This window comes from Manacus vitellinus, unplaced genomic scaffold (assembly GCF_001715985.3).
Source record: "Manacus vitellinus isolate BGI_N305 unplaced genomic scaffold, ASM171598v3 scaffold_23_pilon, whole genome shotgun sequence".
NCBI classification, from domain to species: domain Eukaryota; kingdom Metazoa; phylum Chordata; class Aves; order Passeriformes; family Pipridae; genus Manacus; species Manacus vitellinus.
The window spans coordinates 2312778-2384866 of NW_021939718.1; the positions used below are offsets into that span (position 1 = coordinate 2312778).

A 72089-nucleotide genomic window follows, 5' to 3' on the forward strand; every position below is an offset into this window, starting at 1 on the left:
AAAAATAAAGTTTGGACCATTGTTCTCAGTTCTACCATTTTATGACTCTGGGGTGCTTGCTTTAACAACCTCACTGATGGTCAACTTCTAGTCCAACAGGACCTCTGGGTCCTTCACTGCAGAACTGCTTTCCAGCTAAGTGTCTCCCAGTACATACTGGTGCCTGGGGTTGTTGTTCCCAGGTGCAGGATTTTGCATTTGTTGAACTACACAGTCTTTCTGTCAGCCCATTTCTCCATCCCTCTGGATGACAAAACAACCCTTTGGCATATAAGGCACTCCTCCAAATATCAGCCAGCCCTCCCAGTGTAGTAGCAGCAGCAAGCTGAAGGTGCACTCTCTCCCACCACACAGATCATTTACAGAGATCTTAACTCCTTTTGTGTGACTTGAGAGTGGGCAAGCACTGAATTACTGAGTTATTACCTCTTCTTGTAAGAATTCAGGTATAAAAATGCAGTCTCACAAGACCAATAATAACTGGCTGGTTTGTCATTTGATTTTGAGGTTAAATAAGATGTTTGTATCATACAAAATTCTATAATAATGTTAGCTTACTAGGGTCTTCCTCCAGAGTCCAATGCCTTTCTAAATGATAGAGAATGAATGTCTGACTTTTCTTCTCCAAGTCTATGTGCAAGACAGAATTCAGCAAGTCCTCCATCCATATGAAAGCTGTGAGCTCTAACATTTGAAACCCACCAGGCTGGAGGTTCAACAAAACAACATAAGGCATGTCCCATTGCTGTTTTCATTGATCCTGTGTTTATTCAAGCAAATGGTTAGGGGGAGGAATCAAGTCTCATCAGAAGAGTCTGCAACTTCTCCTTTAAAGCCAGAACTTTCTCACTGTGAAGGCTAGTTCAAGGCAAAGAAGGGAAAAGATAATTTTTTGTTGCAGGAGAACTAAGATAAGGTACAAATTTCTTTTCTCCTGCTCCTGCAATGGCAATTTTGAGAAATGTGCTAAGTACTTCGTGCAGTTTTTTTGCAACCATAAGTGATTTCATTAGAGCCCTGAGTATAAATATGGTGAAGTGTCATGTGACAGTTGATACCCTTTCCTCCCCTACAGAAATAACCACTTCCTTTTGAAAGGTAATTCAGAATATCTGAGTCATTAAAGGTCTGTCTCAGAATGTAATTTCTGCCGTGATGCTGTTTCTGTGATTTGCTTAACATGTGAGTTATCTACACCAGACTTTTCAGTTTCCGAATCATGCCATTGTCACCTCTAGAGAAAAACAAAACAAAAAAAAGAGATAACATTTTGAAGCAAAATATCACAAAATCACAGAATAGTTAGGGTTGGAAGGAAGCTCTGGAGATCATCTAGTCCAACTCCCTTGCCAAGCTATGTTCACAAATGGGTTTTGAATGTCTTCAGAGAGGGAGATTCCACAACTTCCTTAGGCAGCCTGTTCCAGTGCTCTGCCACCCTCAGTGTAAAGAAGTTCTGCCTCATGCTGAGGTGTCACTTGTGTTTTGGTTCATGGCCATTGCTCATCCCACCACTGGGCATCACTGAAAAGTTATAAATTCTTTCTATTTCCTCTAAGAACTGACAAAGCTATCATCTATGAAAGATTATTACACCATTTTATATCCATGTTTGTTATCCTGTTAAGAGCATGGCTGTTTGCTTTGCTAGTAAATTGCTAATAAAATGGAATTTTGAAGTTAAATCCATTCATGTATATTTAAATATTCACAATCTCAGTTCTTGCTGCTACAACAAATTGCAATAATTGAGAAATAATCTGTTGTTTGTTTTGTTTAATATGTGGGCAGAAAGATCTTTCCCAATTTACAAAGCTGTTTTTAAGAGAGATGAAGAATTGACGTCTGAATTCAGTATAGAAAACTCTGACTCTTTTTGGAAACATACAAATTACCTCACAAGATGCAAAAGTAAAAAAAAAATTTAAAAAATAAATGGAGTTCTTTCCATAAGAAGAGGAAATAATGTGGTTTCTGATGCTTTATTGAGTATCACAGTGCAACTGTGCAGTAGGACTTGGTCTCAGAGTTATGTGAACACAGCAATGCTAGTGTAAGTATTGAATCCACTCACATGATAAGAGCTGGATTAACAAAGTAATCTGCAAGGAATGCACAAATATCTGCTTAGTTTCATTAAAAAATGGGATGTGATTTTTTTATCTTCTGCACACATCTTTGAAATGCATTCCTTCATTTTTCCTTGTGCATTTCTGAAGCCTCAACCAGCTGACAGGTAGGATGTGCCTACATTGTTAAAAGTTACTGCTCAAAAAATTTGCACTGAATATTTGCAGCCTCTGTACACTGAACAGAATCGCTAGAGCCATGTGGTAACAACTCTAGAAACGTATTTTGAGGGTGAAAAGTGAAAACTTTAAAGCTGTATATACAGCATGTCTCAGTAATTTATAGGCATCAAAACATGTAAGATTACTTACATTTACTTTTCAAAGATTTGTATCTAAACACCCAGGTTTGCATCCAGGGATGACATTTGTTTTTCCAGAAAGACTGTCCTGCCTTCAGCCACCATGGTAACACATGCTAAGCTTGTCTTTACTGCTCTGCTTGATGCATACGACCTAAGCTATGATGTATCAAAGGGCTGGAGAATGAGAAAAGACTGAAGATTCCCCATCACAACAGATTTTCCAGATGTGAATGAAAGGGTGCTAGATAATCACATCTAGGCTCCCTTTTCCATGAAAGGTTGGACCAGGTGATCTCTTGAGGACCCCTCCAGCAGGAGCCGTTCTGTGATCCTTAGTAAAATGTTGAGTGGAGCAGTGTTTTCAAGATGCCTGTAGCCATCTTCCTTCTTCACAGTGACCTTTATAAAGGTGGAAATGATTACAGAGAAGCCTCTTGTATGATCTTGATGGTAAATGTCGGTGTTGTTCTCTGTTTAATTCTATTAAATAACACCAAATCTCTTGTGGGGCATTGCAATATTTTTGGCTCAGTTGGTTTTGTTTCAGAACAGTTTGTTGGAGGTTGCTTTCAGAACTTCTGTGTTCACAGAGTTCAGATTTAAAAGAATATAAACTTGATGTGCTTGGCATGGTGCATTCCAGCAGCAACTTTAAAGCGCCTGCTGTACATGTGGTATTCAAGGAGGACATCTAGATAGATACCAGGTGGCAATAACAATTCACAGTGTTTCCTTCAAGAGGGCAGGTGGTCTGGGACTTAAGGAGTTAGCACAGCTGCCCTGGCATTAAGACTCAAAACCTGTTAAAATTAGTGTGGTTTTGGTTCATAGGATTTGCTAAGAAACTGAAAATATTCTGCTATTAGAGCTGAACTCTAAATGGCTGTGAGTGGCTCCAGTCCTCATCCAGTTAACACTTGCTGACGTCCAGTGGAAGGGCTGCTCAATTCTGGTTGTGGAGGATCAGGCTATTTGGTGCCATTTTGAAGTGCTAGTGTTAATGTTAGTGTGCTTGTGGTGGAGGTTTGATATGCCCTTAAATGTTTATCTACCAACTGTGATTGTGGGAAATGTGCCCAAAATAACAATTTCTTTATTTTTTTTCTCCCCAAAGGTCATCTATCTGAACTGGATTTGAGTATCCGTGAAGACAATGGAAGGTCATGGGATGATAAATTATAACATTTAAATTTAAAATAGCTTGTATTTTGAATGGCGGCAATTTTACATCAGTGCTGTATGAGGTTGAAGGGTTACATATGTTACCAACCAAAACTTTATATCCCTCCTTCAGGTAACATGTATTTCAGAAAAAAATTCTCTTAAAATTCCTGAATGGGAAATTGTTTTCAAGCCTTTGAAGGTGTCTTCTCAAAGTGTATTCTGAAAATTACATTGAGTGATGTTCTCATTTAGGCTCTGTCTAAACTTCCCATAAGTAAATGTTCTCTGAGCATCACACCAAGTGGTATTCAAACTCCCTTAGTTTAAATATTCTCTATAGAATTAATGGTAACAAGCAGCCCTTTCTTTACTGGGATTTAACTCCTAGTTGTAGTTCTGATTTGTCACTTCAAAGGTATTCAGACCTTACATTATCACAGTGATTTCTACCTATTTCATGGGCCAGGTTTCATTTTAGTTCCTCAAACAGTAATTATTTCACCTGTTTTTATGGCCTTTGATAGGATTTGAGTGAATTCTTTTTAAGAGAACCAGACAATTTTCATTCTGGTTGAGTGTCTGTACTGAAAACTCTACAACCACCTTAGGCTGCCTTCAAAATAAACATTATGTCACAGTTTTTGCCTGAAAAGGAATGCCATTTCAATGGCTCTTTGTCTGTGGTCCTCAATTATGCTTCTAGCATGAAGAGGAAATTCATTAATATGAAAATAACAGAAAAGTTATTTATGTGAAGACATTTATGATTAGCATTCTAAGTTCTGCTGTTTTGTTTGGGTGTGATGCAAATACAAAGGGCTTTTTGGAGAAATAATCACTGTAAATATGTCTCTTGCAGATAAGCCAAAGATTTATGAGTTTTATTTCTATTTGGGTGATCTTCTATTTAAATATTCTCTTTATGCTGCAGTTTATATACGTCCTAAGTGGAAACTGTCATTGCACATCATAAAACCAAAATTATACTACAGAGAAATAAATAATCCACAATAAATTATAGCAAATGTGGAGTATCCTATATATGCATCACAAACAACTGACAATGTCATTCTCCAGTACACAGTGTCAAGAAATCCCCTTCCAGAGTAGTTATTAACATTAAACTATTCTGCATGTAGCTGTTGTTTTTATCTTCTCTGCTTAAATGAGTTCCTGCAGGACAGCCAAAGGAAGTGGTGAACCACCCCCAAGGAAGACTTTATATTTGGTTTTCAGAATACTTTTACACAAGCTTACTGCGGTTGTTTCAGCAGCTACTGCTAATATTTTACCCTGCTAATATTTTACCTTCTTTTCAAGTGCAAAAAAAAATCCTGGAAGTGACAAAATATTAGCAGTCTTGCAAGTACCAAAAGTTATGCATTAGGTTTGGTAGAATTTCTGTTCAAGGGGAAGTAATATAGGCAATTATTTGATATTTTCCAAGCTACTGATGTGATATTGCTACACAAAACCTGGTAAAAAAATCCTCTGTGTTTCCTGTTGAAGTGTTGTCTCAGCTTGAAGAGACTTGAATATTTGCTAAAGAGGATGAGTTATGAGACAGACCAAACTCCTCTCTCTCAGCAATTGTAAATTCAAAAATTAAGGGGCTTTAATCGAGGAAGTGTGGAAAAACAGAAGAAATAACAACCCTTTATTAGAAGATATATGTATATTGGCAAGAACAGTAACAGAACATAAAAACAACTGAACAATAGTCCTGTACCCAAAAGTCCCCTTCAAACAAAAGAAAAAGTCTGAATGAACACTTCCCTGTCCTTAGCGCAGTTCCAGTCCCGGCCGGCAGGGGGCGCTGTTGGGTCACTGGAGGAGCAGAGCCTGCAGTGCTCGGTGTTGGCCTGCAGGGGGCGCTGTCGGGCTCTGCGGTCACCATGAGGGGAGGGGTCTGGGGGGGGTCTGGGGTTGTGGGAGGAGCCGAAAAGAGAATGGGGACCCTTCCCTCAGTGGAAGAAAGGGGAAAGGAAAACAGTCCATCCCCAGTGGAACTCACTGTCGTTCCCAGATGACGGTGTCTCAAGGCTCCTCTTCCCTCTCCCTCAGTGGGCACAGAGCTCTCCGATGAAAACACGGTAGGCTCCAGCTGGAGTCACACGGCAGTGTGCAAAGCCAGCCGAGACCAGTGATTCCGGCTTCACCAGGGCGAGAAGCCAGAAAGACAGACCTCACTGACATCTGCTGAGGATCCTAAAACCAACCACGACCTTAAAATTCACCTGGTTACTTTTACCAGCCCTAAGTGGTCTGCTGAGTTAACAAGCTTGCTGCCTTGACCCTGAAGCTTAATTGTGTCTTTTAAGCTAGTGTTGGCTTTCACTTTTATCACAATCCTTGCCTGTTCTTAGCCTAATCTTAGCCTATTTATGTAGACACAATAGTAACCCAAATCAATGGAGAAGTCAACTGATTCCTTGGCACTTCAAATTTAATTCTGATTATTAAACACTACTATAGCTTTTCCGGTTGGAATGTGGGCCTATAGAGTAGACTGACCTATCTCTGCCTAATGAAGACATCAGAGAAGGGTACTTATTAATTTTTTATTTACTTATGGCTACAATTACTCTTAAATGCCAGATCTAGGCCCAACCTCAACCTTTGCTCAAGATCTGCCTCATTTAGCAGAGGCAGTTTCAAATATTACCACATCCGTCTCTCTACTTCACTCCTTTGCTGGGTGTTACCACTTCCATAACTGAAGGGACAAAATGAAATGTATCCTCACTTCTGTCTAGCCCAGTCTATTAACACTTTTTGGTATTTAAAAAAAAAATCAGGCTGTAAAGTATGATAGCTGTAGTTCAGAAATGCTTTTTGCTCTGTTATAAGGCCTGCTATACAAATCTGCTCCTGTCAAATACCAGCTGTGGAGCATGTAAGGGAGGATATGTTCAGAATAACACCCAAGCCCTGAGTTAGAAATCAGTATAATATATCCTTATTTTGCATCAAGAGCATCTATCTAGGGAAGGATATAAAACAATTATCAAGAAGTTAATTAACACCTATGTTTACAACACACTGATTTCTGCAGATAGGCAAGCTGTGGGAGACTAGTAATTGGCAATAGGTATGATCTTATTCAGCGATTTCATAAGTTTTCCAGAAAGGGGAACAAGCACCACATTGAGGAAATATGCTGATTTTTTTCTAAGCCAGGAGGAGTTGTGAGCTTTTTAAAAAGAGGAGTACCACAAAGGAACCTAGAAGGAATAAAAACCTCAAAATATATACTGGTGTTTCAACTAATAAAAATAAACCCCACTACATTTTAAGATGAGTTTGAAGCATGAGTCTGTGAAGCTGCAAAACATGACTTCAGCTACTAAGCATCATACAAGAAATGAGTTCTCAAAGACAAAATGAATTATGTTCAGTCATATTTCCTAGTACTTACAACCAAAATCACTTTTCATGTCATAGACATCGAAGAGAAGGCTTCAAAATACGTGGTTCAGCTGCAATGTAGGCAGAATTTACTGCAGAAGAAAGAGGCAGATGCAAGCTGTAGGCTTGCCTTAATGCTGACACAAAACAGTTGTGTCAGTAAGAACATTCAATACAATTTTATGGTCATTTAATCCACAAAATAAAGCAAGGAGATAATGTGTTATATAAGATCACTTTTTGAACCACCTTCTTGATAATGTCTGGAACATTCTGTTCAATGTTTATTACTAGAATATTAGAAATAAACTTACTTCCAGAAAAAATCTGAAGTGCTAAGGCCATTATAAGGAAAGGTTTATGAAGTAAGAGAAAGGGTTAAGTTAGCAAAGTTGGCAAACTGCTGAGAAATGAAATGGGAGTTACCAGAACCATGAAAGAAATAGCTAATACATAATATGGAAATAAATAGGGATGGAATCAGCCGAAATTGAGTGCTTAGTCTTTTGCAAAGATGAATACCTAAGGTCAATGGATGAAATGTAGAAATAAAGCCTAACTGGTAATATTTCTTCTAGCTGTAGAAAAGGGAAGTGATGCAAATCCTCGTAAATTTACTATTTATAGACTTACTGTATCAGTCTTACAGTTCCTAATTATATGATGAGTCCACATATATGATCTATTATCCCCATTTGTGTTTTCATCTCATGTGACTCTTTTCAGCTCAGTTAAAATATCTTCTATTCAGCCTTAAAGATCTGAGTCTGTTCTGAAGACTTCTGCTTTGTGTAAAAAATCTAAGACTATGCTTAACCCTTCCTTTTTGGATCACTTTTCTCAAATAGCTTTACCTGTGTGCAAGAGAACTCTGCATGCAAGATGTGTACGCATTTTGAAAGTATGAGGCACATGCAAAAGAGAGCTAGGATTTCTTAGGTGACCAGGCAAAGCATTATTTGCTCACTATCCTGATAAAGAACTTCTATGGTGACAGGGTTGGTATGTGTCTTCCTTATATGTGCCTTCTAGCAGTGACTAAAAGATAGGAAAAAAAGAGAGGAAAATGTCATGTAGGAAGAAAATGGAAATGAAGAGCTGATAGTTTCAACAGACTTCTACTTAGAAATTATTTTTTAAAAATCCCTTTATTCCACTGTCTGACACCAACATCAACAAAGTGGATGATGCAGACTTTATAGTTACTGTGAAATTACCTAGTAAGTATAGGAGATTCCAGGAAATTCCAGGAAATTTATTTATGTTTGCAGTTTTCCATTATTTTCAAAAAGTAGAGCAGCAGGAACAAGCTGAGGTTTACCATATCTCACCTATCTGAATGTCAGTTCTTGTTCTAGCTGGGGCTGGCCTTCCAGCCATTTTTGATTTTTTATAGTTTCTGATGTTTCTGACCTAGGCTATGCTGCAACGGTTAGTTAGTGCTACAAATACCTTATTCTTCTATTCAGAAATGTAAATTTGTAATTCTTACAAGATTTCATGTCAGAAAACATATTAAAAACTAATTGATGCATCTGAGTTAAAAAAGTCTGTTGAGGAAAAGAGAAGCAGCGCCAAATGTTACAAATAAAAGAGGCTTTAAGGTTATGACATTTACCTCAGCATTAGGGCAGCATCATATGCACTGTTGAGGAATTGCTTTCCTCTGTTTCCAAACACCAGGCTGCTTCTGGCTCAGTTGTTTAATAAATTCTCTCACTCTCAAAGTTCTTTCTCAGTTTCACTTTTGTTCTACAACCCATTTCTTTCTGAGACCGAAATGCAATATCCCACTAAATTACCCTTCATCTTGGATGCCTAATTCTCAATCCTGGTCTGCATTGCAACCCTTTATAATATTTCTTTGTTGTTAACTATATTGGTGGGTAGCTAGAATATAGCTGAACTGGAAAAGAGTAAGAAGCCAGCACCACCAGCTGCAACAGCAGAAAGAACAAACCCTCTCCAAAATAGGTCTCTGACACTGCTTGATCTTTGTAGTTTCCCCTAATAGCACAATGTTTCATAAGCAGCAATTTAAGCATCTCATAAATAAATACTGATTCTACACCCACTGCTTAGGTAACGTTTGTGTTAGGTTATAAGGAACATTGGTTCTTAATTCATGTCTTTTTTTGTCAGTCTTTAAATTGTACTAGGACGGGATCAGTTACATGCTGAAATCCCAGCAGTTTATGTTTCTCACATTTTAGTTCTATACATAAAAATAGGATTCCTGAAATATGTTACAGACTGAGCTACAGGAATATCTCTAAAATATTTCATAAATGTCAAAGATGAGAAGGAGCAGAAGACACAGGGGCTTTCCAACAGAATCTCATCTTGCTTTCACAATTATGAAGCAGAATTTTTCCAAAATGCAAATCTCTTTATTTGAATTGTCTAAAAATTTAAGCACCAAGTATATAATACTGTATCCTCACTTCTGTTTGAAATGTCTAATAGGAATATCTGAAACAAAAGCAATAAAAGCAATGTTTGTTGGCAAGCCTAATATCTAATTATATTTTCAGAAGAAAATAAGTACTTCTGCCATTTTACACTGAACCTCAAATCCTCTCTTCACAAGAGACCACAGTTTTTAAAATAAAATATCAAAGGTAGTTTTTGTCTCTAACTGCCATTTGTATTATTCTGCAAAGTGTCATAGGCCATTCTAAAATTTCTTTTCTTGAACTTCAATATGACGATTTGATTTTAGTAGCATTTTTTTCACTGGTGGTTAATAAATCACATAATTCTATGGATAGAATGACTTCAGGATATTTAATTAATTATGAGGTAAAGGATTCACCCTATTGTCCAAATTTTGCACATGCAGAAAACTGTGAAAACTAATCCCTCTGAAGTGAGAAGCAACACATGACAACAACACACAGAATAAACTGGTTTTAAATCATGGTCTTTAGCTGGATAGAAACTGATGTCCTACAGTTTGAATGTCAGCATAAAAGTTCCCTATTTATTTGCTAAAAGTAGGTAAGTTCCATAATGTATTTTGTGCCATAGAGAACAAATTTGTGGAAGAATGATGACAATAGATAAGTTTCCTCCAGGTCTGAAAAAATATTGGTCAGCTGGATGGATGGTGGTTCAGTACAGGGTAAGATCTTAAAAAATATCTTTTGCCAAAGTGAGATACAGTTGTGAAAGAAATAAAGTCTAATGTTGCTTTCTAATCAGCAGTGATCTTAACTTGAAATCAGGGTCCCAGTCTCTCCTAGAGAATTTGCTTATAACTAAACTTTAAGGAGTACAGCTCTATATTCATCTGTATTTATTTCAATGGAAATAGGAAGGTTCTGTGCAGGGTTTCCATGCAAAAAGGATCCATACTTATGACTTAATAAGTCAGTGAAACAATACAGTTTTTTAATCTTGTGTACTCAAATAATTTGGATTTTTTACCCCTCTGGTAAAAGGAAAAATGTCTACACTCCACTGATCTAAGAAAGTCAAAAGAAAGAACATATATGGAATGATTTTATAAAACTCAAAAATAAAAATAAATACACAAGATGATGTAAGTGTCTAGGAGCTTCTTATCAGGCAATTTCCTGGACTTCAAAGAAATATGACTTAACATCTACTTTAATCCCATTTATAATAATTATTATAATAAACTATTTAAATTAATAGACTTTCCTCCTATTTTATCTTTTTCCTATGATTTTTTTTCTAGGTAATGGAAAAGAAAGAATATAAAAAAAACCAAACAGACTCAAAATTTAAACAGGAGGATTAAAATATTCTATTATGAAGAAAAAAAGAAAGACTTTCAAAACTGAAAGGCTGTAACAAACTTCCATATAGATATGTTTACATGTCTATATGGAAGTTCAAGGATCAAGTGGGATTGTTTTATGTCTGTAGAACCAAAAAAGAACCTCATTGTCAGGATGTAATCCCTTAGACAACAGGTTCTTTCTTCTGCTGACCAGGCTTCAGATGCCAAGTGTCATCTGTTTGTCACTGTCCTGAGCTGTATGTCATATTTTTACATACAAAATTTCTATTTATACATCACTCACTGCCATAGTCCCACAAAATGACATGAGGGGAGAGGAAGGGAGGGGAAGGGAGGGAAGGGAGGAGAGGGAAGAACAGAACATGAGCCAGCAGTATGCCCACGTGGCCAAGAAGGCCAAGGGCATCTTGTCTTTTATCAGCAGTAGTGTGGCCAGGAGGACCAGGGGAGTGACCGTCCCATGTACTAAGCAATGATGAGACTGTATCTCAAATCCTGGATTCGATTTTTGGCTCCTCACAACAAGAAAGACATTGTCTTTGTAAGGATGATGCTGTCTACTATCTGCTGGTGCCCCTGAAGCCCTCCTGTGGACACTTCTTCTGCCTGTAGCTGAGCACTTAAGGGAAGTGACCAGCAAAGGACTTGTTCCTCCTCCACATAGAGCTGCTTTGTACCTGGATGAGGGAGCAGCTGCTGGAGGACATGCTTCCTTCACCAGGTCGAGGAGCAGCTGAATCTGGGTCCCAGTCTCCTAAGCACCCTCTGCTCCAGCCCCCACCCAGCCATGGAGGAAACACCCTCTGGTTCCAGATATTAAATTCAGCTTGGCGTGCTTTGAATCTGTCGGGACCCTGCCGTCTGACGGTGCTGCCTCCCAGGTGACCCTGCAAGCTCGGGCTGACAACCGCTTCGCATAGAACCCTCCCGAGGGAGCTGATGCTTAGGTTGCAGCAGGGGGATTCGGGCACCTTCCTAAGCCTCGAGTATGAAGAAGCCAATGCTTCCAGCAGCACCTATCCCGGGACCTGATGCAGCTGAAAAAACCATTTGCAAGAAGCCTTGCAAGAGAGAATCCCCCGCCCCGCTGGGATGGGGAGGAGAATTGGTTTTAATAGGTTGTTGAAGCTAGACACCAAGTTAACTTGCTTGGTAAACAAAAGAGCGATCGCACTTGTGGTTTTCCGGACTAGGCGGGATGGAGAAGCCGTGGCAACAGCTGCGTCTGAGCCGCCCTGCACCCCGGGCTCGGTGCTGGTGCTCGCAGCCACCCGGTGCCGCTGTGAGACAAGGAACTGGCGGCTCCGGCCCTGCTCAGCCCCTGCCCGGGCTCACCAGCGCCCACCGCCTCAGTGTCCACCAGCATAAGGAAGTGGCCGGAATTTTAAAGATGGAATTGGTGGTTTCCCCAGTTTACATTCCCCCCCCCCACTCTTTTTTAGCCATTCTTTTCTTTTCCATTTCTGGCAGCTTTTAGATTAGTCCTTTCTTCTCTTTGAAAAATCTACCTTCTGTTGATAGCCCCTCTCAGCTTCTGTCCTTTCTCCACCATGATGCTGTACTGCTGCTTCTGGGAATTAACTCTCTCCTATGCTAATCTAGAATCATAGAATCACCGAATGGTTTGGGTTGGAAGGGACCTTTAGAGATCGTCTAATCCAACCCCCTGCCATGGACAGGGGCACCTTCCACTAGATCAGGTTGCTCCAAGCCCCATCCAACCTGCCTTGAACACTTCAAGGGACAGAGCATCCATGGATTGTCTGGGCAATCTGTGCCAGTGCCTCACCACTCTCACAGGGAAGAATTTCTTCCTAAATTGTTCAAAGAAATGTTCGCCACAAGTTTCTCCCATGAGCTTAAAAATACATTTTTCTTATTCATGGCAGTCTTGTTTTGACTTTTGTCTTCAAAAACCTGAGCCAGAGGCAGTGATTGTGCATACAGAGGTTACACTTATGACAGGACTGTCATGTTAACTTTAATGAAAAACAATTTAAATGCAGGGGTTAATAGCGAGTCTGTTAGTTCCCAGGATGAAGATATTGACTGAGAAAAGTTTTGGGTGTATCCTTGATGATGAGGAAGTCAGTACACAGCCCTAATGGAGAAAACAAAGGCAGGCTGTAAAGTTGGTAGGCCTAGGATGTGGGAACCACAATAAGGCCTTGAGCTTTGCCAAATGTATCACCAATAGATCCTAGCCAATGAAAACACTGTTGCTTGCTTACCTAAAATAAGGTTACTGCTTGCTGCTAGCAAGGGGTATAAAAAGGCAGATGAGAAAATAAAGTTAGACATCTTTTCTGCACACAACTAAACTCTTTGTATCTTTATCGACTGCCATGACTCTACACCAACATTTAAAGTTTGTCAGCTTTAATGAGAAACATGCATGCCTCTTATAACTTTTTACATTTGTTTTAGAATTTAATTGTTTTCCGGAAAAAACAACTTCCTTATCTGCTCCATTTTCATCCATACAACATCTTTCTTATTTTCTAATCCTCTTTGTCTTCTCCCATTCCTAGTGGTTTGGTAAGGACTTAGCTAGATGCTTTGAATTTTTGCCTTTTAATTTTGAAAGACACTGTGCCCATAAATATGATTGAAAAATTTCTAAAGTCTCGAAGCCTTTGTGGAGATTTCCTCTTCACTTTTAATACTGTTCATTCACATATTATAATTTTTTTTACAATAAATGAGGCTGATGTTCTTTGATCCTGGAGTGGCAAAGTTTTTCAACTTAACTCCTGACAGAAGTACTGGAAATTGTATGATGCAGAAGGTATCTGAGTATTTAATCATTTTTGGTAAGTGTAGTTTGATTACATTTTTAACCCATGTTGCAACTTGGTGTGTCTTCACTGAAACTACATCAATTTGTATCACAAAAAGAATCAAACTTGGCATAAAAGGTACCAGCTATTTTGAAATATTAATAGACATTGGCATACACAGGGACCTGAGTATGGTACATTTGTACTTGTAACACATACTTTTATTTTTATGTATGTCATGGTTTAACCCCAACCAATGCCCCATGCAGTGCCTTGCTCACTTCCCCCTCCCTCTCCCAATAGGATGGAGAAAAGAATCAGGGGAAAAAAACCCAAAAAGGTAAAACTTCTAGTTTGAGGTAAGAAAAGTTTAATAATAGAAACAAAGTAAAATATAACATTTGTAATAATAATAATAATAATAATAATAATAATAATAATAATAAATTAGTAGTAGTGATGCCTCAGAGATTTTTGGTTTTTTAACTTTTGTAGATTTTAGTAGTTGTGTAGTGAATGTAGATTTTAATGTAGCTGTATTTTATCCCTTACCCTTAACATAGTAGTTACACATACCCAACTCTGTTACCCCATTCCATATCAATCCCTCTAAATTCCGTCACCGTGTTTAGTCTTCTTTTCAAGGCAGAATTGTAGAAAAACACCCTAAGGCATGGATCAGAAGATATCACACAGACACAGCGACCTTCAAGCCCAGAACTCTGGAAGAACTCCAAGGACTGTGCGTGCTGTGAAGAAGATGAAGATGAGGAAGAAGGGGTCCCAAAGACCCCAGACCCAATTCCCGAAGGGCTGTGGTGGGGGGCAGAACCGAGGTGGACCGATCTGGGATTGGATGGACCTTATTACAAAATCATAGAACCACTGTCTGAGGGTGCATGCATCATGTGTATTCCCTGGGCCTCAGGCCTGAGATTAAAAGGCCTACTCTCTTTATCTTATATACTAAATTGGCCAGGAGTCTTTTTTTCTCCGCAGTCGCTTAAGGTAACAGTAGACACAGAGTCTAGCTGTCTGCTACATGAGGCAATAGCTCATCTAAACTGATGATGGTAAATCTTCCTGTATTTGATTTCCTCTGTGCTTCCAAGTGTAGCTGGAGCAAGAGAAGGAAGTTCCATCAGCTGAAGCGGACAAGACGGAGAGAACAAAGATCCCTATGGCAAAGAAGATGAACTTGTGTGAAAGACAAAACAAAGGGATCTGTGTGAAGAAGACCTACTTGGAGCAGCAACTGGAGGAGGCAGAGGAGAAACAGGAGGAGCTGCGGGTGGATCTGCTGATCATGGCTGATGAGAAGGCAGAAATCCAAGAGCAACTCCGGGAAACAGAGAAGAAGCAGGAGGAGCTGCAGGTGGATCTGATGATGATGGCAGAGGAGAAGGCAGAAATGCAAGAGCAAGTCCATCAGGTGAGACCAAAAAGCTGGTGCATCCGGGTGGGCATCTGGCTTCTTGGCTCAGTGAAGCTGTATCTGTTGGACTGGGCAGTGCCCTTGTCAAAGGGCCATGTGGTAGTGCTGGAGATCAGAAGGCTTTTTTTACTCCTTTCTGCAGACCTGTGGATGGCTTGCAGAGCTGTTCTGTAGTTCTCTGAGTTGTCCTCTGCTTCTACAGAGCCTTTCAGTGCACCTGTCAGCGTTGGCCTCCTTTTTGGCTTTTGATATGCTGTAAAGAGAAGATTGTGTTGTGCATGAATCTGCGGGGGCTACTCTTCGCATGTGTGGCAAAAGAAACTCTGTAGTTCTGATGTCTGTTTCCGAGGCAGAAAACAGGGCTGCCTATCTCTGCTGATCCTTTTTGTTGTGAAGTCTGCAACTTTGCATACTCCCTTTGCTTGAGCCTAGAGAGAGGGACAAAGCTGCAAGTCCATGGCTGCTGTCTTGTACTGCTCAGAACAGGAAGGACATCTTGAAGTTTTTGAAATTGTATTTTAAGGCATACGTGCAACTTTGTGGCTGGAAAGCTGCCTGGGGAAAAAGGACCTGGGGGTACTGGTCAGCAGCTGTCTGACACACGAGGCAGCGTAACGTGACCAAGCAGGTAGTATGCCATGGAGAAAGGTATCCAGTACCTGAGAGAATTGGCTTTGCTGGAGGTAAGCTATAAGGACTGAAAAAATGAGCAGGTGGGAGTAGGGGCAGGTGATGTCCCAGCCCCAGAGGTGCCCCATCCACAGCTCTACATACCTCTACTCTTCCTTGCAGATGGCTGCAGGTGTCAGGGACCCCTGGGAAGGGAGGATGTCAAAGTGGGCAGTACCCTGGAATCAGTCCAGGTGGAGGCCAGGGGGATAAGGGCACAGGAGGGTCTATGGGCAGGCAGTTGTTTGGGAGCACCTTGGCTGTTCCAGAAAGTTGTAAGTTCCAAGGCCCTTGCCAGCTCAGCTGGGGGCACCTGTGGGGGACACGGGTGATGCAGAGGTCACCTCCCGCCACTCACTGTCCTCTCCCCACAGCCTCACATGCCAGTGAGGGTGATGGGGGCTGAGGATGCTCTGGGTCCAGGTGCTGGGTGGAATCAAGGTGTTGTAGTGCCTCAGGGTTCTCAAAGGGGTGAGGATTCTGCGGGATTTGGAGTGGCCAAGACCCCAGGGCTGGGTGCTGGGGGGAGCAGTCCTGCACTGTGTGCTCAGGGCTGAGGGAGTTCCGGGCTAGCTATTGGGAGCTGAGTGGTTTCAGGACTGTTGCTGAATTCTGGAGGTGTTCAGGGGTGGTGTTGGAGCACCAGCAAATGCAAAAGCTGGAGGCGGAGCCAGTGGCACCGGCACAAGATGCATTGCATCACTCGGCATTCTGAACATGACATTGTGTGGTGATTTGCAGGTGCCACATCACATGATATGTGGATTTTGTAGGCAGAATTGCAGCTTGTTTTCCTTCCCTTTGAGCCCTGGATGGGCTTTCCCTGCCCTTATCCCCATTATGTTTCCTGCCCTTTCCCCCTCACTTTTCCTGCCATTTTTTCACTCTCATTTCCTGTCCTCTTCCCTGCAATTTTCTTGCCGTTTTCCCCCTCACAATTCTTACACTTTCCCCCTCACATTTGCTGCCCTTCTTCACTCAGGTTTCCTGCCCATTTTGCCCTTCACACTTCTCACACTTTTCTCCTCATTTTTCCAATTTCCCCTCATGTTTCCTGTTCTTCTCTCCTCACATTTCTCTCACTTTTCTCCTCTTGTTTTCCACCCTTTTCCGTCATGTTTCCTGGCCTTTTTCTCCTGTCATGTTGCCTGCTCATTTTTCACTGTTTCTTGCCCTTTTTCCCTCATGTTCCTCACCCCTTTCCCCTCACATTTCCTACTCTTTCCCCCTCATTTCCCCTCCCCCATATCTTTGCCTTTTCCTCCCCTTATGTTTCCCAAACTTTTCCTCTCATGTTTCTCACACTTTTCCTCTCAATTTTCCCATCCTTTTATCCCATCGTGTTTCTCTTTTTTCACTCACATTTCTCACCGTTTTCCTCTCATGTTTCTCACACTTTCCCCTTTTATCCTGCCCTTTTATCCCCTCATGTTTCCCACCTTTTTTTCACTCAAATTTCCTGCCCTTTTCCCCCTCACATTTCTCACACTTTCCCCCTCACTTTTTCTGTCCTTTTATCCCCTCAGGTTTCAATCTCCTTTTTCACTCAAGTTTCCTGCCCCTTTCCCACTCACATTTCTCATTTTCCCCCTCACATTTCTCACATTTCTCTCCTCATATTTCTGTCCCTTTTTTCATTCATGTTTCCTGCCCTTTTTCCCTTCACATTTTTCTCCCTTTTCCCCTCATGTTTCTGCACTGTCCCCTCATGTTTTCTGTCCTTTTCCCTCTCACATTTCTTGCCCTTTTTCACCAACTGGTTCCTCTCAGTGACTGTTTATCCTCAATGGTTTGTGAGCTTGCCTTCCTCTTGCCTAAGAGTCTGCATGTTGCTGAAAAGAAAGACTGTGCTCAACCTGAAGAATGTCTTTTAAGAACAACTTAATTGGAGTGGACTTTCTGCTGGAATTTTCTTGGGTTTTTTTCCCCCCAGTTCTACATAGTCTTCATAATGACCTAAAACAAAGAGGTAGACTTCAGAATACACAGCTTAGATGAGCAAGCATTGTATGATCTGCTCCAAGTACATCTCTTTCTGAATCACCTTGTAGTCACTATGACTTCCTGCCTGAAAGAGATCTGCTGTGATGCCTCTTTGAGTTAAAGAAAGTCCATCTGTACAGGAAATGCTTTTGGCCCTTTGTTGGTTTGATCTAATTTTCAAAGGGAGTTTCTTCTTGTTTCCACCTATTTCAATTGACTTAACATCAGACTAAAGAACTGACAGCCAAGGTTACCATCTGGCTTGTGTATCTTGATATGCACAGAACAAAGATGCAATACTGGATTATTTCACCAGTTGTCTATTAATGGTGACTGAAAGTGGGGCCTCTGCCCACCCTGTGCTCCTCCAAGGCCCATCCTGCCCCAGCCACCATGTTGTGCATGGTGGTAGCCCTGGCCCCCATCTTGTGCATGGTGGCTGATGGTGGGAATGCACATCCCCGGATAGGGGTGTGGGAACTGTTTCCAACCGTTTACTTTCCCAGACTGGGATTTGGAAATGTTTCTTCTTTCTTGGGTTACACTGCTTCTTCCTTGTCCATACGTAAGCTGCCATCTTACTCATTTTACATTAAGAAATGGGAATAAAAGGGTTCAGATGAGCATCTAAATGATCTCTGACCTCTGCAGATTCAGCCCCCTGACTCTCTGCTTTGCTCCTCCAAGTCTTCTCTCTGCCACAGCAACAGATATCATGCGGCCTTCAAAGTTTTCCATAGGGTCTGCTCCTCACCCATCTCATGTTCATTAGCTGATTTCTGCCTCCAAGCTCCCCATAAGGCTGGCTTCTCCATGGAAGCATCTAGACATGCACTTCTGCTCTTGCTCTTCATTTGGAGAGAACCAGCCTAACATTACAAGATAAGACCAAGATAATTTTCCAGGGACTGTATTAAAAATATAGGTGATTAGTACAGGTTTATGTATTTTCTGTAGCCTTTCAGAACCACAGTTTTGAAATACATTTTACAAAACTGTTTATGCTATATAGCATTTCAGAAACAGCTCTTTATTTAAGAAAGAAAAGAAAGATTTTAAAGACAGATATTTGGGTTCCAAAATCACATTTCCTAAGCTGAGTACAAACTACAGACCTTCTTGAGGTGCCTGTCCATACTCAAATTGAAGCCAGGCTTTCTTTGTGTCTATCTGCTCTATCTGTCTTCTCTTCAGCTGTGCAGGGGAGAGAAAACACAGTGAAAGACTCATGGAGTCAAGACAAGGACAGGGAGAGACCAGACATGAATTACTGTAATGGGCAAAACAGGCTCTGCTTCAGGAAATTAGTTGGTTTTATTACCACTTAAATCAGAGTAGGATAATGAGAACTAGAACCAAATCTTACAACACCTTCCCCCTACCTCTGCCTTCTTCACATGGTTAAACTTCACTCCCAGTTTTCCCTACCTCCTGCTCCCAAAGCCACAGGAGGATGGGGATTGGCAGCTGCAGTCAGTTCATCACATGCTGTCTCTGCTGCTCCTTCCTCCTCATGGGTAGGAGGCCTCACACTCCTCCCCTGCCACAGTGTGGGATCGCTCCCATGGGAGACAGTCTTCCACGAGCTTTTCCAATCAGAGTCCTTCCCATGGGCTGCAGTTCTTCATGTACTGCTCCAGTGTGGGTCCCTTCCAAGGGCTGCAGCCCCTCAGGAACAGGTTGCTCCAGCTTGGGTCCCCCACAGGATCACAAGTCCTGCCAGCAAATGGGTTCCATTGTGGGCTCCCTCCACTGGGACACAGGTCCTGCCAGGACCCTGCTCCAGCACAGGCTTCCCACAAGTTCACAGATTCCTTCAAGCATCCTCCAGCTACAGCATGGGATCCTGCATAGGCTGCAGGTGGATCTCTGCTCCACCATGGACCTCCATGAGTTGCATGGGCACAGCTACCTCACCATGGTCTTCTCCATGGGTTGCTCCGGCATCTGGAGCACCTCCTCCCCCTCCTTCTTCACTGACCTTGGTGTCTGCAGAACTGCTTCTCTCACATACTCTCACTCCTCTCCTTGGACTGCTGTCACTGTTCCACAGGGTTATTTTCCCATTCTTGAATACGTTGTCCCAGAAGCACTGCCACCATCACTGAAGGGCTCAGCCTTGGCCAGCAGCAGGTCTGCCCTGAAGCCAGATGGCATTGGCTCTGTCAGACACAGGGAAGCTTCTGGTAGCTTCTCACAGAAGCCACCCCATAGCCCCCAAAACCTTGTCAGGTGTCATGGTTTGAGAGCTCCAAAATCCAATTCCCTAGTCCAAGCCCCCTCCCACATCTCAACCCAATGTGAGATGGGTTTTCCAGACATCACACGAGACTCAGAATGGGGAAAGGGAATATATTACAATGACTGCACAAATAAATATTACAATACATTATATACAATTTTAGCTATCTCTATCATGACATAAAAGTATTTACAATGGATCAAATCTCTTCTCCCCTCCAAATAAAAGTCCAGGAGGGAAGAAGGAAATGATCTTTTCCACTTTCAGAGCAGCAGTCTCTAAGGCAGCAGGCTCTCTTCCTCTCACGCAGCATCTGTATCTGGATCTCTGCCAGTACATACAAGGGGTATCCAAGCCCCTCGGCCCATCGTCTTCAAGCGAGGGTCTTCTCTTCTGTGGACTGCATAGCAGGGACAAAACTCACTTCACCACGGTCATATCATGGGGTGTAAGACCCCCATGAAGGTCCCTTCCTCAGGGGATTCACCCCTGAGTCAGAACATCTCGGGCGGCTTTCAGTTGAAGGTCTTTGCCTCGAGTTCTACCAGAGCCCTGAAGCCAGATGGCATTGGCTCTGTCAGACACAGGGGAAGCTTCTGGCAGCTTCTCACAGAAGCCACGCCATAGCCCCCAAAACCTTGCCAGGCAAACCCAAAACACTATACTTGACTAAGTCACAAAGAAATCAGTTGATCCTTTCCAAATGCATTGATTTTTCAGAATGCCAAAATACTGAAATTTTACTCTTCTAGTACCTGTGGCAGAGTTAGCTCTACCAGTAAAACCAGCAATTGTCATGACTTTCCCCAGTGCTGCCATCCCAAGGCAACTGAAAAGTTCTTTTGTATTGTACTCTACAGCTCCTCTCTGGAAGACATGGGATCACTGGTTAGCATTCCACATTTCTTCCATTTCTTTCCAAGTTTGGAATTAATCATGCCTTTCAAAAATCCTACGACATATTAAATTCAAGGAACATGCACAAGGTAGAAATGCTCTACTTTACCCACCTCCACCCTTCTCCTTCTCCAACAGTCACCTAGAAATGGTTGTTATGCTCTAACAGTTAATAAAACTTTAAAAATTAGACTTCTGTGTTACTTCAAGCACCTGTAAACATCTCCACTCTTGATCTTTCTTGCCCAGAACTGGAAATATTTTCATCTCTCCCTTTTAGTCTTTCTCTGGAGTAAATTTGTTGATTCTTCTTAAGCTGGATTTTCTGTGCTGCTTCCAGTATTTCTTCCATTCTCATCTGACTTACACTTTGCTCTTCTTTTGCCAGCATAATACTTCCACACATTAATCATCCACCTTATTTGTGATACATCTTTGCCAACTTGTTTAATCCTTAATGGCCTTCCTTGGGAGTTTTCATATGCATATTCAAATTCTTACCTTTGTTGTTCAAGTGCATTCTGTGCTATCATTGCCTTCTTCTTCTCACTCGTGTCCTAAGTGCTGCCCCTTCCTGGAAATCCCACTAGTTACACAGTTCAAAGAATGTCCAAACTCCACACAATCTTCAGACTTTCATCCATTCCTGCTCTACTTTAGGAACAAATTCATCAAATGATACAGAAATCTCTACTTTTAGATCTCTTCATGCTTTAAACACAAAAGATGAAACAGAGTAAATTTAACCTAAAATTGGATTGATAAATAAAGCTTCATCATGCACTTGCCAATTTTGTTTTCCCTTTTATGTCCCCTATCAACTCTCACTATATACCATTTCTTACAGCATGCCAGTCTTGCTGCCACCTGCAAAGCTTGCAAACTTTTGGATCCACACATTAAAAGTAGGGAGGAAAACAAAAAAAAAAAAAAAGAGAGGAAAGTGTAGGTTTGATCAGGCCTGTATCGGGAACAGTGTGGCCAGCAGGACCAGGGAAGTGATTCTTGCCCTCAGCACTGGTGAGGCCATATCTCGAGTACTGTGTCCAGTTCTGGGCCCCTCAGTTCAGGAAGGATATTGAGGTGCTGGAGCAGGTCCAGAGAAGAGCAACAAGGCTGGTGAAGGGACTTGAGCACAAGTCCTGTGAGAAGAGGCTGAGGGAGCTGGGGCTGTTCAGCCTGGAGAAGAGGAGGCTCGGGGGAGACCTCATCACTCTCTACAACTCCCTGAAAGGAGGCTGTAGCCAGGTGGGGGTTGGTCTCTTTTCCCAGGCAACAATCAGCAAGACAAGAGGGCATGGCCTTAAGCTGTGCCAGGGAAGGTTTAGGTTAGATATTAGAAAGAATTTCTTTACAGAGAGGGTAATCAGGCATTGGAATGGGCTGCCCAGGGAAGTGGTGGATTCTCCATCCCTGGAGGTTTTTAAGATGAGACTGGATTTGGCACTTAGTGCCACGGTCTAGTAACCATGGTGGTAGTGGATCAAGGGTTGGACTTGATTTCGGAGGTCTTTCCAACCCGGCTGATTCTGTGGTTCTATGATTCTATGATCTGAAAATAAGACAAGGATTTACACACACACACAGTCTAGGAGATATCAAGAGAAAGCACTTGTAATTCATTTCCAGAAGACAACTTACTACATGAAACAACAAAATAGAGGAGGGAAGCTGTCCTTTTCACCCTTAAATATTCATTACCTGCAATAACATGTCCTAACTATACTTTACACATGGAGATTTGACTAGGCGGCCCAAATATATTATAGTTTAAATATACAGAAGACTAAAGATACCAACACACAGTCAATTGACTGTAAGAAATATCACTACTACCTGCTTTCCAATCAGATCTGATAACCAATTGTCTGGCCAATTTGTTCCCTTCTTTCTGCTGCCACACTTTCAGCCACAGCAAGGGCTACCAAACATCTTGGTTGAGTGCAAAATACATGACACAGAGTTCCATTGTTGTAACAGCTGTCAAGAAGAAAGTGAGTGATCTGTGAAGATCTGGTTCAAATTCACTTTTTAGTTTGAGACAGTCATAGCTTTTTTACCACAGTGAAACAATTTAAATGCATCTCAGTATTACAAAGGTTGCAAAAGGCTTCTCACTAGCATTATCACTGCAAATGTAAGTGAAGGGACACAAAGGCAGCAAAAAATAAATTTGTCAGTGTAGAGTCGTGACGGCCGATAAAGATACAAGGAGTCAGTTATGTGCAGGAAAGATGTCTTCTCTTTCTTTATTTTCTCATCTGCCTTTTTATACCCCTTGCCAGCAGCAAGCAGTATCCTTATTTTTGGTAAGCAAGCAACAGCGTTTTCATTGGCTAGGATCTATGGGCAATACATTTGGCAAAGTTCAAGGCCTTATTGCAGTTCCCACATCCCAGGCCTACCAACTTTACAGCCTGCCTTTGTTTTCTCCATTAGGGCTACGTACTGACTTCCTTATCATCAAGGATACACCCGAAACTTTTCCCAGTCGATATCTCCATCCTGGGAGCTAACAGACCTGCTATTAACCCCATCATAAATTTATTTAATTTAAATAAATTTCTTTTATTTTCTTTTTCTTTAAAAACAGATTTCAAGTATGATATGTTTTTAACAAAAAACAAGGTTGAAGCAGCTGTCTCCTGCTTCACAGAAATCTGTAAGAAAAAGCCCCGAAGATAATCTTTCATTTTAACACAATATATACTATTCTGGATGCTAAGAGCAGAACTAGTTTTAGAAGTAAAAGGATTATAGAAAAATCATAGCTACTTTCCCTTCAATATTTTATATTATTTTAATGAAAAAATGAAACCTATCAAAAAATTCTGCAGAATCATTTATGCTTTTCTGGGGATTTAGAATTTCAAAAGCAAGAAAGTGAATTGGAACACAAGATTTTCAACCACATAGAAAAACAAAAGCCTTAAAACTAACAGAAAGTAATTGCTTATCACAAATGTTACAAAATTGGCATTAGTTTTATATAAATACTGATATCTTTTTTATTTCACTAAAGAAACATACTTGAGCAGTTTTTCCCAATCAAGTCTCTCCAATAATCAAAACAATTTTATTGTTCTCTACCATTTTCACAAATTTGTCCTGTTTTTCAAAAACCAGTAGTGATTGCCTGAAGGAATCAAACTCTGATTCCCCTCTTTTCACTGGATCCTGGGGGATACCGTCATTAAGTCGTCCACTTGTCTTGTTCATTTTTTTGTTTTCCGTGAAGAGAAGTTACAAATACACAACAGAAGAACACTAAAACACTGCTTAAAAATTGTACTTCAAAATTAACATTCCTGACTTTATATTCATCCCTGTTGGTAAACTGACAAGCCCATCACACACTTAGAACTCATATTCATAGCAACACGTCCTGTTACGGGGGTTGAAATAAATATTTTTTAAAGGAGGTACCCCTTTCATAGCACTTTGAACAAAAACAGACTATCCCAGTGCATTGATCTCAGTCAAAAAAGGTTACAAGTAGAAAAAAGGGAAATAGAAATTAAGCAAAAGCAGGCTGGTGTATTTTCTTGGCCTTTATATCTGTGTACACATTCACATCTGAGCAGTTTGCCCAGAAATATCCACTATATAGTTAAACCAAGCATGTAGTCTGACAAAAAAGAAGTAACTTTACTGTGATTCATATGCCTTCTTTCACATCCTCTCTGGTCTTTCATGTCCTCCTTTCAATCAGTCTTACATAACATAATGGTCTTGTCCAAGATTTGTTCTTAAATCACACCAATTGACCTGTGCTATATCTAGAGCTCTGGACCCATGCAGCACAGTGGGATGTATTAGAGAGCAATGCATAAGTAGCCAAAGAATCTGCACATCTTCTAAGGAGACTACTTCACATTCAGCATTGCAAATGCTATTCTATGCTTCCTTAATCATTATTGTCCGGAAGAATGGAAAACTTGCTGTAAATTCAATTATACATTTTTAATGTGATTAACAGATTGATACACTAACTTATAAGCTCTATCTTACCAAGCCAGACTAATAGGAGAACCAAAAATACATTCTTGAGAAGCAAAGATAAATTTTACTCTACTCCTTAGTTTATGCCTTATATACCTAAGGAATTGTGTTTCAGTACTTTCGTTATAGCTTTCCTCTGTTCATTAAAAAATCCTATTAAACAATGAAACAGTTTTAACACTCATAACTGTTAAAGCAATAATTTTATTAAAAGCATTTTAGAAAAAAAAACACAAAACAAACATTGTATCAGAAGTTTATCTTCCAGTGAACTCTTTTGCATTTTCGAAATCAAGAAGTCTCTTAGGAAGAAACTACTGTCTATTTTAAAATTTTTTAAATCTATTTTATGAGGTGAAAAAACAAAAAATAAACTTCTTGCTTTATCAAGAACATGAATTTCTACAAGCAGAACAGCCAGCCTCATTTCCTTATGAGGGTGTTCTTACACAGGATCACAGTGACAGCTGTCTCTTCAATCTCATCCCACACAACTTATATGAAGTCTAGAAAATTAATGTGTTTGTTTGGAGGGAAGGGTGTCAATCAGGACAGGGGAGAAGACAGAACAGAAAGGGGTTTGTTTTGTTACTTGTATTGTAGGCTGTTTTTTTCAAATGGTGTTGGTTGATAAGTCCATATCAGAAGACACACTGAACATAGCAGATTCAACAGCACATGCATTTCCTCACTCCATCTTTGGCAGAAGTTTCGTGTGTTCTTTATTTGTGACAGGAAAACTGAATTAAACTCCATACAGCATACTTTGTATGGAGAGCCAAGTCATAAAGCCCACTACGGACTAGTTCTGATACATCCTTCTTCCTTACAGTCAGGTATCGATTTGTTCCTTTTCTGGGAGGGGAAAAAAAGTATTTTAGGAGTAAGTAACCTACTCTAGGTTCACTTTTATCTGTCAACGTATGAGGTTCTATGCAAAACCCTTGAAAGAAACAGAGCAGGCCATGGTGAGAAGTCTTTTTTATGGACCCATGAAATCCACAAAACAGTATAAGCACAGGCTATCTCAAACTAGCAGGTCACATGCTCCACTGGGGAAAGGAGTGGGAGTGTGTGGCTGAAGGCAGAGGGTTGGAACAGGATGATCTCTAAGGTTCCTTCTAACCCCAGCCTTTCTATGAGTCTGTGATAATCAGCCCTTCAAGTAGTGAAGAACTTTGGAGAGACTTTTTCTGTTTTAACTAAACAAAACCAAACAATTTCTAGCAGTAAAACCTAGTACTACATGGCAACATTTATATTAAGAAAATCACTTTCTTTTAGTTGTTTTTTTTGGTTTTTGTTTTTTGGGTTTTTTTAAACAGAAGCTACTTCTACTTGAAAGATCATTAAAAGAAAACTCCTTACACTGAAGTTCTACATACCAAAAAAAACAGCTGTTGAGGTAAGAACAAACATGCACTTAAGAACTTCTATGGCATCCGCCTAAGTCCAGAATGAGAATTAATTATTATTAAATACTTCACTCCCTTCTTTTTACAGTATTAAAACTGTGTGCATTTTTCTGCCAAGCCAGAAAAAATATTACTAAATAAATATATAAAACATTTCATTGTTTCACTCTGGCCATGAAATAGCAAATATTGATACCAACTTTCAAAAATACCACATCATTCTGCAATATTTTTGGAAATAATTGCACTACTGCATGGATAAGTGTCCTGGTTCTGGCCAGGATAGGGTTAATTTTTGCAGTAGCCAGAAGGGGGCATGGCTAGGACACAGACCTTATTCCATGCCACCTCATGTCATTGCCAGATAGAGGGGAAAGGGACTCATTTCCAAAGAAGAAGTTCCTTCAGGTCCAGAAAATGTGGCAGGTGGAGCTGCCCAAAGTTGTCTATTGTCGGAGGGTTTTTCCTATCTGAGTTATTTTCTTATACTCTCTTTCATTGGTATTGTTGCTGTTATTGTTTGTTTTCTTACCCCATTGCTGTTTCCAGTAAATTATTCTTAGCTAAGCCCGTGATCTTTTTGTTTTGTGCCTCCAGTTCTCCTCTCCATCCTGCCACAGCAGAGGAAGATAGGAGAGCAAGAGAGTGGTGTGTGATTTGGAGAATCTTGGTGGAGCCACTGAATTGGGGAGTACCATTCCTAAAGCATGACATGGATCCTGTGAGGATAAACACCTCTGAGACAGAAGATAGACAGTAACTCAGCTGTGTCATGCACAAATACAGCTACATGGCTTCTGGAACACAGAGAGAATAGGCAGGGGGAGCCCATATCAGCCTACAAAAGACATATCTAGATGTACCCTTGCTGTGACAACATACAAAATCAAAGTCAGCTTCAGGGAATGCAAGTAGCTGTTACTACCTTATTATTATGAAATTATTATTATTCTGCTAGAGCAATACCAAATGAAAAGGAGGCAGGTGTTGCCTCTCAGTACAGGAGAAAAGCATGAATATCTCTTGGAGAGCATTGAAGAAAAAAGCAAACCATATGTGACATTTGTTCTCACAACCACAGCTCCACTGATGAATATCAAGTGATTTACAGTAAAAGTCAAAGGTTTTCTTCCTAGGTTGTGGTAATTTACATTCATTTTAATGGTTAATGAAGCTAAGATTTTTGTTTTGTTCTGGGGTTTTTGTTTGCTTTGTTGATTTTTCTTTTTTTTGGTTGTTGTTGTTATAGACATAGTTGATAAAATGAAGAGTTTCTTTCTTGGATTTTTGTTTTCCAGAAGCTTTCCTAATAAAGAGGAATCCAAGGGAATCAGTTTATCGCTGTATTTTGTATATATATTTTGTATACACTATTTTGTATATTGACTATGCTTTTCTTGAGGAACCATATCACAGATTCACAGAATCATCAAGGTTGGAAGAGACCTTCAAGATTATCTAGTCCAACCATCAACCCAGCATCACCATAATCACCCCTAAAACATATTTCCAAGTGCAATTTCCAGAACACTTCTAGAGACGGTGGGTCCACCACCTCCCTGGACAACTTTTTCCAAACATAACCACTTACTCAGTGAAAAATTTTTTTCTAATACCTAATCTGAACCTCCCTTGGTGCAATTTAAGACCATTTCCTCTCATCATTTCACTTGAGACATGGCAGAAGAGGTCGACCCCACCTCATTACACTTTCCTTTCAGGTAGTTGTAGAAAGCAATGGGGTCCCCCCAGAGTCTCCTTTTCTCCAGGCTAAACACCCCAGCTTCCTCACCCAATCCCCATCATACTTGTGCTGCAAACCCTTCACCAGCTCCACTGCCCTTCTCTGGACTTGCTCCAGCACCTTAATGTCCCTTTTGAAGTGAGGGAACAAAAACTGAACACAGGATTCAAGGTGTGACTTCACCAGTGCCCAGTACAGGGGCATGATCACTGCCCTGGTCCTGCTGGCCACATTATTGCTGATCCAAGCCAGGATGCCCTTGGCCTTCTTGGTCACCTGGGCACACGCTGCCTCATGTTCACCCATCTGTCAACCAGCACCCACAGGTCCTTTTCCGCTGGGCAGCTTTCCAGCCACTTTTCCCTAAGCTAGGAGTGTTGCCTGGGCTTGTGACCCAAATGTGGGACTTGGCACTTGGCCTTACTGAACCACATCCAATTGGCCTCAGCCCATCAATCCAGCCTGTTCAGATCCCTCTGTAGAGCCTTCCTGCCCTCCATCAGATCAGTAATCCCGCCCAACTTCGTGCCATCTGCAAACTGACTGAGGGTGCACTCAAGCTCCTTGTCCACATCAGCAATGAAGATATTAAACAGGACTGGCCACAGTACTGAGCTTTGGGGAATACCACTGGTAACTGGCCCTAGCTGGATGTAACTCCATTTACCACCATTCTCCGGGCCTGTCCGTCCAGAGAGTTTTTTTATCCAGTGAACAGTACACCTGTCAAGGCATGGGCAGCCAGTTTCTCCAGGAGATGTTGTGGGAGATGGTGTCATATGCTTTACTGAAGCATGCACAGACACACCCTTTCCCCCATCTACTGAGCAGGTCACTTTGTCACATATATTGTCACTGGTAGAGGTTGCTGGAGGTAGACAAAAAGTGGTCTTTAAAAGGCCTGCTTTATTTCTATGATGCCTCCTGCATTTAAACCTGGTATAGAAGCACAGGGTGGTGTAGGAAGTACTGTGTGGTTCACCATACGGTACATGTATCTTTATCTATATCACGAAGTATCTAAAATGATGTCTTCTAATGCATATCACACACGCTCAATGTAAAATAAAACTGTTCAAATTTAGGCTTTTTGTTACTGTGATTCAATATGTAAGTAGAAAAAAAACCCTCAGATACTAAAAAAGGTCTTGGATACTTGCATCACTTCTTCTTTTAGTGATCATTACTTTTTTCCACAACTTTGTAGGACTTCACCTTTAAATGGGAATTTAGTTTTGCATGTTTCTTAAATCCAGGTCTGCTATGCCTAGAAGAAAATTGTGATGAGCACATATAGATGAGGCAAACTTCCAAGCATACACATATATAAAGATGGGGTCAGGAAATTGCTAAATTGATACAACTCATGGCAATAAAGATAACATTAATGTATTTGAACTCTCTGACAGAGTCCTATGTAATTCCCAAAACATAAAGTATATTTTCTAGTGTTGTTTCTCCTTTAAAGACCTATAAAAGTACACCATGCCTATATCAAAGAAAGTTACTTTTACCCTTCATTTAGGCTTGCTGTAGAACTGGTCAAAGTCTTCCCCCACGTCAAGTCTCTTACACGCACACATACACCCAGACAAACAAAATTCTGCCTTTGCTCGTAAAGTAAACCTGCGGTGCGCAAGTCGGGCGGGAAGAGCGGTCCGCGGTGGGACTGGAGATGCTGTCCACAGGGGAGCAGCTCGCGGCTCAGGCATCCCTCCCACCCGCCTTCTGGAAAACCAACCACGGCTGCTCCAAACCCGGCACCTCTTCTTGCACCGGCAGCGCCCCCTGCTGGCCGCGTGCGGCCCCTCCGCCGCTCAAGGCCCGTTGAGCGCGGTGCGGCGCGCGCGCGGCCGCGTGACGCACGGGGTGGGGCGGGGCAAGGCCACGGAGGGCGCCGGGAGTGGGGTCACTCGTGACAGACAGCAGGGGAAGCCAATGGAAAAGCGGCATGGCGGGCGGGGCGGGGCCGCAGCGCGCTCGGAGCCGCGGTGACGCAGCGGGTCCGGCCTTTGTGCGCGCACAGACCCGGCCCGGCCTTGTCCTCTGACGGGGCCGCCCCGTGGAGCGGGAGGAGGAAGCGGGAGCAGGAAGGGCTGAGGAGAAGCACGAGGAGGACGTCGCCCGCCCGCGCCGCCGCCGCCTCAATGCCGCGGCCCCGTCCTGCCCGCCGGGGCTGAGCCGCGGCTGGAGCCTTCGGCCGCTCCTGGCCCCGCTGGGGCTGCTGCTTCTGCTGCCGGGCGCAGGTACCGCGGGGGGCGGGCGGCGTTGGGGCGGGAGCGCAGCCGGAGCCCCTTTCCGTCAGGTAGAACCTCTCCTGAGGAGAGACGCGGGAGCTGGGCCTGTTTATCTAGCTGAGAGGGAATCTCGTTAAAATGTCTCCAAGGCGGATGCCGAGAGGATGGTGCCAGAGTCCTCTCGGTGGTGCCCAGCGACAGGACGAGGAGCAGTGGCCATGAACTAAAACACAAGAAGTTCCACCTCTACATAAGGAAAACTTCTTTACACTGAGGGTGGCAGAGCCCTGGAACAGGCTGCCAAGGAAGGTCTCCAACTCTGGAGTCATTACAAACCCACCTGGACGCGTTCCTGTGTCACCTGGTTTAGGTGACGCTGCCTCGGAAAGGGGGTTGGACTGGAGCATCTCCAGAGGTCCCTTCCAACCTTAACAATTCTGTGAATCTGTGATTTATTCAGCTGTTGACTTGACTGATTTGCTCAGCTAGCCTGGTTTATATATGCTCAAAACAATATCACGAATACAACTGAGGGGAAATAAATTGATGCTTTGAAAGTCTGTCTCTGAACCCACGATTACCTGTGTTATTTTGCCTGCCATAGGGTGTTTTTGTTTGTGTATCAGAAAACACAGAATTTGATTGGATTTTGTGCAGTTTTTTCTGTTTTTTTGCAAAGGTACATACAACTCTATGGTTACACAATGATGCACAAACATGAAGAGAAAAACTTTCTGCTTACACAATTCATGGTCACACTTCGCTGTAGGTGTAGAGTGCCTCATTCTACTCTGTGTTGTCCTGGGATTTTGACAGGAGATTTGTGTTAGTTGTGCATCACTGGGAAAGCATATTACCCTTATAAATTCATGGTGTGGATATTCACAGTAAGTCATGTGAGTACCGGCTCAGGAGGGTCAGCTAAGGGGCAAGCAAAGAAATTGCTAATATCCTCTCATCACTGTGTGAATTGCAGAAGACAACTGTTTAAGAATGAAAGTGCTACAAGACTGCTCTGCAGTCTGTTTTTTCACTTCTCATGTCTCAGGAGTTTCTGTTAAATATATTGCATTTTCCCCTTTTTTTCACACTTCCATTTATATTTGGAGGCATTTTTGTGGTGTTCAAAATCTGTTTTATGACAGTTTGAAATTACAGATTAATGTTTCCACAGTTGAGTTTTATAGGTCATAAAAATAACAATGCATCACGTTTTTAGTACGTAGTTTTGCATGCCTGGAGAGCTGTTGCATGAAGTTGTGCACATATTCTTTATGAAGGGTCTTTGGATGGGAGGGAATCCTACACTAGAATCCTAGACTAGGGTCCTCCTGGTTTTAAGCCCTGTGAGCCCTGTGGCTCTGTTTCCCTTAGTGTGTGTGCAGTCTTGTTCATTTCGTTTCTGCTCCTGCTAAGTTCTTGGGTAAAAGTCACCAGCAGAAGACCATTGCTATGTGCCATGAGAATCTGGAAGGATTTCAGATCATGACTGTGAGAACTGTGGAGGAGAGGACTGTACAACTCCAGTTTGCTTACTGGGATGGTAATTGTGTTCTTTTGTGGAAATCAGGTGATCAGATAAGGCCTAACTGCTTTTTTCATGTAAAGTGAACTGTGTACCTGTTGTGTACATCTGGTAAGTACTTCAGGCTTTCCTGGGGAAAGGGTTTCTTTGGCCCTAGTCTTATTATTGAATCACTGTGTAAGAGAGGCTGCTATTGTTTAGATGTCTTAGCTGGAAACTTGCACACTGGACAGCTGTGGGTTTTTTTCACTTATTAGCTTCCAAAAAATGAGCAGTGAAGCTTTAGGTATGATAGTGCCAGAGAAATAAAGCAAACTGCCTGCCCAGTTTCCTACCATCCTCCCCTCTGCCCTGCTTTCTAGAAGAGAAACTTTGATTTCTGCTTCATTCATTCTATTTTCACTTGAACATATATTGCTTTGCTGCCTTTACCACATTCTTCTGAGGGGCAGTATTCTGTAACTTGTGTAAAGCATTGAATGACTAAATGGAGACTTTCTTACTGACTAAGTGATTAATTGAAGCACAGAATTGCATCATCACCTTGATATCTGAAAATAAATGTTTGGCTTATACTTGGCAGGACCTAGTGCTCTTTATTTTCCTCTAGACAATATCAGGTGATGGATTAAGACATGCACGGGTCCTGTCATCATCTGAGGTACTCTCTCTTCTCTATCTTTCTGTCTCACAACACCTTTTTCTCTATTATGTATTGTTTCCCTAATGGGTGAGCACTGTAAGTTTCGTTCAGGTTGTTTTCTACAGCACCTTGGGTGTGGAATGGGGTATTCCCACCCAAGAGGTTTGCTTGATTTCTCTCTGCCGTCTCTTTTTGTGCTTAGGTGACTGCCAGCTGCACACATCTTGTGGAATCCAGAAGTGCACCACTGATTTTGTGTCCTTCACTTCCCATCTAAACGCAGCTCTTGAGGACTTTGATCTGGAGTTCTGCAAGGCCCTGCGCGCGTACTCTGCGTGTACCTATCGCAATTCCAAAGTATGCCGTGGAAACCTGGTCTACCATTCTGCTGTACTCGGGATCAGCGACCTCATGGCCCAGAGGAACTGTACCAAAGATGGACCAACATCCTCCACCAACCCTGGAATGACCCATGATCCTTGCAATTACAGCGGCCACACAGAAGCCAGAGAACATCAGGGAGGGGAGAAGACTCCTGCTCCTACATATCTGTTTTGTGGCTTGTTTGGTGATCCACATCTGAGGACTTTTAAGGATCACTTCCAGACATGCAAAGTGGAAGGTGCTTGGCCCCTCATAGACAATAACTACTTGTCAGTGCAAGTGACCAACGTGCCTGTGGTCCCAGGATCCAGTGCTACTGCTACAAATAAGGTACAGATTTATTTTAAGCTCTGTGCATGCATGGAGAAATAAAAGGCCAAGACAGCGAAGTAAGTCATTTAGCTCTTAACTGTTAAAGAAGTATAACAGCTTGAGGATCTTCTGTGCAGTAGTACAGTAGAGTAAAACTCTTACCCTCTTTCCTTCTGAGCATCAAACGAAACTTGAAACAGGTTCTTTTCTTCCCTCTGCTGCTGCCCATGGCAAGAAAACTTGTGCTTATCACCACATAAGCCTGTAAGGACACTAGATGTAACATTTCAAAACAGTTATCAGATTATTGTGCATCTGTGACTGCCTCTACATTAAGTAGAAATTTTAAAAAATCATAGAATGCTTTGGGTTGGAAGAAACCTTAAAGAAGGAAAGAGTGTAAGTCTTTGCTTTTCGTTAACTCTAAACAGTATGGCTATAATAGTAGAAAATGAAAAATACTGACAGTGGCACAACAAACAGGTTATTAAAACACAGATGGTTCAGAGCAGAAACAAGAAGGGAACTGCAGAGAATTAAAGGAAGCAAAACAATTACGTAGAAGCTATATGGTTGTCAGAAGGTCTTAGCTCCCTGGCTTTACTAAAGAAGCAGTACCCTTAAAATTATGCTGAGCATATTAAGCCCCTGCTGAGACTGGCAAGACTGAAGATTGCTCTCCTCTTACGTACTTGAGGAATAAATGCACTAGTATTGATAACTTATGCCATTTCCTTAACTTAAGAAAAATACTTGTCTCTCTCTGCTGAATGCAGGCAGCAGATGTCTCTGTCAGTAAAAGAAATTACTTAAGTGTACATTTGAAGCTGATGCTGTCACATACCTCATTCCCTTCTTGGAGTGAAATGGCCTTTTTTAGGATGTGGTAGTGTAGCTCTTGTATTATGAAGTTCAGGCTGTGCGAACACCGTTTCAACACTATCTGTGTTGGAGAATTTTCGTCATTTAGGTAAGCCTGGAAGTAGGTTTTTTATTACAGAGTTTGGAAGCAGGAGTTGCTGGTCACAGTAAGTTAGAGCCTGCACATCTTCCATGGAGTTGGCTGTACAGGAGTATTAATAAGGGAAAATCAGCTTTGCTATTAAATTTGTGCTGGATCCTGAGGTACTGACTAATGTCATTGCGTGTGTGAGTGAGCAGAGGTTGGACTGAAACTCAGATTAACTTGTGCCTGTTCCAAGAACAGTCTGCATTGTGAATGAGTTCTGAAGGTTTATAAAATAAGGCAATGAGGCTAATTTGAGTAAGCTTTGCAAAAGATGTCCCTTGCAATCTGTTCTAGTGGCTTTTTAAGACTCCTAAAGAACTGCAAGAAAAAGCTGTATTTCATAATCTGCAGTAAGCTTTTATCCTCAGTTTTGCTAAACTCTTGCAAAATTTTCTTTATTTCCTTGTTCCTGGTAGTAGTAGAGGAAAATGTTGAGACTCTTGTGTACAAATTGTGTGGGTGTGATGATTGTTAGATAGGTGATCTTAACTTTAGCCACATTCTGAAAATGATTGACTATGTAGCATGTTATGCTGGTTATATATCTTTTCTAACAGATAAGAGGAGGACCCAAGGAGATAAATGTTTGTACATACTGAGGGAAAATATGGTTTTAAAGGGCATGCCTTCTATCTTTATTTATTGTCCTTTTTTTGGTGTTTTTCTTTGACTTTTCATTCTGGGAAAAGCAGCAATACTTTTTTCTCTTCTGTAGTAGTGTTTTATCATCCCTGTCATTGCGCAAGTATAGCTAAGTGTGAAGAAGCAATTAAATAAGACATATAGCTTAGGATATTAGAAATGTCTTTAACAGAAGCATACATGTCTTTCCTTGAATTTTTTTTTTTTGGCAGTTAATCAAACTTACCACACCTGTTTGTAGGCAATGGAGGTTGTTTGAATGTACAAGTAACTTAGCAAGATAAGTTTTAGTATCTCTAGTGCATCCTTCTGCCTCTTTTGTTTCTTTATGGAACCGGCTGCTATAAAAGAAATACAAAAGGCTTGTTAAACTGTACTACTACTGCTAATTTCATTCCTGTAACATTTTCTTCTGCAAGAATTCCATTTTTACTGTAGTACACTATCTGCTGCTGGGTTTACTTGACTAATTTTGGCCACAGGGTAGCTTAAAGGACTTTTAAAGAGATACAGTTCAGTGATATCTACATAGTGTAATCCCTAGCTAAGAGCATCCAAATAGGTCTTCTGCCTTCACAAGAAAAGTTTCCAAAACATTATCCATTGTTAGTCTGGCTGTTTTTTCATTGCAGTATTTGAAATATAAGTTTGTTGGGAAATAAAAACAAAGGTATATGCTGGACTTAAATTGTGTAGAAGCCAAAGCAAATACTAACCTAATTAACCTACTCTAAAGCAGACCTAATGAAAGAAAGGGCAATAAGAGTAGAAGATTTAGTTTTTCCTGTATGCATTTTTCTTAGGGTGATTTATGAAGCTGTAGAAACAGAATATTTAATCTCCACCCCATATGTAGTGTGCTTTTGAAAGGTGCGAACCATCAGTTGCCCTTGTAGGAAGTTGGTACTTTCGGATTTGTCTGAGCTTTCTGGTGTACCAACCTTTGAGGGAGTCGGCGACTAAGTGAGCGTTATTTGTAAAGTAAGTTTTCCTCTCTCTCCAAAACCTATGAGACTTGAATAACCCCAATAGTGTGAATGAGGGCTATCCATTAAATTCTTGAAGGACAAGAGAAGGTCAGGAGGACACCTCAAGTAAGAACATGAAGAATAAAAGTATAGTGTTCCTCCCCCACCCCCCAGTGTGCATCTGGCATGAAAGTATGAAAAGCAGGACTTGGAAGGGCATGTCTTGTGAGAGTTGTGTAGTTATTCACAAAATGCTCTTGGCAATTTGTTTGTAGGTGTTTTGCATATTTGTGTTGCCAAAAAAACATCTGTTTTTCCGCTGTGAACAAAGCTATTGTATATTCTGTGGTCGAGCTGAAACTTGAAACTCCAGGTTTTTTGAGCCTGCCTGATGTTCTTATGCCCCTGAGCATAGGATCCTAGGGCTTTTCAGGTGGAGAATGAAGGATCATCACCAAGGAGCCTGGGAAACTGAGTTCGAGCTCCTCTTTTCTTTTTCTTTCTGCCAGACTTCTTGTATGGGTTTTGAGTAGGTCACTGGTATCTTTATGTGTGATTTCTCCACGCATAAAGGTCCCCTTTCTTGGAACTGGTTTTGCAATTTCCTGAGAATAAATGTCTGTTACAAGGGGCTGTAGAGGGAGTAAGTTAGAAGAGTATTGCAGAATGCATTACATAAAAGGTTGGAGGTTTTTTATTTTATTTATTGTTTGCTTTATTTGGAGGTGTATATAGTCTCTATTGCCTTTCATCTCTGTGACAGGTGTTCTAGATATCTCTAGAGTAGTTGTCCTTGAATAGCAGATGAGGCAGAAGCTTGGGCTTGCCAGTGGAAAACTTTCCTTCTTGTTTGCATTAATTGGAAATGGAGGTTTTCCTATCCAGGTGTTTTGTAGTAGATAGCTTGAGGGTGAGAGTGTGAATGTAAGGACATAGAGAAGGAAAAAAAACACCAAACTTTTTACTGCTTTTGTAGCACGGTTTCTATTTTTGCAGGAAATCATTGCAAAGTGATCACAGTGTACTTAGTCTCCTGCAAGTAATATTAAAATGTTTATCTCCAACCTTTCCGTTGTTTTTTTAAGTAGGAGCATCAGATGTCTGGTTATGTGTCATTATTCTTTTTATCTTTGTGGACATATTGCCTAAGGTGGAGATGAATTTGTCTTTCTCAGAAGTAGTACATACTACAGTTTTGTTGGAGGATATCATAGAATCATTTAGGTTGGAAAAGGCCGTTAAGACCATTGAGTCCAGTCACAAACCTGACTCTGTGAATTCCACAGCTAAACTCGGTCCTTGAGTGCCACATGCCTTTTAAACATTTTTGAGGATGATGACTCAAGAGGCTGGGCAGCCAGTTTCAATGCTTGACAACTCTTTTTCAGTGAAGAAATTTTCCCTAATCTGAACCTCTCTTGTGCAGCTTGTGGCCATTTCCTCTTACCACGTCACTTGCTACTTGAGAGGATGATACCCCCCTGTCTACAGCCTCCCTTCAGGTGCCTGTTGAGAGTGATAAGATTATCCCTGAACCTCCCTTTCTCCAAGCTGAGCAGCCCCAGCTCCCTCAGACATTCCTTGTAGGACCTGTGCTCAGATCCTTCCCCAGCTCTGTTGCCCTTCTCTGGACACACTCCAGCACCTCAGTGTCTTTCTGCACATGAGGGGCCCAAAACTGAACATGATGCTTGAGGTGTAGCCTCACTGCTGCCCAGTACAGGGGAACAATCACTGCTGTGATCCTGCTCCCACACTACTGCTGATCCAAGCCAGGATGCCCTTGGCCTTCTTGGCCACCTAGGCACACAGCAGTTCATGTACAGACAGCTGTCAACCAGTGCCCCTAGGTCCTTTTCTGCTGGGCTGTTTTCCACTCTCACTCTTTCCCAAGCTTGGCAGTGCTACATTAATGGTTGGAGTCCATGATCTTAAAGGTCTTCTTCAACCTGAACAATTCTAGGATTCTATTAAATGCATAGTAAAATAGCAACATATAGGGATACCTACAGCACTGTGATTGCATTATAGCACTAGGGAAGACCAGTACAAGAACTCAGAGTTGAAAGTCTTGATTTTGTTTAAGGCACAAAAGCCAGGCACCATTAACAAATACATTAAGGTCATCTAGAAACTGCAGTTTGACATCTCAGTAACACCATGTTTGAAAGGCCTTGGATGTGCAGTGGAATTTAGAAAATTTTTGTGATCAGTGCACTCATCAGTACTGGTACCAGTAGCAGTGGGAGGATGAAGTCCAAAATGAAATGTGCAGATTGGATGTGTGTGTTGTTTGTTTTTGATTTAGTACTCTTACTATAGCTGATGTTTGTTTCCTGTATCTTCAGGTAAGTCTCTGCAAACCTTTGTATTCATCTTTCAGAGTTCCTCACTGCAGAAGAGCTCTGTATGTGACCACAGAACAAGGCTGAGATACCAGTACTTTCAAAAGTCTTTCTTCATCTGGTATTTGGATTTTTCAGTCCTAGGTTTAGAAAGGGCAGCTAGTCTCTAGTCTGTAAACAGTACCCCATAAGCAGTTTTGTGGAGATATTCTTGCAACCCAGCCAGAGTGTAAAAAGTGCTGTAGGTACATAGACACATGTAACACACGTTAAATTTGTTTGAAATAATTTTTCACTTTCTAGTGCTTTCTGTTACCTTAAGAACTTAGATTAAAGCTTTGTAAGGAAATTTGCTTTATCTCCCTTTGCAACAAGCTCTGGAGTATCTCTTAATACCAGGGCATGATATTGAGGTAGGAGTATGTGATAAGGGAAAGACTATGCAGAACTCTGGTTTTACTAATCTAGCCTATGGATTAGATGGATGTCATGTGACATACAACAGAATATTCAAAACTAATGTCTTGAGCTGCAGTGTTTAAATACAAGTATGTCCTTGGAAAGTCTTAATAATCTCTTGATTCTCTGGAGTGTTCTTGCAGCCTACATGGAGGCCTTTATTCATTTTGTAGTCATTCAGCTCTCATTCACCATGTAATGTTATTGCTAATCTTGAGTTAGGGTGCAGGCTTCTCTTCTCCCTCTGTGTATCTGAAATTGTGTGCATTTCATTGTTGCAGAGGAGGGGGTTTTGGAGAGAACAGTTTGGTGGCTGCTTGCTGATAAATTTTGCCAGGTGCCTTGGTTAAATGTTTTTATCCAGCAGCCAGTTCTGTGTCTCATTAAAACAATTAACCCTTTTTGACTTCAGGCTTCTTCAGGTGCTGCACAGACTTAGAGCTTTGCTTCTCAAGATGTGTAAATCATTCTCTCCTTGCAGAGCAATATAAATGTGCTCAAGGAAAGAGGAATGCTTCTTTGTCTGAGCAGGTGGAGATAGAAGTCTTTTTCATCAAAACTGCATTATACAAAATAAAAGACCAGATTTACTGCATGAAGGTCTGGATTATATGCAGAAATACTAATTCCTTGAGAGATCTCAGGTTTCTCTTCTCTGAGTTGCCGAGGTTACTTTACTAAGCACAGAGTTGTGAGGTTGTCTTTACAGCGGTGAGGGCCCTTGTGTGTTTTCTGGATTTTGAATGTAGGCATTCCACAGCTTAGCTGTGGTCCACAGACATCAGTTTACTAAACGACTTGACTACAGGTGGTCTTAAGCTATATAGCTGATACAACTCAAGCTGTGTAACTGATTGACGGAAGGAAAAACCATTGGAAAAATACAGTCTTCACCAGTGGGAACATACAAAACCAAAATAGGAAGTATCATCTGTGTTGTGAGACAGAAAGACGGACAGAGCATCAGCCACCTGGGACAAGCCAAACAGTGAAAATAAATGTAATACTCTTATTGCAGTAAGAAGTCTGCACACTCCACAGGAGAAACGGTTGCAATGGGAGGAGGGAGATGGGGAGACTTTTGTTTTATACAAGTAATATGGAGAGGTGAGGCTAATGAGGGTAGAGGTTTTATCTGAATTGTCTGTAATCGGCTCTTTTTGAACCTCTAGCGCTTACTTCAAAACAGAGGGGCAGGAGACAAAAGCTGTTGTGCAGAAGTGTACTGGTTAACTGATACTAGTTGTTCTTCCTGGTCGTGATTGTACCTTTCCGTGATTTGGCACAGTCTCATTCTGGTTTTGCCACAGTGGCCAACATTGTGGGAATTACTTGGCACTTACACTTCTCTGTCATTGCAGGAGGCATTCCAGAGCTTTAAAAAACTATCAGGCAGGAGGGAGTTCTGATACCTAATTAAATAGAAAGCCTTTTCCTTTCCAGACATCACAGCTGTTGCCACATGTTACTAGTCCTTCTTCCAGGACAACCTAAGAACGCATCTAACAATTGGTAAAATATTACTTTAAGCATGTGTACAGTCTGTTTTCCTTTAAGACGTGACTTGTGGACAACTACCAGGCTCTGAGGTAGTGGTCAGTCCCAGACATATTCAGCTGCAAAATGGAAAAGGGGTTGAGATAATGTTTTTTTTCCAATAACTTTGCTTTTTTTTTCCCCCTTCCCCTCCAGATAACTATTATCTTTAAATCATACCAAGACTGTACAGAACAGAAAGTGTATCAAGCGGTGACTGATGACTTGCCTGCAGCTTTTGTGGATGGTACAACGAGTGGAGGTGATGGGAACACCAGGAGCTTGAACATCGTGGAGAAGGTCAGTGGGAAGTACATCGAGATGCACGCCCGGCACATCGGGACCACGGTGTATGTGCGGCAGCTCGGACACTACCTGACGCTGGCCATCCAAATGCCTCGGGAGCTGGTCATGGCCTACGAGGAGGGCCAGGACCTGCAGCTCTGTGTCAACGGCTGCCCCTCCAGCGAACGCATTGATGACAGCGGTCACTTGCCGTTGCCTGTGATGAGCAAATTGCTTCCTCAGGGCAGTGCTGCCCATCCCCGATCAGGGTACACACTGGAAACCGCCACCACCAAATGCCATGAGAAGATGCTGGTGAAGGACATCTATTTTTACTCATGTGTATTTGACCTGCTCACTACAGGTGATGCCAACTTCACAGCTGCTGCTCACAGTGCCTTGCAGGATGTGGAGGCGCTGCATCCCAGAAAAGAGCACTGGCATATCTTTCCCAGGAGCAGAGCTGGTGTTGTGGGCAGGGATAGCAAATTCTTTGTCCATCTTGGACTCGTGTCCTTTATCCTTGTTGTGTTTTTGTAGTTTGTTTTTTTTTGTCTGTAAACAAAGTTTTGAAATATATATTGTCATAATATATTGAGTAAAGAGGAGTATATATGTATATACCATGTATATGAAGGGATGTTTTGTCTTGGGACACCCACCAGATTGTACATATTGTGTTAACTGTTTTCATATATGTTTGATGCAGTGTTCTTTGTATCTATTTGTTTTACAGTTGTTGAAATGTTTTATAATGTCCCTGCACTGGGACCTGATAGAGAGCACTTTATTTTTTACATATTAAATATTTAAGTGTGTATCTGAGTAACTGTGTATTACACATAAAATACTCAGTGCTCCCTCTAAGTACTACTTGGTTTAACACATTTTTTTAAATTGAATTAACTTGTGGGTTTTTCCAAGAGAGCTTTACTTAATGCCAAACGTGGATATTTTGAAGCTAGTGAATGGTCTCTGGAGAGAGCTTAAACTTAAAGGGAACGCTTGCTTTTTTTCACAGGCCCTCCAGTTGTCTGTCTTTTAGAAGCCTACAGATTTATATTTTTTTCATGCTTGGAAACCCCACAGTGTGTCAGTCTTTGCAAAACATTTTAGATGTGGTTCATCAGTATACCAGTAAGTATATGTGTGTATGTGAAAGAGTGGCTATGCAGTGTATAAATATTTTGAATTATTACAGTAGAAGAATAGTTGCCTGCCCTGCTGAGGAACGTCAGTAATGTGGTGTGACCCCTGGTGGGGTGCAGAGAAATTGGGGATGTAGGCCACATACTGGGCAGGCAATTTATAAATAAAGGCTGTTTGTCTCCTAGCCAAATAGGATGGATAGGATATTGGATAGGAATGTGCTGAATACAGTTCTTATACTTCTTGCAGATGGTTGTTTTCCCTCTACTAAATAAGATGTGTAGTTAAATTTATGACCAGCAGCTGTAAACCAGGCCAGTTTATTAAAGAGGTAGTGTGTGAGGAACCAAGAGCAGGAACCATCCCCTCAGGATACCAGTTGTACAGTTCCTTTGCAATGTTTGTGGAGATACTTAGAAGAGCTTTAGCACAGTTATCTGTGTTACTTCTGCATTCCTCCTGAGAGGTGTTATAAAAATCCTCTTTTTAAGTTATTGGAGAACTCTCAGACCAGAAGAACCCTGGAATAGAAAATTATTTGCCATAAAACTAAAGAAGAGATGGTGAAGTTGGAAGAAAAAATTATATAGAAGAGTCCATAAAATTACAGAACAGGATGACCTGCTAAGTATATATGGAAGCTATAATATTTCATCTGCAGGGCTAATCACACAGTGTGAAGGTAAATTGAAAGTGCCAAAAGTCAGATACATACCAAGACAGACCTAAAAGTGACGACTTTGAATGTTACTTTGCTAAGCTCGTGTTACAGCTAGGATTTGAGCTGTGTGAGGAACAATCTTATGTGGTAAATATATCAGCAAAATGATCTGTGGAAATTGCTGTAGAAAGCAAAGGGAGCTTTAAATATATATATGTTTACTGTACACAGAAGGCAGCTGTCATACCTGCAAGGATTCACTCTCCCAGGTGTTGATCTATCACCACAAGCTCTGCAGAAGGCAGTGTAACATGTTTATCAGTATTTTAGTGCCACAGCCTGTCAGCTGTTACTGACACTACATGTTGTTTGCCTTTGTCTTCAACAAGCTAGGCAATGCCTTGGATATTAGTGGCTTATCCAAAACAGTTTTTTAAGTATCTTCTTAACCAGAGTGTTTCCTAACCATATGCTAACAACGGCTGATGATGGTTCTCTGTAGTTGTGGAGTCTGGCAACTTCTATAGGAAGCATGTTGCAGGACTGAGCAGAGACCGTGTGCTTAATCCTTCATTTTGTATGTACAGAAGACTCCTAAACAAGGGTATTATGAAAGGAAATAATAGGCTTAACTGCCTGTCAAACCAAAAATACTTTTTTATTTCCTGACTGGAAGAAAAATCTGTATAGAGCATCTGTTAAGTGGAACGCAACCTGAGAGAACAACCTGGCTTTTGTTCTTATGGTCAAGTTACAGCCCTTCAGTATTGCATTTCCTTTCAGACTGCTGCTGTACTGCCAGAAAATAGATCATCAACTATTTACATTTTCTTACCTTGGCATTATGGTTACCATGCATTTGTTTTATGAGTTTTGAGGCTGTGCAAGTGCTTATTTACTTATATACACTGCAAAGTGAAGCAAGCAATGTTGCAAGCTTTGTACTGTCTAATGAGAGTTTCATTAGTGGACATGTTTTGAAAAAAAGCCCAGGAGTCTTGTGTCTTTCTTCTGTTTTGACAGACACACAGAACAGTTTACGATCTTGCATTTGTTTTCTTCATGTAAGTACAGCTGTGGTGTTTTACTGAAATTTTCATGCTTAGGTTATTTAATTCCCATCTGTATCTTGACTGGTACGAATTCTTTTCTGTCTTTCCCTATTCCGGTTATTACAGACTGCTATCTACACGATGTCCAAACAGGACTAGTAATGATTCCCTTTTTTTTAAAAGGTGTTTTTTACAAGATAAATGTTCTCTGTGTTGTGCTGCTACTTCTCTCCAGATGTATTCAAAACAAACAAGAATTGTGGGGATCAGTGTTGTTCATTAGATTTTATCATTGTTATTAGTTATCATCTTGTGGAGAGCAAAATAGCCACGGATCAAGTACAAGTATGCAGGTAAATTTGTGATGCTGATGTAGAACAATTGCATCTGATCTGATTCTGAATTCTTTATCTTTGTAAACTAAAGTTCATTGAAATTAAAAGCTGCTGATAGTAAACAACTGTGAACAGTAAGATTGATTACAGTCTTTGTGCTGGGCTGCGTATCAGAACTCATAGCTAGATATAAAAAGGACATTGTGTCGTATGTGGAGTGCCTATAACATTTACAGGGATTATTTTCATGATTACACTAGTTTTAAAGCTTAATTTCCACTTTTATCTACACTCCAACAGTAGACAAATACTCCATTAAATACACAAAATATGTACATGTCATTGATTCTAGTATGTGCTGAGGGCTGGATCTATGAAAGATTTTATATGTATGTTTGGTGTGCCAAGCATTTAAATCTGAAATTGAGACACACAGTTTCAGCTTGAACCCAGATATTTCTTTAGGATCTCTGCTTTCCTTCTTAGTCCAGTAAAGCCTCTCAAGGAATCTGCATTTTGCTGCTGAGCAGAGGAAACAAATGCGGTCTTGAGTTTGTATCTGCACACTAGTCAGATTTAAATGTTGTTCATTTGTCTGGTTTACTTGTGGGACTTTTTTGGCAGTCACCTGACCTGCTCACTCGTGTTTGGCAGATAATGGTAAGTTATTTAGACTGTAGTGGTGTGAAGCACTCTGCTGGAGTTTGGGAGAGGCAAGTTGAAACTCCTCTTCTGTCTTGGTCTTTCACATCTGGTGAGACTAACAGCTGGGAGCTATTATGGAATAGTGCCATTCTGTGGTGTTACCAAGGGATAGCTTTATCCAAACAAGGTCTTAGTTGCCTTAAAGGAGACGAGGCATACTTTAGTGATTGAGAGGTATTTCATCTAAATTAGGTAAACTAAACACGTAAGCCTTCTCCGTATTCAGTGAAGTAAATAGCAATATTGTAGGTTGGGTTGAATTGCCTTCTGGAGATGCCTACTGCTATTTTTCTATAGAGGGGGAAGCCCAGACAGCTATTTTAAAATGAAATTAGTCTAGCCCTGATGGGTACATTTTAAATTCCAGCCTAGGTTTGTATCCAGCGACAATCTGCTTGCTCGAGACAAGCCAGCTGATCCAACACTTGCTGCATAGCACCCCATCTGTCTCCCAGGCCTATCTGATGGATGCACCTTGGCCTCCGAAAGCCTCACAGCAGACCTGGGCCTGGCCTGTACTCTTTGATTCTCTTGAAAGCAGACCTGAATAAGGCAACAAAGCCCTCCCTTCCTTGCTGTCTTGGCCCCTTCTCCCCTCCCAAGGCAGGTTTGCGCGAGGCAGGGGAAGGCCAGAAAAGAAAAAAAAAGCTGAAGTTGGGACAAAGGAGAGAAACTGAGTGGGTAAAGTCTTAGTGGTAAGGCTTCTGATCTTAATTTTGGCCTTTCAATGCCAGACTGTTTACTTTTTCTGTGATATATTCTATACTTTGAATGGTGCAAAGTATAGAAAAAGGCTGCATAGGAGCAAGGGCTGTATTTTCTAATTAGAGTGTTTTATCTTTTAGGCTGTTCTTTGGTGTCCTGTGCTGCCATTACCATGCAAGTGTTTTACAGAAAGCAAAAATTTCAACAGCTGGGGTTGCCAAAACCTTAAATACCCTGCAGCCAAATTGTTAATGTGTTTGACTAGAAAGTAAGAGATAGTGTGTTTGAATCCCCACTCCAAATTGTGTAATGAAGATGTGTAAACAAGGTTTCTTGCCTTCTCAGGTGACTGTAATCTTTATCCTACTGGGTTTATCAGCTTTTATCTGGCTAGATCCATCTGCTATCCTTTCTCAGGAAAAATGCTTTTTCGTACTAGTCTTGGAAGTGTATGAGACCTGCCTTCAAAGGGTGTGTTAGGTTTGAAACACACCCCTCCCACTTCCTGTAGGTGGGATGCATTGGAGAAATAACTCTTTCCATAACCCTGCCTCTCTGTAGAGGGAGCCTAATGGTGGCTACCCTTGTGGTGGATAGGGCAAGTTAAAAAGTGAGGTACATCACTGTTTGTGATGCCATCTCTTATCCCTTGTCCCTGACCTATATGTAGTGCCAGTGGTTTGGCATGACCTGCCTTCATCTAGTTCTTACTTCCTCAGGTGCTGCCAGTCATCACTCCCCAGCCTCCTGAAAACACAGTGAACTGATTCCCTTAAAAATAAGTTGATCCGAAGGCATGAGAGAGAATTGTTACCAGGGTAGGCTTTTTGAAAAACATTTTTTTTTTCATTGAGTAATTTTACAATCCTTCAGCAATGATAAATTCTGTAAAAAGGCCCTCCCTAATCATTAAAATGTGGCTTGCACAGTAGTGTTTGAGATCTTTGGAATGCCACCATTTTTTTTTTTCAATACTTACGTAAAAAAGAAGTCACAAGTCTTACCTCTTCTTGCAAATGAAGTGGCCTTTATTACGGTAAAGAGATCAATAATTAGTCCCATTGGGAAATCAGATACAGATATTCCTCTATAATAAGAATAATTGCTGAAAAATCAATTCAGATGTGTCTGTGCAATCAGTCTGCCCTTTCTCCACAGCTAGTCAAGGCTCCTCAGTCAAAACATATCAAGTCCTTCAGGGATTACCCTCTGTGTGTGAGTCCTTGAAAGTTTTCCACATGCATATTCGTTGACAGAAGTGCTAAGAGTTTCTTCTTTGTCAGCAGATCTTCTTGACAGACTATTGATTACTTTTTGACTTTTGTTGGGTGCATTGTTTTGTATGGTTGGCAGTCCTGATGTGGCTGATTCACTGACACAAGCAGAGGGCCTGTACAAGTGGAAACACTTTCTAGTTCGGGGTTTAGACTCTAGTAAAAATCAGAAAAGCAAGACAAATAGAGCTTTCTTGAAAAAAGTGTTAGGATATTGCTTGTACATTGTCTGATGGGAGCAGAAGTGTAGTAAGAAATCTCTACTTCTGTTTCTTTGAGTTATTTCTACACTGGCTCAACCAGAGGAAACCACTGTCAGCAGCTGGAGTGTGTTACATGATCTTCTGAAACATTTCTTCCCATTTAGTTCCACCAGGAAAGATCCATTTCATCCAGTCAGAGATGTGAATCAAAAGCAAAGAGGGAGAGTGTAATAAGGAGGTTGACTTCAAAAGTGAAAACATTACCAGCTCTTTCAGTCTTAAGTCTTGTCTGGTAGAGCTAACAATTATAATGCAAATTCTTAAAATCAACATTATATGTAATACCTCTCTGGGTAAAAAAACAATCAAACCTCACAGCCCTACAATCTAAAACCAGGTCCTTTATAAGTGAATGAATTATCTAATGGCAAGAAGTAAAAGCCCTCCCTGTTTCAGCTTTGCTCAGAAAATATTTTTACTGACTATTTAAAATGCCGGTTAAATGGCAATACATTGGCCTCTGGTGGAGTACTTACCTTAAACAAAGAGCTGTTAATTGCAGTCTAATTGTGGACAATAAGGGTTATCTAAACAGTCAGTAATGGAACTTCCCTAGGTAACAATGTAAGTATTTGTTTGTTGGGGTTTTTTAAGGTAATTTCCCCTCAGTGGGGGGTTCTTTATTAAATGTGCATATGGGTCACTATGTACATAGAGAGTCTCCTTTATTTTTAATCTCTGGATATAATCTTCTAATGTGCTAGAGTGACTATTTGGTGATTTAGACACACTAAGACAAGTAGGAATTTCTCCATCTTGCCTTTTCATCTCTTCTTTACCCATAGAACCAGCATTCAGTCTACCCACTTACGAAGGAGGAATACAATGCTTCCATTCTTCATTTATTTCATCCTTACACATAGCTTTGAATATAGGGATTAGAGTATTGTGTATCAGCTTTGGCTGAATCCCTGAATTTTGAGGAAGCTCTTTCCCCTGCCTGTGACCTCAAAAGTTTTGTTTCAAGCCTATAGCACTCACCATTAGCTGCATTTTTCTATAAAGACACAAAACACTTCTCATAACTTCCTTACAGTGAGGAGGAAGCGGAGTTGAAGTTACCATTCCATCTATAGCTATTCAGCAATGCCTTCCCACTCTGCCACCCATAGAATGTAATTCAAGCAAGCAAATATGCAGCCACAAGAAGAAATTCACATTTCATTTTGAAGTTAACAGAGCTTTGCATTTTCACTTTCCAACTCTTACAGATTTTCTACCTAGACAGAAAAAATCCATAACATAACCTTATACACATGGATAATGCCTATTCTGTTTCTGGGGTTATATCAAGAAAACCCTTGCCAAAGGCTATAGCCCCTGCAAATTTACAAACCCCAGTTTTTGCACATGAGCCTTGATTTTGAACATCCACAAATCCATGGGACATGATGAGATGCATCCCAAGATCCTGAGGGAGCTGGCAGATGTTGCTAAGCTGTTGAAAAGCCATGGCAATCAGATGAAGTCTGTAGTGACTGCATGCTCTGTGCATGTAGAGAGGTACCCAGTCATGATTTTCCGGAAAGGGGGTGAAAACTTCCACCATCATTCAGTCCTCTTTGCACATCCTTATTTGTGTGGGGCCAGCCGTATGCCCTGTTTTGCTGGCTGCAAGGTCTCTCTTGTCCACATCACTCTGAGACCTTTGCTTGTGAATCCATGTCACAACTACCTCTCTTGATGGTGGATCATCATCTCCCCCTCCTTGCTGTTCCTAATTCGAAGCTCTTCTCACTAGGCTTGACAGACATGAGAAGCTGTTCTGCCACAGTCAAGTCACGTAGGACCAATTATCCATCCTTATCTTCAAAATGGCCTGGTGGTCATAAAAGCTGAAGCCTCTGAGACCAGCTGCAAAAGTGGCTGTTGATCCACAGGATCTGTCCGCTCCTCAAATTCCTCCTTTTGCTGACAAATGGCACCACAGGACCCTGGTGCCCTTGGTCCTCACCTCCAGAGCAACACAGACATTCTTGTTCTGCTCCAGGTCCCCCCTGGCCACATGGGTGGTGCTTGAGTTGGCCAAGAACCAGAGAAGCCTTGGCAGCCTCCCCACAGAACCCATGTGAAGCAGCAAACCTCTTTAGACCTGGGTCAGTCTGGTCACCAGGACCTCTGCCCACCACAGGCAGTTCCTCTTTGCTCTCACTTCCCATCTCCCCCTAGCTGCTGCTGCCAGAGGCTCACAGGCTGCCAGATGTGGCAGTGTCATCAGGTGGTGATATTCCAGCCCCTTATCTGCTACCAGGGCTCTGAATCTCTTCTGTAGTACAGATCTGCAGGTGGGGCAGGATACCCTCCAGTCTTTGCCCCCTGTGAGTCTGCATTTCCCACACCTGGATGTGTGCACGGACTTTGCCTCCATCCTCCGGTGCAGGCTCCTGAGTCAAGCTGACATATCCCTTACTGCTACAGTTCGGAGATATGATTGCCCAAGGTCAGGCACAGGTTAACAAGACTTAGAAGCACTGTCCTGGACTGTAATTAAGATTGGTGCATTGCTGGAAATACTCTCCTTTGCTCTTGTAATCTGTTTGCTTTGCTCTTTTTCATATACCCTAATGGTTCTGTAATTCTATTGCAGTATTAACCAAACACATGATGAAAGTTTCACTTTCTTTATCCACCAGCTGCAACATTGATCTTAAAGGTCTTCTCTTAGATTACGTTATTCTTTGCTCTTCTGTTCTTGTCCCTCTTTCTGATGTTGTAAACTTTACCTGAAATATTAATCAATAAAGTACATCAGAAATAGCCATAATGATCTCTTTGTATTTGTGCTATAATGGTCATTTTAGATGTTCTGTCAGTGGGACTCACTTCATAGTCTAGAAAGATCTGAAACTAATTGTACCAACCACCTAGTTCTCAAATTGTTAGTTTTTTGATTCATTGCAAGAATGTTTCTCCGTTCTGGAGCTCAAGATACAGTTAACATACATATTTTACATCTGAATTAGGTTTGAGAGAAATACACAGACCATAGGAAACATGAAAATTTGATGTGTGAAATTTTACTATTCACAAAGCTGAAAATTAATACAAATAATCTCATGGTTAATCATTACAGATTTAACATTAATAAACAGTTGAATATTAACAATGCTTTGGGGAAAGAAATCATCCATATTAAAAGCTTTCAGGGTACTGTATTCTTTGAAATTACTGACCATTGCTAGTAAGTTTAGAGAAATCAGTACTTATTTTTTTACATATCACAGCCCATGCAAACATTTGCAAGTAGATTTCTTTTAACCATTTAGGCATTAAGCTGTCACAGTCACACAGTCTCAAAGAAGAAACCATGCTCTGAATTGTCCAAGGGAAGCATTTCAGCAGCTCACTTGCTGTTCAACACATTTGGAAGTGCAACTCCTTTCCAGTGACTCTAACTGCTCCTCTGAATATCTGACAAGAGAAGTAACATTCCTCCTCTCCCCACCCCATCTTCTACTCAAGATGGAATGGAATCCTTATTATAAGAATGTATCTCTATCATATGAGAAGGCTGAATAGCAAAGGAGAACAGAAAGCAAATCAGACAAAGAAAAAAGTGAATTTACAAAGCAAAATGAATCTGAGCTTTGTAAATAAACATCTTGCACTTCAAGAAGTACTTTCTGATTAGAAAACAGTGTAATGCCTGCTGCTCACTCATAAAAACCTCTTCAATTTTAGCTTTCTAAGATCACATTAAAAGGCAAAACCAAGAGCAGTTGGTATCTAAAAAGTGGCCATAGAAATAGTAAAGTGTTTAAGAGACTGAAACTTACAAGAATATATAATAACTTCTATATGGCTGTTTCTTGGTGACACATATGCAGGGAAGAAATAATCATGAAGAAGAAATGAGGATAATCCACCAGAACCTCTCTTTTCAGCCACATTCCACTTAACTCCATTCAATAAGTACAGTAATTTTTGTCAAGTTTTACTGGAGAGCAGTTATTTTTTATGTAATACAGAATATTTGATGTAAACAGACAGTGCCTTACCGTCTCATTAAAATTCTTAATTGATAAGCAAAAAGCTAACAACACCTAAACCAGCTGGTACTGTGGCACATTTGCACCCCTGGGTGGAAGACCTGGAGTAACCACAAAAGCACTGGAGTTGGCACAAAAATGGAGATGTGATATCCCTGCATTGGCTGGAAATCACCAATTGGGTGAGACCTACCCATGATCATACACTGAATAATTATGAAATAGATACTGAATTTATTTCATGCACTCTGTGCAGTGTACTGTCGTGATATACTCAGTGCAGCAGATGAAGTGGGCTTCCCTAGAAAAAATAGTTTGGGGTACTGTCATTGAAGTTGCATTGTAAGAATTGCAGAGAGGGGTCTAAATTAAGATTCTGAAAGCAAACTTTGTTCTGTAATCTCCTAACTTTTAAGTGATTTGTTTTGCAATTATGCAAATGTCAAGTCATTCTTAAATTTATGGGAGGGAAGTGAAAATACTGTAATTAAAAATATTCTTGCCTTAGTTTTGAATTTTTTGTGTATTTATTGAAAACATGGATTTTTGTAAAGAAATGGTAGACTGTCAGTCCATCTGTTTATTCAGTATGTTATTACTACAAACCCATATTTTAGGCCTTTAGGTTATGAATGGAAAACTAACTTGACTCACAGTAAATGTAGGCAAATTTCAAATTAAGGACAATGTCTTTTTTTTAATTATGAAAATATAGGTTGTGGTTCTAATAATAAGGTCTGGTTGTGATGTCCCTATCAATATTTTTTCCACCAAATTATGAGTGATCCTTACAAGTACAGATAACACACTCAAAATTTTTAAAGCAAATTGGGTAGTTTACAAGTAAGTCGATGCTTTAAGACACATCACACTTTCTTGTGTTCAGTAGTGGCACTTGAAATAATAAAAACTCTTTAAACTTCACATCCTCTCCCACTGTGACAAGGTTAGGTTTTGTCCCGCTTGCACTCACATTTATGGAGTTTCTCTGGAATTTTGATAATGCAGAAGGACAGTCATCTATGACTGTCTGAGGTTACATCCTTGAAAACTGTCACAGCTGAGCATATGGTGCTTTTCTGATAAGTTCATGTTCACTGATAAGAGTAAATTAATTCATTCAAAACAAGATGAGGAAGGCTGCACTGTCAAAGAAAACATACCAGGTAAAATTTGTATTTTAAAAACTTGTCCAGATCATACTAGCATATGGAGGACCCACAGGGTGATCTGTTGTACTAGCTCACTGATGTACACTCCAGGCATCTACCTGTGACTGTCCCAGTGCAATACATTTGAAGGGAAGAGCACAGTTTTAAACCACCAAACTAGAGAATGCTGTGCTTTGTGTGTGTTTTTGTTTTCATTAAAGCTCACGGAGTATCGCCTTCCTGTGCATGTTTCCCTCTGGCATTATGGTTAATGAATAACTGCACCCTAACTCTCCAGATGTATTTATTTGGAATTTGACATGATTTATTGAACCCTTAAGATCTTGGGAAATAATTCCCCAGCCCTTTCATGCCAAGAAAAAGATTGAGTTAGACCTTACCCTTCTAGATGTGATAGTTTTGAAGTTCAGCAAGGCAAAATACAATTTTCTGTTTGAGAGCTTTCAAAACTGACCTCCTGCTTATTCTGTTCTGGATAGAGAATTCACCTGTAGATTTCATTACAGGAAGAATATTGTCAACCCTCCCAAGTCAAATTTAGTGAAAAATTTAAAACAGAAATCTATCTCTCATATTAACAACTCCTTTGCAAGCAGTACCAGAGAGATGGAGCAGTTAGTTCCAGACAAAAGAACTGAAAGGCACTTGAGGCTGTGGACCTCTAACAGTTCTATTAGGGGTACTCGGTTCCATGGTAGTTGTATGTGGTGTTCAGACATCAACCACGTTTCACAGTTCCAAGAATGGAAAAGAATGCTGTTCTAATATGCTTACAAAAATCAGAGCTTTGAAGTCCTTTTTGCTCCTCTGTGATTAAAAGGAATGTTAAAATAACATTTGATCTATACGATAAAGGTAGTCACTTACCAATACTAGAATTTCTGCAAACCAAAACCAGTGGCTAATTTTAAGTGATGAGTGAGGAGATTATTTTGCAAATGCTCCAGTTACTTCAGCAAATACTAACTCTGTTGCAAATAAAACTCAGTGAAAGTCTGAGAGTACTGCAGAAATAAAAACTCTCTGATTACTTTCTCATATGTGATCAGTGGTATATGATTTTCTGACAGGATTTCTGGATGTTTATTTTTGGAGAAGACAGACTTAAAACTGTGCTTGATGAAAAAACTGTGTCATATAACATACTTAGTTTTAGCAAATAAATGGTAATAATAATGTCCAAATGTGCTCTTTGGACTTGAGCCTTAGTGCACAAACTCAGTCTAGATCTAAAATTTATACTTTAAAATATCTCAAAAGTCTTGAATGGGCAATTTCCTGTCTTCAATAATTATGTGTTTTTCATCTCACTTTCCATAAAGCTCATGAAATGTGCTTTGACTGTAGCTGCTCCTGGGACAACAACTTTTTGATTGCAGTATTTAATCCACCATGAAACTACTCGGATGATCTAAAAACTGTCAAAAAAAAAGGGCTAAATGCACCATTAAGCAGCATCTGTATTAAACCTCCATGCTCTGGGACACACTGGTTTTATCTGTTCTAGCAATTTTGCCAGCTCCTTGTTAACAGCACATCTCACCTTCTCTTTCTCACTTTCATCACTCTACATGACTTTTAGACTAGCAGGTAATCCAGTAAGCCCCTATTTTAGCTGTATGAACTTAAACCAGATTGGAACTCTTCATTAAGCATTTCCCAAGAATGCACTGTGCTTTGAAGAATCATAGATACATTATATGAATGACTTTTCTGCTGTATTGTCTTCCTTTTCTATTCTCTAAAATTTCCTGTGGTTGATTTTGGGGAGGAGTAGTTTGCCTGGGTTTCCAAAATCCTCACCAAAATGAGAATTCAATCTCTGAGAGCATAAGGATGGGTGGACCAGAAGGTACTCCCCATTACTCAGGTGTTCTCAACTTAAATATCTTTAGTAATTGGACTACAAGAGAAAAAAAAAAACAATTCCATGAACCTCCTCTTCATTCTGCTGCTATCAGTGTCTCACACAATTGTATTTCTTAGCTACTGCTTCTGGAGTGTTTCACAAATAAAAGCTTCAGCATAAAATTTTGAGAACAAAACTTACACTTCAGGTGCACCCACAGCAGCTTGTTAGAAGAATGCAGACATAAAGTGACAGCACTACATACCTGTCCCAACACAGTTCAGTAAAACAAACCTTGTTAAGTACAAGTGGATGTTTCATGACCAGGTATTACTGATCTTAAGACTTACTACTCTCTAACAGAAGGAAGCAAGAGATAGTCTGCATTTGTTTTTGTAAAGGACTTTATTTCAGCTTAGTACACAAAAACAAGCCAGGATTTAATTAATTTGTTGGTCAAATAAAACTTGATCATGGAGAAGGTTGCAATAAAATGTCTCATCAAGACGAACTCCGTTAGTGTCTTCAGTCTTGCCAATCTTTCCAAGTAATGGTGAGGTAATTTTCTGCCAAAAAGAATTGTTGCCACTGAAGACAACACTAAACGTAACACTGGAGATAGAAATAGCTCCTTAGAACTGCCTTGCTACCAGGGTACTTCACTGGGATTTTATAAAGCAAGTGGAATCCTGCAGCCACACAGCAAGAGCTGTAGAAGTGACAAGATCCATTTGTGGATGACAAACTATCACAGAGGGACAAAGCAAGCCAATCGAGATTCAGAAATAGGGAAGACAGGCATCAAAGATACTCATCAGGGAGTCAGTGTCTCAAAGGGAGGTGTGGTGGGTCTGGCTGAGCAGGAATTTATTTCCCCATAGTAGCCCTCACAGTGCCGTGCTCTGCATCAGTAGCTAGAGGAGTGTTGATAACACACCCATGTTTTGGCTTCTGCTGAGCACAGCACCAACACTGTAACATTCCTTCTTCAATCAAGGGCGAGATCCTGGGAGGGGACACGAGTAGCCCAGCTGACCCAAACTGACCAAGGGGATATTCCAGACCATATGGCATCAACCCAGATATAAAAGCTGAGGCAAGGAGCAGGATCAGAGGCATTTATTGTCTCTGATGGCTGCCTGCTGACAACTGTTACACTTGCTGGAGCCCTGCTTCTCAGAGAAGTGGCCGACCATCGCTGCTTATGGGAAGTAGAGATGAACTGCTGGCTTCTGCTTTGTGTGCACGCACATGATGCTTTTGCTTTCTTTTTTGCATAAATATAAACTACCTTATCACAACCCATGTTTTGTGTTTTCTTTTCTCACCTTACTCTCTCCCCTGTCCTGCTGGGAAGGGGAGGGATAGAGCAACTGGGTGGGCATCTGGCATTCAGCCAAGGTGAACCCACCACAGGAAGTCAGGGCACTCTCCTTTTGTAGGAGGATCATGTTCCTGCAGGTTCCTCTTGTGGTTGGTGCTTGAATCCTTTCCAAGTCCTGTTGATTGTGGTGAAAGGCTCTCAGGACTCAGGAGCTGAGTGCTCCTCAGACACCAGGACATCTGTACTGAGAATCAAAATGGGGAAAACACAGAGCAGCCGCGAGCAGGCAAATGATGGTCACATCATATCACAGCCCCTGACAACTAACAGCAGCCTGACCGTGCATTTCCCTCTCCTTAAAACTAAGAGCAGCACTATGTTTTTTAATGTGCTTTTTCAGACTGAACAACAATCTATTCTTTTAGGTAGTACTGGGAATGGTAGACTAGAAATATGCAACAGGATTAAGATGGAAATCTTAGACTTCCATGTGTGGTAGATGACACCATAATCTTTTATCAACAGCTGTCTGAGGAGTTCTCTTGCAATCATCAGAAATCTTACTTTCCAAAACCTCTGACAGACAGGCAACACTAGTATCTGATGGATGCTTCAGAACTTGACACACTGCTTGGAGACTGTTCATTACAAATGAACAAAGGATAAAATTTATGTGCATCAACTGAATGATAAATGTCTCATTTGCAGAGGATATGGGACTGAATAGTAAGATAAACCACAACAGGCCTCATAAGCAATGGACTATGAAACTTCCAATCATCATCATGGCTGGGCTTCGCAAATGAAGATTTGGGAAGGGCTCTACCCACATTTGCTACAAGCGCGCTGGTGGCTAAAAAGGCCAATGTGAGATAGGCAAGTCAGGCTGCAAAAGGCACAGCAGAAAGACTCCTTAGGTGGTATTGACAAGACACGGTTCTTTCTGCGTTGTCTTTTTCAATACTTACAATTTAATGGAAAACAGAGGGGAAAAATTAAATGGAGGCAAATGTGATTTGTGTATCTGTAAATATGATTGAATAAAAGTTACAAAGCCTAAGTAGACTAATTCCCAAAGATCTACATCATCAAAACCACCAAGTATTTGAGAGACCTGAGGTATCTTCACTGCAAACATCTGCAGACCAACCACAGTGAGGCTGGTCACAGTGAGTGAGATCACAGTGCCCTAACAGCTGAACTGGTGTAGGCTTGGTGGGATGCCCTGTCTGTGCTCTCCTGATGGATCTGTACAGCACTTCCTGAGCAGGGAGAATTGGGGCAGGGATCAGAGATACTCCCGCTTCTAGATTTTCCCCCCTGGAAGTGGAAGGTGCACAACCTTATCAGACACCACTCTGCTGCCTAAACACTGCTGCAGCCATCAAGCTTGAAAGCAGAACAACTCAAACCCTCTAGACCCTGTCATGATGAAGAGCTAAGAAATGAAGCAGCACTAATTAACCAAGTCCCAGCCTACACTAAATGAGCTTAACACTTAATGTGCCTACACTGAGATCTAAGAAATACTCCATGGACAGATTTTTGATTCTATGTTGATCCTTTCATACAAACCTGTCTAACTGGAAAAAATGCTTAACATTGCAAGAGTGGAATAAAACTAGAACAACAGACACAGCTCCTGCCAAATGATGCCAGGCTAGGTATTCTCCCTACTTGTCACAGGGATTAAAATTTAGTACTTTTAATGCTTTTATGGGTAAATGTGAGAAAAAGTAACACTGTAGAGAAAAACATAGGAGAAAACTACGAGACCCACATGTCCTTTTAGTTTAAATTTAATTTGTCAGATAGAAGTTATCTATGTACAATCAGTGTGCATTGTAACAATTCTGTCAATAAAGTCATAATTCAAATCTTCTAAAATATTAACTAGCTGCATAGCACATTTGACATTATTGCCCATGTCGAAGAGGGAACACAAATGAATTTACAATGAATTTTGACTGATTTGGATACTGAAGTCTTCTGATACTCAACATTCCTCCTTTAAAACCAATGCACCTGAAAAGCTTTCCAGAGCACAGTTTAGCTGGGTATTTCTTACCATTTCATTACAAACAATCACAACACTGACAGGTTAATAGGGAAAAAAACCCAAACAAAACCCCAAAACGTGTTTCTAAAGTATCCAATAAAGGGAGCACTAAGTGGAATAAAATGTTCCCTTTCCCCATTTTTACATTCTGAGGAGTGACTCCATCAAGATCTTTTATTGAAACATATAAGTACACTGATTTTATTTCATACTTGTGACAAGAAGGCCTGAGTTGGTGGGGAAAGGAACAGTCGAAAAAAGCCTGAGGGGGGGAAAAGCTCATTTAATAAATTTACAACAATTTACAGCCATTTGTTTGTGTTTTGCTTTTTTTTATTATTTGTTTGTTTGTTTTGTAAAAAGGCATTGTAACTGATCACAAACAGGAGAAATCCTGGCTATTTTACAGTTATAGGTACAGAATTTAAATATTCAAGCTTGTGATGAAAAGCGGCAAGGTGGTCGCAGTGTACAATGTAAACAAGTAGCTTTGGAAAGTGAACAAAGTCCTTGAGAGTTCTTTACTAAGAAAAAAAATAATCTCCCCATTCCCTCCTGAAATATGAGCACAGGTCAGTGTTTAAAAGTTCGTTTACAAACATAACTTAAAACATTATCAGCCTCAAACCACTTTGACATGAAGAGTTTTATAGTAAGATCCAGTCTGAAATGGGCAGTGTTGAGGTCCCTGTAAAAGTAAACATCTTCCATTTCTTAAAAAAAGTGCCACAGCATTTGCAGCACAGTGCAGCATAAACTTTAAATACAAAAATATTTTTCTTCTGTTGGGATAATAGACCTTGCATCCTGGAAAGAAGTAACAATACTGCTACTGATAGAATATCCCGTCTGTATCTTTCAAGTCATGTAAGGCAATTACTGTGTTAGTTTACTGTATATGGCTAAAAGAAGGTCCAGCAAGTGTCAGTCTTTGTTATGTTTTCCGGCTGCTCCATGTATGTTCAGGTGTACTTTTGTGATCTGATGAGTGTTCAAATGGAGATCTGTGACCTAGGGGAGATCTTGAACCATAAGGAGACCTCTGATCCAATGGCGACCTTGGGCCACTACCCGAAGCTCTGTGGTCCATTTGCCAGTCTGAGTGATACCTGTAGTCCCTAGGTGATTTATGATGGCTGTATTCGGAAGTGGAACGGTGATCCAAATGTATCCTGTGGTCTGAATGGGAACGATGATCCGAATGAGCCCGACTGTCTTTTAAACTTCCCTCCAGGTTTGACCTGTGGTCTCTGCTCCTGTAGTCATCTAACTTTCTATGTTTAATATCACTGTAGTATCTATAAAATATGAAATTATTCATATTAGAGTTACTGAACACATTAAGAGCCACAATTATGTCAAATCGACAGACTGGCATTAGAGACACTGTTGCAACTTTGCATCACTCAGAAGAGACTGTGCAGTGCTTGCTACAAAAACAGGAAAGGAATTCTGACCAGATTTCAAAACTGCTTGAGAAACTGACCTGCTGTCTTGTTTGTAGTGATCCCACTCTCTGTGATCTTTTCCGTTGCTGAAGGCTGAATAGGGCCTTTTCCTTGAGTCGCTTTTCTTATAAGTGTCCCCCTGATGCCTGTCTTTGTGATGATCATGGTATTGTGACAAATGTCTGTCAGAAGAGTAACTGTCCCTGCTACTGTCATCGTGGTTTGTATTCTCCTTCAGTCTTTCCACATCTGTTTAATAAAGCAGAGGTTAAAAGGAAGTCTCATAAAGTCTTTACTTCACCTAATTCAAACAGCACTGCTACCTGTCTGATGCAAAGGAGTATGAAAGTGACACGATTTAAATGAAACAATGTCTAAGCAGTTGAAAGACAAATGCACTAACACCAGTGAATGGAAAGAAACCTTAAAAGAGGGAAGCAAGGTGGAATGTAGATGTGTAGGACTTGGAAACTGAACTTCTCAACCTCTGCATTCAGCCTATGAAGCAAAGTGTGGTCCAAATGAGCAGTGAATAGAGGTGCCTCCAGCAGAGCAATTTTAGATAGAATGGCAGCAACTTCCCCTCTAAGAAGGGAAGGACTTTGTATGGGTAACAGTTTTAAAGGTACACCTTGTCAGCAAAAGAATTCCAGTGGTATTCCCAAAATACGCGATGCTGATTTTAAGGCCATGAAAATTTACTCGAAGTGTTCCATCACACCAGATAAAAAGAAGTATTACATACGAGAAGGCAGGTGTGCTAACACAGGAAAAAACCCAGTGATTTTGTCAACAATAAAAGACAGCCTATGTAACTAATGACAAACTACGACTGCAAGGAGTAACTTGCTTTCTTACACTGGAGTGACATTACAACAGCTGCAAACAGGCACAGAATTTCCAAGAAATTTACAGGTTTTGAGCAGACCTCTCATCCTTCCCAAAATTTAAAACAAAAAATGTTTCTGAATTTTTCTAAAGGACAGTCAAATAACCCTGTTAAGTGCCAGCTTCAGTCTACACTCAGCTGGATTTCATCAGCAAACTGGTGAAACCAGTGAAGTCTGGCTAATCAGCCTTTCTTTATGGTACTTAGCAGTGTGGAAAACAGACCTAGGAGACATGTGAAATGAAATAAACATGAAAACTTAAGATATCTAACACAAGATTATACTTAAGGTTATACTTAAGGTTTCTTACCTGGATTTCTAATTACATGTGTATTCACATTGGTACTAACATTCTGGTCATTGTGTTGCTAAAAGAGACAAGTACAAAAGCATAATGGTAAATCCCAAAGTTCATCTGGATACACTAGAAAAATATCCTAACAAAAGATACTGCAATGATACAAACACAAATGCTACTTGAACTGTATTTCTGTGTTCCTTATAATCCTTTAAAGATAATGGAAGAGTTATAAAACTTAAAATATACATATATATATAAAATATATTACTTGAGACTCTTGGCGTTTTTTGATTGCATGTTTATACAGTTTGTGCAGCTTTCTGGCATCAAATTCCGTAAACTTGGAGACAAAAATCCACAGATTTCTGAAGAAGAAGAAAGGAGAGAAGTTATAATTCTTCCATAAATTTATTTTCCCTATATTATGCAACAGAACATGGATTTAACTGAAATAATCTGAACAGTACTTCAGTAAACCAAAAATACTATGAAATCTACACAGTATTGCCTAATTGCACAATAAATACTATGTACCTGAAAAAAAACCCATTTGAAAGGCTAATTCCTTTAACAATTAGTCACTTCTTAATATTTTTGTAAGTACTTCAGACTGCAAAGTGCATGGAAAGTAGTACTAATAACAATTCTGTTAATTTTCCTGAAATGCTTAAAAATGTAGCTATCAATCTAAATACGTCTTCTAAATGCTTGTTTGAGTATTTACCACATTGTAAATAAAAAAATTAGGAAAGAAAAAGTAGTAAAAATTCTTTCAAACTTGAAATCTCTTATCTTGACGAACAAGCTTTATTATATGAGAATACTGGGGAGAATTAAGTCTGGTCAAAGCTTTTGAAACCAAGTGAGAACTGTGAAAGACAATGGAGGTCATACAGAAATAAATTTGTGACTAATCTGTGCTTGAAGGAACCAAAGAAAAACAAATCAGGTCTTGTGTTGTCAGGATGTCGGAATTGTTAAGGAAACATTTGCTTCTATAATCACAGGTAAAGCTCTTTCAACAGATACAGAATTCTTTTAGTCAAATTTGGAGGTGGAATGCTTAAGAGTCTACAGAATACTGGTGTTGAGAAATATTTGAAGTGTTAGGCTCAGGAAGCAACAGTCTGCTCCTTCACTGTGATTATTTAAACATAGTAATTTCTGTCTAGAAGTTTGCAAAAGTAGACAACCAGTCAATGCTGACTCTAATGAGACCATTATAACTTTATAGAAGTTACACCACTTCTTATAAAGGATAGTTGAGATACGTATTTTATTAATCTACACATAATATTGTAGCATTATTACGAATAATAGCTCTATTTCAAGTTCCCACTTAAAAAATATAACATTTACCAAAATGTAAGACATGGATCTTACTTTTGTATCTCAGATCACCTAAATATTTTGAAGTAAAGATATTAAAATCAGCAGAAGCATTCTACACTAAAAGAAGTCTTCAAGAAAATGCAACCCTTAGCGGAACAGAAGCACAGGATGTATTTTCAATCTCAATAAAGATATTAAGTGCACATTCTGATAGAAGCAACTCAAATTGCATTAAGAACGTAACAATGAAATATAGTTTACAAAGCAAGATTTTTTTTTAAAATTGTCGCCTCATAAAGATGTAAACTCTTCTCTCACTTTTAAAATGCATCTGAGCACATTATGATAAATACTTTTATCAAGTCATAGTTAATATGTAATATGTAATGTCTTTCTGCTGTGCCTTTTGCAATCAGATATGTCTGTCACACATTGGCCTCATAAGCCACCAGCGTGCCTGTAGCAAATGTGGATAGAGCCTTCCCAAATCTTTGTTCGCGAAGCCTAGCCATGATGAGAATACATTTTTAGAACAATAAAGAATTCATAAAAAGTTCAACACAACTGTAGAACTGTGTATTTTCAGCAGGAATTATAAACCACCAAAACCATCTAAAGTTGAAAGTTGAAAAAGCAGATCCTTAAGGGTAAGAATGCTCTTCCACTAAACACAGCTTAGTGATGAGTTCCTCAGTGTCTGCTTTCAGCATTAAGTAGTGAGATGTCTCCACCCACTGAGCAAAATGCACTGATGTGCAGCAAATGCTTAATGTCAATCCATTTAAAGTCAGAACAATGTATAATCACCTTTCTATAGATTCCTATTTAAAAGAGCAGAAAGATACAAGAAAGAGAGGAAAAAAAAAGGAGAAATAACTAAAAGCTATTCTGCTTAATAGAAGCAACTACAGATTTCCCTTTTTCAAGCAAACCTAAGGAGAATAAATAACTTACTTTCTCCACTGTTTAATTTGTTCAGGATTTGTGTACTCTTTTAGACATTCAGTAATGTGATCCCCAATTTTGATAAGACACTGTCTAGTGTGTTCCAGCTGCTCTCTTTCAGAAAGGCCCTTCTCTGGTCGATCCAGCTGTTTCAATGCTGCTTTGACAGGTCTCATTCTTTCTTTGCACTGTAAAACGGAAAAAATTAATCAAGTGATTCAAAATTCAAAATATCAATTCAAAAGGAAAAAAATATTCTAAAACATGATCCACCTTTTACTGTGATATATATATATGCAGGTGAAGACAATACTGTCAAATGAAACACAAGACTTTCTCACAGCTCCTGAAAATATTTTGCAGGTTTCCTTTGGAACAAGTTGTATTATAAACCAAATTGGAAATTTATTATCTATGAAAGATTGTATAAAATACAGATATCAAGATGTAGAAGCCTGGAAGATAAGGGTGCTAATGTGTACGTCTCAAACACTAGTAGCTGGGCAGCTGTGGAGCCAGCAAAGGATTGTTGTGGCTGGAGAAGGGACCCATACAGAGTTAGGGCAGCACTTTTCTGGGACAAACATCCTTGTTCTGGCTCCTGAAGATAAGCACAACACAGTACTGTGCAGGCACAGGAGTGAAGATGAGGCATGGACTGTCAAGGGGGCAACAAGACCACCCAAGACCCCCAGAGCCCTCCAACCCATTTCCAGTAAGGCCTAGAAGGACTGACTGCCCATGGTAACTGATGTGCGTAGCGAGAAACTTGACCTCCAGGGAGGGAAAACTTATCTATGAAAAGGTTGCCCCACAAAGCCCAGGTGTGTGGGCACCCCAAGGGCCCTGGATACCTTGCTGGATCAATGCTAGAGCCAGGACTGCTGATAGTTGTTTTTCCCTCCCTTTCTCCCCACCATCTGTTCCTTTCTCGCTCCCTCCCTCCCCCTTTCACCCCACCCCTCTGTACAAAAACCACTGCAGTGGGCTTATCTGGCAGGTCAGGGAAGAACATACAGATTTCCATGTCAAGGGTATAATTTAGTAAAAAAATATTGTAAACTTTTGCAGACCCTCTGACTTTTGTCATTCTTTTTGACCACGAGCATCTATGAATCTTGCGCACTCCCTTCCCCTTAAGGGTGGGATGCCACGCAAGCACTGATTTAATATACAGGATTTCTGTGGAAAATTACATTATTACAAATGGATTTTACAATTAAAACTTTGAGCACAATCATGTAGGACAAGATTTACACTTTTTAGCACCTAGAAAGCTATACAAACTCAATGGCAAAATTAAATATGAGAGTTTTCAGTACATTTCAAACAAATACTTTCTGCAACAATTACACCTGGCATCCAGCAAAGGATCAAAATCGCTTCTATAGACATTTTTCAAACCTCACTCCTATGCAGATATTAGCAGAACTTGAGCTACCCAGAGGAAAGCTAGTTTGGGTATGGAACCATAAAGATAAACAACCTCCAAGATCATTAAGTCCCATCTTTAACCGAACACCACCATACCCACTGAAGTATTATGAAGTCCCACATCCAGTTATTTTATTTTTGAACACTTCCAGGGATGGTGACATCACCACCTCCCGGGGCAGCCTGTTCCAGTGCTTAACCACTCTTTCAGTGAAGAAATTTTCCCTAATACCCAACCTGAACATCTCCTGGCACTACTTGGGATGCTCCTCCTTGTCCTGTCACTGGTTGCCTGGGAGAAGAGGCCAACTTCCACTTGGCTACACTTCCTTCCAGGTAGTTTTAGACAGCAATAAGGTCTCCACTGAGCCTACTTGTCTCCAGGCTAAACACCCCCAGCTCCCTCAGCTGCTCCTCATAAACCTTGTGCTCCAGACCCTTCGCCATCTCCACTGCCCTTTTCTGGACACACTCCAGCACCTCAATGTCCTTCTCAAAGTGAGAGGCTCAGAACTGGACACAGCACTGGAAATGTGGTCTCATCAGCACTGAGTAGAGGGGATGCCTAGACCAGCAAAAACAGAGATGTCAACTCAAATAAAGGTTGCGCATTCTTGAATTTTCACACTTGGAATCCAATGTTTTAATAATAAATCCAGATAAACCCAGTTGGCAGGGTTTAAATTACAGACACTTGCTTAGGAATAGTATCGAAGTACAGTGGCATGGTAAACGTGACATGCATTTTCTGCTTGTCATAGTGAGTGAAGTAAGTTAAGCCTGAACAACTCAATTCGATTTAAAAGTGCAGTTAAATGTTTGATTAGACTGCACCTGACCATGGCAGCTGATGATAAACATACCTTCCAGAACACTCCCCCCCCTTCCCAGTGCCATTTTTGTATACGCTACCAAACCTAGAAAATCAAACAAATATCTGGAATGGAATGAAATGAAATATTACGATTACCATGTAAGCATCTAGGGACAACTCAGAAAAACTGGGGAAGCTGTTCCACTGCCAGCTCATGCCACTAAATTAATTAAGCATTTGGATTACATACTGCATTAGCCACAGATTAAAGTAGCCTTTAAAAAGACAGCTTAAACAGTGCACTTCTTAAATAAAGAAGTGATCAGAAAAATATAACTTATGATTTTCTGTCATTAGCCACACAAACATATCCACCTGAATTACTGAAGGCCAATGCTGAAAATCACAAGTGAGTTACTTGGAATGTTCAGAATAAAACCACTACCAAACTCAAGAGAATCCTATTGGCACGTCACAGCCAGCACCCACAACAGCCTGAACAGATCTGGCTGGCAAAAACACACAACTGTTGCAATCTGAATGACAAAACCACCACAGGAGAACAGCTGCTCAAAGTAACTCATTAATACTCTCCCAAAGGCCCCAGCTAACCTATAAAACTTCACATAAACTGTGTGTACATACATTATTCTCAAATGTTAATTCAGTTCTTAGTCAGAAGTAGTCATTAAACAGAATTATTTTAGTGTCATAGACATTACTTCAGCAAGGTATTTCTAAAGGCTTTAGCATTTTTTCCTTCCTGTGTCTACTAAATGAAGTTTGCAATACTTCAGCAGACAAGTGCTGAAACCTAATTTTTCTTGCTATCTAACAAAGAAGAAAAGCATATATGATAAGGTGAAGCCAGAGACTCCATCAATTGCTTTTAAGTTCATTCATGTCTCCTCTTTAAGAAGAAGGATACACAAGTGACTCCTGAGGATGGATATATCTGTAGAGTTTATTCATCACACAAACCATGGGATATTTTTTTGTACTATCCTGAGTAAATACAGTAAAAAAGCAAAACAGAAGTGCAGGAATGCAGTAAAAAATTATTTTTGTACACTGTCAATAGCATTCATTGATCTGAGACTTTATCTGGGAAAGATCACCTGCACTACTGTGCTCAGTAAGAGTATCAGGAATATCAGAAATTGTCCTCATTTAGACTATTAAGTATATTAAGTATAAACTTAAGTATAAACATAAACTGACTTACGAAAGGGGACTTACCACACTAAAAGTTTTCTGATCCAGTTCTTCAGATTCTTCTGATATAGGAACTGGTTCACTAGTTGCAGTAATATGAACTGGAGTATCCAACAATGGAATTTTTTTAGTTTTTTCTTTATTTTCAGATTTGATTTCATTTACCTAAGAACAAGATACAAAAATATTTAAGTACACTTCATTCTGGCTCTGGAATTACCTTTTAATATATGACAATCCCCATAACTACTGCATTCTCTTCAGTAATAAGAATAAAATTTATGCTGACATTCAGTGACAGTACTTTTTACTTTCTCTGGGATGGAAATAGAAAATGAAAAAGGAAAAGAATAACTTTTGCACACACTTGTACTCTCAGTCCAACTAAGGGATGTATCATTGAAGATGTACTTTCCCATTTCAAGTGCCTGTCCTCATGGTTTCAGGTAGGAAAAATAAAACTTCAAATTATGTAAAAGACTATAATGAAATGACAACTGATCAGACCCAAAACACCTTTTAATCTCAAAATCATTCACATAAACCTAGTGGCCTTTTCTAGTGCTATGTAAGACAAGTAAACCTAGTTACCTTCTCTTCCTTTACTTCTTTTTCTTTCTGTGTGGATTCTTTTACTTTGTTTTCTCTCTTTTCTTTAATATCCTTTTCTTTTAATTCTTTCTTATCCTCTTTTTCTTTTTTCTCCCTTTTCAAATCCCTCTTATTTTCCTTTTCTTTTGTCTCTCTTTTTTCTTCAGCTTCCTTCTTTATACCAGTATCTGGCTCAGGCTTTTCTTCATTTTCTTTCTCTGCTTTAAATTTTTTATGCAGATGTTTCACTGAAACAATCTCATCCTGCAATATGCAAGCATATATGTCACGTCAAACTGAGTTCCTAGCTATACAGTTTCACAGCTATCAGATTAAAACACTTTTTATCTGTTCATTCTTTCTTTTGGGACACACAATTTAACATCTATCAAATAGAACTGAATGCAGTTGCAAAGACAGATGAGAACTACGCATGCACTTCCTGGATGTGACAAAGCAAGTACTGACTTGGCAGAGGCACTAGGTGTGAGAAATTGTGTCCATTTAACTTAGAATTAACTTCAAATTCGGTCCCTTTAAAGGTACTTAGACTCTGAAGAGCTAAAATCTAAAAAGAGGCAGGTCTTGCAAAACTGAGCTGATTGGTCAGCACACTCAAGTGATGGGGATGTTAGAAGACCTCTGATCTAGTTAGATTTGTCCTAGTAACTTTTTACCAATCCCATATTAAACATTCACAGGAGAAGGTAACAGAGTCCCGAATTTCTCTTTTCCAGAGCTGTTTGTTTTCATTAGGCTTTAAAAAAGCATTAGTTACAGACTGTCTGATAGGGGCCCATTCAACTACTTGAAGGTGAAAATCTCAGTTCATGACTTCGAAGTGTTCACCTATAAGGCCAGAGACAGAAACTAAAATCCTTCCAGACACAAGAAAAATATGACAGTAAATAAAGTATTGTAACACAGGTGCAAGAATCATTATCATCTCTTTAAACACACGCTGGAAGGGCACATATAGAAACTGTTGCAGAAAAGCAGGCCAAGGAATGTCCAATACCTTAACTGAACAAGTACTTAGATCAGGTATGAAGTAATCAGCCCAAACAGGACTCTAGTGTTTAGGTATCACGGAAGCCTTCTAGCAACAATCCAGTGACTTCAGAAGTTTCCTGATAATTCTAGCAGTTAAACAGGTAAGTTTTAAATCCTGTATGCAGTATGGCAGCTAAGCAGCTGAGGCCAATCATTTAGGTGTCTCTCGTATATAGTCTAGTTTTCAGGAGTGCAATTGATACTCAATGTCCAAAGGTATTGAAGTGATGAATACCTGTTATTAAATACACAAAAGGGGACAGCATTCTAGGCAATTTCCCAAAACACAGTAAGTCAATCAACTGGCTGGCAGTGTCTTCTGAGTAGAGGTGAAGTCTTAACACTTATTTTTAAGTGGTATGAACCCTTTAATCTGCTTAGTTTTAAGGTTTAGTTGCCCGCATTAATTTACTGAAACTAGTTGACACTTACAGTTCTTAAGTCTTTTCATTCCTAGCAAATTATTTCAGCTGTAAACATAAGACAGTCTACACTGATTTTTTTTTCCCTCTCGCTTTATATTTTGTTTTCATTGTACAATTTTAATACATACAGGAATGCTTTAGTTAAAAATTACTATAATTTTATAAATTTATCATGGTCCTTCTAACTCTGAATAAATTTTAACTTTGTTTTTCTGGAAGTATTTTTTCCTTTAGAACAAGTAGACAATTACAATGGTTTGTAATAGTTTACTTTAAAAGCTAGTAGGGAGTAAATTATTGGTACACATAGATTTCCACTGATTTATTTCAACTACTTTCAAAATCCCAAAATTAGCTGTGACATAACCCTAACTTTTTATGTCTACTGGTTTTCCTGTGTGATAAATGACAAAAATAAAAAGATCTAACAAAAGCAGAGGCCTAAAGAAATATCAGAAGCAACAGAACACAAAAAGATTAAACAGTTGATTAAACAGTCTTTTTGGATAATGAGAGCCGTGATGTATACAAGAGCTCTCAGTGCAAGCCTTGAAATATAATTTTTTCATGTTGCTCTTTCTAATTGAGCCTGATGATTTTCCAGAGGCCGAATAAAAAAACCTTTACCTTAAGAATCACTGTCAGTAGTTATAACACACTAGCCAAAACACTTAGTTTCACAATTGTGTGATACATTAGGCTTCCATTTCTATCAAATGCGGTGTTGAAATCTGTAAAGAATGCTGAAACTGAGCAATATCACCAGTAACTAGACAATAACATTTTTTATAAAAATTTGGAAAACTACTCATAACTTCTGAGTTATGGCTTATCATTAGAACAGATACAATTTTCCATGTGCCTGCACTGATACAACATCAGTTGTGGTGGCCACAGGAAAAGGACGACGTTCAGGTGCTTTAATTTTATTAAGCCAAGTAGAAGACAAAATACATATTGATACTAACAGGAAAAACTAAATAGCCATCTTTACCATGTGAAAGATACTCACCTTATTATCCTCATCATCATCTTCATCAGATTTTTCTGAGGGCTGTGGTGAAGAATCACTTTTTATTTCTTCTTTTATTTTTGCGGCCTTTAGCATCTTATTCTTTTTAGTTCTTGCTTTCCGCCTCTTTGAATTGCCCTGAAAGCAAATTGATCTCTTTAACAATGTCAAATGACAAGCATCTTTGCACTACAGTTGCAAAAAAAGTATTTGTTTTTACATCAAAGAGAGGGTTCCTTTTATTTATTGCCACTAATGACCACTGCTTTTTTCAGGACTGGAGACAGAGCATAGTGCAACATGTGTGTAGAGAATACACACAAATAATAAGAGAATAAGATAGCGTGAAACTTCCAATAAATTTTCTGAGTTAGTCTCATGTACTATGATTACCAATAGAGTAATACTACACAAATAAAAAAGAGCAGAACTAAAAAAAGAAAAGGATCAGCAGACACAACTAGAAGCATATTGTTTTATTTCACTACTGAATGCCAAATTTTACTTACTGCTCCAGCAAGCCTTTGTGCTTCCTTCCTTGCAAGGTCTTTATTCAGTAATTTAATGAGGTAGTCTGCACGGGTCTGCAACTGCTTGGCCTGGGGTTTCTTATCGGGATCATCTGGCAAAATCTGAGGAGAACAATGGTAGTTTCACAGCTGTGAGTACATATTATCAATCTCAGATGTTAGCCTGCAGCACACAGAACAGAAAAACCTCTGCAAAAGGAAGCGGTAAACAAGTCACTCCAACTATACCTAACAAATATGCCAGAATGCTTGGAGCAATGGAGAATTTCTTAAAGTTTTCACTCCTCTCCGATCAAGCAACTAATGCAGAATCTTGGAAATCGTCTCACAGTCTAAAATTAGCTCAAAAAAACAGTCTCAGATTTCTGTCTCCACTCTGACAGTTATTCTAAGAAATTCTGGGCACCTATACCAGTCAGTCACTGAACTCCTGGCTCTGACTCATTCATCTTCTAAATGTAGAACTCACTACAGTATATTGCAGATGCCAAAAATACAAACGTATGGTTTCAAAAACCAGACAAATTAATGGAAGGCAGGAGTAGGTATCATTATTAAACAAATGTGGACAGAGACCTGGCTCCTCACATCCCAGATCTATAGGCCGGTGCCACAAAGTTTACTTCATTCACCCCAGTCTTTCCCTCAGTACCTGTCTCTCACTATTGCTAAGAGGCTACTGCACTAATTCTAGCATGGCTACTCTCAATGTCAGGAGAGAAAACAGCTTCAACTGAGGAACCTGGGGACTAAGTGGGGAGAGGGAAACTGAATCAAATTTCTAGAAAAACCTCCCTTCTCAAAAGTTCAAGAACACAAAATAACCAAAACCAGAACATCCAAAACAGTGAAGGAAAAGACTTGAAAAGAAAAATTCAAGTGACAGATGCCCAGCCACATGAGAACATGGCAACACAAGTGACTGCAAGAAAGATACTGCAACCAAATACACGAGACCCTAAAATATAACAATATAGAAGAAGGGTGATCTGAAGTATAACTGATGTATAATATAACTGCAATTTCATTTATTATAAAATAAGCTCTTTCAGTAACTCTACTTAATAGTATCACTACCTAAACAAATAGTCCTTAACGAAATGTTGTAGATGACATACCTTCTGTGTCAAACTGAGATCAGGATCCATTTTTATCATTTCCCAGCTGCCATAACCATACTCATAGATGCCTATTAACAAGTTGGAATCATCTTCCTTACCCCATTCTATATCAAAATGAGCAGCCTTCGTGTGGCATGGGATGACATATCTAGAAGAAATGGATTAGAAAGACAAATAAAGGATTTTTACATCTGAAACTTAGTGAGGGAGAAGTGATGTAACTAGATTTATTTTCTCTGCTAACAAGCTGGTAATTTTAAGAAATTAATCCAAGTGTTTATTATTATATTTTATTAACAATTCCATAAAGTATTTATTGAAATCAGCACTGAAATGTCTTTTAAAGCTTATTAAGACTAAAATATGAAAAACAGACATCTGTCTGTTGCCAGAAGCTGCATTACAGAGTTTGTTAGCCATGAATAAAAGCAAAAATCATCATCCAAGTGTAACCGCTAACTAAGTGGATAGTTTGGAAATTGTGATACACAAGGTGGCAAGGGAAAAACTTCAGAGAGCAGAAACAACTACTGCTGTGCTTTGAACATTCCTCCCAAGCAGAAGCATTTAGCAGCTCCTGAGCAAACCTGAATTCTAGTCCTAATTATTATTAGTAACTGAACACAGTTCCTAGTGAATACAGTTGAGAAGTCAAAGCTGTTACTGGCTTCTATAGCAAGGGAAGAAAGGATGAAGTACCGATGTGGAACAGGTTACTGCTGCCACTTCTTATGGGGATTAGAGGGATAATGCTTTTAACAGTGTGCTTTGAGTCCAAGTTGTCAGAAAAATGGTAATAAAATTTAACAAGTTTTCTACATTACTGCGCCCTTTAAAAAATATAAAAATCAATACCTTTTTCTTTCTTCTGGATCTGAAGGAATGGATTTGTGCAATGGTGCCAATTCTTCTTCGTGAGAGATAACTAGCTTTGCATTCACCTGGACTCCTGAGATTCGGAATGTTGGGCCTTTAACCTTCCCAAGTCTCCCTCCTAAATATAAATACAAAGCTATTAAATTATTTACCTTTACAAATACCATCAGAAAAATGTAAAGAAAACAATTATACCAAATGACCTTTTCTTAACTAAATGCTTGAAGTAAGCTCCAGAATGAAAGAATCTTCCAAATAACAGGATTATTTTTAAATTTCACAGCAAAGCAAAAACATTGCATTCTCCAGTGACAAGTCACACACAGAAAGGGAAAACAGTCACCTTACTATAACCCCTTTTTTAAATCACCCAGTATGCCAACATTTTTGTATTTTCCAACAAAACTGTTTTCTGTTATGATTAGAGTGTATGAGTAATTCAGTCTTCTTGACGCTTTTCAATGACCTCTCAAGCCCCCTGAACACTGTACCTGCTCTTTCTTGTCCAGATGAATTGTCCTTTAAGGCTTTAATGCATCCATTATGTACAAGCTCCCCCAAACGTCTAAGATCTGTCTCTGATTTATCAACTAGCTCAGCATCTCTAGCTACAGCATCTAACCTGTAATAAAACAAATACACATTTTTATACCTCTGAAACTTTGGCAACTTTGAATGACTCCTTCAGACTTTGGTACTAGAAAAATGATCAAATAAGTTACCAATAATAATATCAAATAAGCCACCTGTGCTTTCTGCACTCTGTACAATTTTGAACCAAGAAAAAAAACCTGTATATGATTCAGGTAACAAAGGGTGGTAAAAAAGGAAGTGTAAAGGACACTAACCCTAGCACATTTCTGCATAAATTACTACACATTTCTTTAGAAAAGGAATCATTATATCATATATATATATGTATCATATTTTCATATGAACTATTAATATTTTTAATGAAAATAAGGTTGGGAAGTTTTTCTTAAAATAGGAATAATGAAGAAATATGAAAATTTCAATACGAAAAATGCAACACTGACAGTGGGTAAACTGATAGGCTTTTAACAGGTTATCAAACATGACAACTGAATGACTATCACAAATGAAGATAAAACAAGTCAGCAGGTAAACATAAAGAAAGAGAGTAAGTATTCCTGCAAATGGAAAGGTCTGTTGGGTAGCTGTTTGCACACATACCATACATGAAAAAGTGAAAGACCGTCAGCTAAAGTCATGCTATATTCAAGGCAAAAAACCAGATGATGTATTTTCTCTACTGCC

General features: G+C 40.1%; 2 protein-coding genes across 3 annotated transcripts in view; one reads left to right on the forward strand and one right to left on the reverse strand.

The window, feature by feature from the left end:
* The first annotated feature begins 30126 nt into the window (after positions 1–30126).
* RGMB (repulsive guidance molecule BMP co-receptor b) lies at positions 30127–43610 on the forward strand. The gene is made up of 3 exons (XM_029959949.1): positions 30127–30188; positions 32550–33061; positions 40159–43610. The coding sequence occupies exons 2-3, from the start codon at positions 32759–32761 to the stop codon at positions 40825–40827; spliced, it is 972 nt and encodes a 323-aa protein (XP_029815809.1). The 5' UTR covers positions 30127–30188; positions 32550–32758; the 3' UTR covers positions 40828–43610.
* Positions 43611–56548: 12938 nt separating this feature from the next.
* Positions 56549–72089, reverse strand: part of CHD1 (chromodomain helicase DNA binding protein 1) — a 57977-nt gene continuing 42436 nt past the window's right edge. Inside the window, exons 25-36 of one of the 2 annotated variants that reach the window (XM_018072850.2) lie at positions 71303–71433; positions 70791–70929; positions 69933–70083; positions 68794–68916; positions 68285–68422; positions 65795–66058; positions 65228–65368; positions 61750–61928; positions 59732–59828; positions 59473–59530; positions 58311–58521; positions 56549–58122 (exon numbers count right to left, since the gene is read on the reverse strand). In XM_018072850.2, the coding sequence (XP_017928339.1) occupies positions 57759–58122; positions 58311–58521; positions 59473–59530; positions 59732–59828; positions 61750–61928; positions 65228–65368; positions 65795–66058; positions 68285–68422; positions 68794–68916; positions 69933–70083; positions 70791–70929; positions 71303–71433 (1996 nt within the window). In that variant the 3' untranslated portion in view covers positions 56549–57758. The remainder of the gene's footprint in view (positions 58123–58310; positions 58522–59472; positions 59531–59731; positions 59829–61749; positions 61929–65227; positions 65369–65794; positions 66059–68284; positions 68423–68793; positions 68917–69932; positions 70084–70790; positions 70930–71302; positions 71434–72089) is intronic. The other variant, XM_018072851.2, reaches the window with a different exon arrangement.

What these genes read in the sequence shown, in the direction of transcription:
- RGMB (XM_029959949.1), top strand. Translation starts at nt 32,759, where the DNA reads ATGGCCCAGAGGAACTGTACCAAAGATGGACCAACATCCTCCACCAAC. An exon ending in GTGCTACTGCTACAAATAAG is followed by an intron (nt 33,062 to 40,158) that starts GTACAGATTTAT and finishes CTTCCCCTCCAG; the next exon opens with ATAACTATTATCTTTAAATC.